We start from the raw sequence: 72,089 nt of genomic DNA on the forward strand, positions 1-72,089 counted from the left end.
GGGCTTTTAGCTTAGTGGTCGTGTCCTACACTCAGCGTGTGCTCTGATACCATCTTATAGCGACTCGACCTCAAATGGTCAAGTCTCTGTGCTTCAGTGTCATCCCTGGATCGGTAATGCTGACACACACAGTACTCGAAGGATTTATAATAGAGTAGCAATCACACACTTATTACATCGAATGTCTCAAAAGAGAACTTATTACAATAAATATGGCTTAAGGCCATCTAATACGATAACAGCGGAAGGCTTGGAAGATAAAGTGAGTCCATCAACTCCAACGGCATAGCTGAGCTGCACGGCAACGACCTAACGAACCTTACTCCTCGTCTGAAAAGTCTGCAACATAATACGTTGCAGCCCGAAAACGGGTCAGCACATGGAATATGCTGGCAATATAACACAGTAGAGCAAGAACAGAATAATGCTATCACTACATGCATATTTGGCTGGTGGAAAGCTCTATGGTTATAGTTTTGCGGAAAGCCAATTTTTCCCTACAACAAAGGAATAGATTTTATTTAACTATCATGGTAGTTGAAACATCATTGAGAAGGTTCCTCCAACTCAATCCCAATTAGAAGTAATTATCAACCCAACAATATTAATTTAGAGTGATGAGATACATATGATAATCCAAGTACTAGATACTCAAGACTGTCCATAACCGGGGACACGGCTAACCATGATTAGATTGTACACTCTGCAGAGGTTTGCGCACTTTTCCCCACAAGACTCGATCTCCTCCGTTGGATTTTCTCGCACTACAGGGTGTTTGAGAAACGGATGACCGAGACACAGTCTTTCAGAAACATTAACTCTTTACTCCGGGCAGACCATACCAACCTACATCCCTCTACCTGCTGATCCACCTCTTCAAGAGCTCATGCAACTTACTCAACTATGCTAGAGCCCATAATAGCTTGTGGCTGCACACGGAAGTTTCTAGCATGAAATATCTCAGTTCCCTTTGAGCCTGGGTGGCGGACCTTAGGATTATCACACGGGTACTCCGGGATATCCTAGGACAACACTGGATTCTCCAGGTGCCCGACAAGCAATCCACCCAGATGTGTATTAAAGTTGCCACCTTAAGTTGAACCATTAATTAACAATCTCACATCTGTCATGGATTCACTCACCCAAACCACGTCTACGAGCATAGCATAGCAATATAAGCAATACGTAGAAGTAACTCCCAAGGGTTTGATAATAACAGGGCAATAGGTTCTACCTCATCAACTACTTCCCAATCCACATGTTAATCACATCCTAATCATGCAATGTTTGAGGATTGGAGCTAATGCATAAAAACTGGGTATGAAAAGAGTATGATCAATGTGTTACTTGCCTTGCTGATGATCCGCAAAACCTAGAGACTCGTAGTAGCACGCTTTGCACTCCGGGTGTTCTATCGCAAACAAACAATAGCATACATAATCAATCAAGCAAAGAAGCACGGGTAAATCTCAAATAAGAAGATCTAACCAGAAAGTTCAACTTAAGAACTCCGGTTTGCAAAAAGAATCAAATCAAACGGAGCCACGAAACTCAAATTGCGAAAGAAACAAGATCCATTTACTAATCTGAACTAAAGTCAAATTTTACAGTACCAAAATCTTGTTCAAGTTAATTAAACAAAAAGAGGGTTTCGAGACGAAGATCTAGGCGCTTGAATCGCCTGATTCCAATAAACGAGCGAAAAGATAAACTAAAACGAAAATCGGATCAGAAATCACGATCGAAAATAATCGCGGAAAATCCGAGAAAAAGAAAACTGACGAACAGGCTAACGACCGAACGTTCGCTGTCTGCGGCTAACGAGTGAACACCGTTCGTTAAAACAAACGTACAGACGAACGTCCGCTAACTAAACTAAACCGGAAAAAAATAAAACCGATCTATTCTAAAAAATGAAAACTAGGGTTTTCTAAAAAAACCAGATCGGTTTAAAAATAAAACCGAGCGACGGCGGCGACGGCGTATACCTCCAGCGAGGCGGGGCGGCTCCGGCGGGGTCCGACTGCGGCGGTGGGTGGCGCCGGTGGCGCGGGGCGGCGACGGCAGGCGGCGGCGGCAAACGGCGACGGCGGGCGGCGCTACGCGGCGGCGGCGGCTTCGGCAGGAGGCGGGGGTCGGGTGGTGGTGGTGGGGGTCAGGGGCGGCGTATATAAGGAGGGGGCTGCTGGCTTGAGGAGGGGGCAAGGCGGCGCGGGGACAGAGTCCTAGTCGGACTCGGCGACGGCGGCGGCGGCGGCGGTCGCGGTCTCTTGGAGGGAGATGGCGGCGCGGGGCGGTTGGGCCGGCCTGGCTCGGTTGGGCTTCGGCCCAGCCGGGCGCTGAAGAGATTTTTTTTAATAATTTCGCCGAAACTTAAATAAATCCTAGAAAATAAAATAAAAATCTAAAAATACGAAAACAAATTTTCACCGTATAAATAAAATATTTAGAACGAGATGAACATTTTCTTGGCCCTAAAATGCAACTTTGAAAAACGTGCATTTTTTCTAATTCAAATAAAATAGCAATAAACTCCGAATAAAATCCAATATTTGATTTTAATATTTTTCCTCCAATATTTCAATTATTTTGGAGAAGTCATATTATCTCCTCTCATATATTTTAATATGAAATATTTTCGGAGAGAAAAATAATTAAAACCAATAACCCTCGTTTCAATATTTGATAAACTCAAATATGAAAACAGGGAAATCCCCAACTCTCTCCGAGGGTCCTTGAGTTGCTTAGAATTTTGAGGATCGCGAAACGAAATGCAATAAAATATGATATGCAGGAATGATCTATGCATAACATTCCAAATTAGAAATTTGGGATGTTACAGACCGTGAGGGAATTAAAGAAAAAGAAAGAATAAAAAGAATAAAAGGGATCATATTGATCTTATGGAGAGTAATGACTTCACATATAAAGAGTATGATGATTAAAAGTTGTTGAGAGTTGACAAACATAGTTTTGGTCATCGTTGCAATTAATAGGAAGTAATAAAGAAAGAGAGGTCCCACATATAAATATACTATCTTGGACATCTTTTATGATTGTGAGCACTCATTAAAGTATGACATGCTAAAGAGTTGATGTTGGACAAGGAAGACAACATAATGGGTTATGTTTTCTTATATCTGAAATAATGTATATTGTCATGGATCATCCAACATGCTGAGCTTGCATTTCTCCCTCATGCTAGCCAATTCTTTGCACCAAGTAGAGATACTACTTGTGCTTCCAATACCCTTAAACCCAGTTTTGCCATGAGAGTACACCATATCTACCTATGGATTGAGTAAGATCCTTCAAGTAAGTTGTCATTGTTGCATGCAATAAAAATTGGTCTCTAAATATGTATGACTTATTAGTGTGGAGAAAATAAGCTTTATACGATCTTGTGATGTGGAAGAAATAAAAGCGACAGACTGCATAATAAAGGTCCACATCACAAGTGGCAATATAAAGTGACGTTCTTTTGCATTAAGATTTCGCGCATCCAATCAAAAGCACATGACAACCTCTACTTCCCTCTGCGAAGGGCCTATCTTTTACTTTTACCTTTGCAAGAGTCATGGTGATCTTCACCTTTCCTTTTTACATTTTATCCTTTGGCAAGCACACTGTGTTGGAAAGATCCTGATATATATCTAATCGGATGTAAGTTAGCATGAGCTATTATTGTTGACATTACCCTTGAGGTAAAAGGTTGGGAGGCAAAACTATAAGCCCCTATCTTTCTCTGTGTCCGATTAAAACTCCATACCCATAAGTATTGCGTGAGTGTTAGCAATTGTGAAAGACTAAATGATAGTTGAGTATGTGGACTTGCCGAAAAGCTCTTACATAGACTCTTTCCGATGTTATGATAAATTGCAATTGCTTCCATGACTAAGATTATAGTTTGTTGGTTTTCAATGAAGTTTCTAACTCATACTTGATGTCGTGAATAGATTATTACTTGAGCATAAGAAATCATATGACGATATCTATATATGTTGCTGTTATAAGAATGATCATGATGCCCTCATGTCTGTATTTCATTTTATCGACACCTCTGTCTCTAAACATGTGGACATATTTACCGTTATCGGCTTCTGCTTGAGGACAAGCGAGGTCTAAGCTTGGGGGAGTTGATACATCCATTTTGCATCATGCTTTTATATTGATATTTATTGCATTATGGGCTGTTATTACACGTTATGTCACAATACTTATGCCTATTCTCTCTTATTTTACAAGGTTTACATGAAGAGGGAGAATGCCAGCAGCTGGGATTCTGGGCTGGAAAAGGAGCAAATATTAGAGACCTATTCTACACAGCTCCAAAATTCCTGAAACTTCACGGAAGTCATTTTTGAAATTAATAAAAAATACTGAGCGAAGAAACTACCAGAGGGGGGCCACACCCTGGCCACAAGGGTGGGAGGCGCGCCCCCCTACCTCGTGGGCCCCCTGGCAGGCCCCTGGTGCCCATCTTCTGCCATATGAAGTCTTTCGTCCGAGGAAAAATCATAAGCAAGCTTTCGGGAAGAAACTCCGCCGCCACGAGGCGGAGCCTTGGCGGAACCAATCTAGGGCTTCGACAGAGCTGTTCTGCCGGGGAAACTTCCCTCCGGGAGGGGGAAATTGTCAGGACCCCGATTCTAAGTCACACCGATCTAGCCTGTAACACCTCATATCACTTTGCGGCCTCACGCACGGTAGTCCCACGGGTGTCGCCTTACCATGGCCCGGGACCGTTTGCGCCTTTTGGCTCACGTATATGACAGTGTCGCTAGCATCCATATGACAGAGAACCCGGGCCGACATGGCTAGTCGTGAACCCAAAGCGGCACTAACGTATGGGGACAGGCATACATGAATCAACATCGAACGTGTCGGTCAGCAGCGTGTGAATCCGGGCTGTAGCACTGGGCTAACAGGACTTCGGGAACCCGGGCTGTAGCAGGCTAGGAAGGACTCCGGATGTCACCGCGTGACATTTCCCCGAAGGGACAGACACAGGAACGAAGTGAATCACATGCCGGCCAGTCAAGTGTTCCGGAGCAGTAGTGCTGGGCTAGCAGGACTCCGGTGAACCAGGCTGTAGCGGACTACTATGGCTCATGGAGCACAAGACTACATTTCCCCATAAGAGAGGCTACCAAGGATACACAACTAGGTTGTCGGATCCCACACATACCAAGCATTTCAATCATACACACAATATGCTCGATATGTGCAAATACAACATGGCATCACAACAAGACTCTACGACTCAGAGTATTTATTCATTAGGCTTCGAAGAGCCAGATATTACAAACATGGGTCTCATGACCCAACATTCAGAGCATACAAGCAACAAGCACATGCGGAAGCTTAACTTGTTTGAGTACAGACAACTACAAATGAAAAGGCTGAGAAGCCTGACTATCTACCAGATCCTGCCGAGGGCACAAGATCGTAGCTGAGGTATCAAGCTAAACGTCGAAGTCCACACGGAACTACTAGCGAGACTGACGTCTCTCTGCAAAACATAAAATAAGCAAACGTGAGTACAAATGTACCCAGCAAGACTTACATCAGAACTAGCTACATATGCATCGGTATCAACAAAGGGGGTGGTGGAGTTTAACTGCAGCAAGCCAGCTTTGACTCGGTGGCTATCCTAGCTACGACTGCAAGTAACTCTTTAGAGGTGGCGCACACGAGTCCACATATTCACCATATCAATACTCCACTATGGATCCGCTCCCGTCTCCCTACGAGAACGCCATCCATAGCACTCACGCTTATCTTGCGCATTTTAGAGTATCCACTTTCACTTGTCTATGAACTGTTATAGGCAACCCAGAAGTCCTTTACCGCGGACACGGCTATTCGAATAGATGATGTTAACCCTGCAGGGGTGTACTTCGTCACACACGCTCTCACCACTTACCGCCGTTTACACAGCATGTACTCGGCAACCTTCAAGCGGAAGCCCAGCGAGGGTGTCGGCCACAGCCTACCTAAACGCTCAAGTCTCTAGTCCAGGTTTATCGCCTATTCAGGTTCCATCCGCAGGGAGTCCGGCCGAGGTTTCCACATACGGCCCCGAACGATGTGTGCAGGGTTCCCGAGACACCAAACGGGCGCCCGGTACACCGTGCCACGTGCCTACCGCATCACAGCCCACCCCTCGGTCAGCGCTGTCCACGGCCTCCAGCATACTACAAACACCAGAAACTACTTGCAACTCCTGGACAGAGGACAAGGGTGATTAAGAAGCCGAGAGGGTCCATTGGTTTCGGGCCCAATGCGTGGTAGTAACTGTATCATGGATCACAAACACAGAACTCAGTTCCTGAGGACGGCTTCAATGAGACAACCCACCATGTACTCCTACATGGCCTCTCACCGCTACCTTTACCAAATCGTGTTCACACACTTAGCTCACACACAGTAGGACATGTTCATCACCATTCCAATTCATCCCCGATGAATCAGACCTGACACAACTCTAAGCATAGCAGGCATGACAAACAATCATGAACGAGTAGGCACATCAGGGCTCAAACAACTCCTACTCATGCTAGTGGGTTTCATCTATTTACTGTGGCAATGACAGGTCATGCAGAGGATAAGGGGTTCAACTACCGCAGCATGTAACAGTTGAATCGTTGTTGTCCTAATGTAGTAAAAGAGAGCAGGAGCGAGAGAGTGGGATTGTATCGGAATGAACAAGGGGGTTTGCTTGCCTGGCACTTCTGAAGATATTATAGTTCTTCATCGGTGTCATCGAACTCATCGTCGGAATCACGGCTATCGAGAGGGGACAATACCGGCAACTGAGAAGCAAAACACAATCAATGCAATGCACAATATGATGCATGATCATGACATGTCAATATGATGTGTTTTAAGCTAATGCAACTAGCAACATATTAGATGGAGTTGGTTTGAACCTTAGGTTCAAATTCAAACTTCATATGTGAGGGTTTAAATGCCATTTATATGATTTGGTCTAAACAGCAGCCATAAGTTGTTCTAACATGCATGAAAATGGTACAGATGGATAGATTGGATTTTTCTGATCATTTTCATATATAAATCTTTTCATTTGGAGTTACGGTTTATTTTCTATGAATTTTAGAAGTTTATACTATTTTCTGGAATTTTCTGAATTATTTTAAATCCAGAAAATGAGTTATTGCGTCAGGACTGCGTCACTGTGACGTCAGCTGGTCAACAGCGGCTAACCAGAGTCAAACCTGACAGTGGGACCCATATGTCAATGACTCAGGTAACTAACAGACTTAATTAACCTAAACTAAAACTGTTAGCGGGGCCCACGTGTCAGTGGCCTAGGGGAGGGTAATTAGTGGCCTAATTAGCTGCTAATGGCTGGGCCACGTCGGCACAGCCGGAGTTAGCCGATGACGACCACGGCTGACGGCGGAGGTCCGCCGGAGTTGCGCCACAGGCGACGGTTCGATGTGCTGAGGGCACCAGGAGGAAGCCCTTCCTCGCGCGCATCCAAAGGGCCAAGTGGGAGGTCGTGGAGTCACTGGAATTCATGCCGGCGGCGAGCTTTGGCGGCGGCGGTGCTCGGTGGGGCACGGGCGCGTCGTTGCAGCTTGCAAATGAGCGAACTGGGTAGCTGGGCGGCATCTACGGCACGCGAGGAGCAAGATGAACAGAGGCGCAGGTCAGGGGGGGCTCGGCAACGACGAGCTCGTCGGTCATGGCGATGGCGAGCTCACGGCCATGGCAGAAGGCTTGCTAGGGGGTGGGAACGAGCTATTAGAAAGAGGCGGGAGGAAGAGGAGCTCACGGAGGTTGCAGGGGGCGTCGAAGCGGGCTCGGGGACGCGTTGAAGACGGTGAATCGGACAACTGCATCCGGCGGCCGTGGACGGGGAAGAAAAACCGCAGCGTCGTCTTGGGGTCATCCGGGCTTGAGTGGTTCGGCGTGGGGGTTCTTGGGGCCTGAGCAGAGCTTAGGGTCACGGCCACGGGCAAAGGGACGGCGGTGGGCGCGGTGTTTTGCGGCGGCGCGCTCCGGCGTTCTCGGGTCCGAGGGGGAGCGAGGCAGAGAGGGCAGAGAGTGAGGGAGAGAAGCGAGGGGCTGCGGGGCGTCTCCAGACGCGTCGGGGGCGCCTCGGTGGCAAGCAGGAGGTGGCCGCGTTCGCACGCGCGCGCTCCACGCTTCCCCTCTGCCTACTGGCAGGAGGAGGAAGACGGCTCTGCCCTCGGTGGGTTGGGCCGCTACAGTGGTGGGCTGGCCCCTCTGGTGGCTACACAGGTGAGGCCAGGTAAGCTCTCCCTCTCTTCTGTTTTCTAATTTGTTTTTGTTTTCTAATTATTTGCCTCTGTTTTGAGCTTAGGAAAAATACCAAGGCATTTCCTAAAATCCTGAAAATATTCATGGACACTTGCTGAATTATTTCAGTGGCCCAAAAATAGTTCCAACATTATTTGAACATTTAAATTATTTATAGTATTTAAATGCCCAAAAGTCAAATACAATAAGATTTAATTCAAAAATCCAGAATGGCCTAGAAATAGGTGCATCATTTTTGGCAGAGGTTTTCACCTTTAACAAAAATCATGAACTTTTCTAAAGGGCATTTGGGTTCATTGAAAATGTTTTTAAGTTGAACCTAGTTGAGTTCTTTTGGGTGCTAGGGATTGATCACCCCTATTTCAAGTTTAAGCAAAATTTAAACATGATGCAGCAACCAAGACTAGTCCACAAGCAAAGCTAAAGCTAGGGCTGTGACAGCTCACCCCCACTAAACAAGAATCTCGTCCCGAGATTCAGGACGTGAGGTAAGAAAATAGAGGGGACACAAAGCTAACACAATCTTCACGATCCAGATGCACTTCATAAGAACATTGATTCGATCACCAACTTTGTCTCGATGTCTTGCTCTGAGAACTCCAACCGACAAGACAACAAGAGGAAAGGGAAAACTCTAGAAGGATCGATCTTCTCGAATATCGAACAACTCAGGATCAACTCATGGAGGGAGGCATTGAAACATCTCTCGAGCTGAGAGGCAAAACATGCACCAGGAGGGACGGAAGAAACAATTTGACGAGGGTTTCAAAGTAGCGAGGAAAAATTGCCATGATTCCATAACGGGGCACCTTGGGGAAGGTGACTCGTAGAGTTATTCCCTTAAGCGGCAAAAGAATTACTTTTGATACAAATATCATTGAAACTCTTTATGCCAGCCTAAGGCAATCACAAACGATCGTTCGAGGGAGTTCGGGAGAACGACACACTCGGGCTAGGATGGACGATGTGGACTACCTTGTTGAATGACAACACAAGGGGTGATTTGCTTATCACCGGAAATGGTCGGAACCCCTGGTGGGACCACTTTTGAAGATGGTCCTTATCAGTAATTACTGGGAAGGGTAATCCAAGGTAGGATGGCACAATGACGATGCAAGCTGGGAACAAAAAATGCAAATGCTAGGAATGATTCTAGTAACTGGGGAGAAACTCGACAGTAGAGAGTGAATCTACTGTTTGAAAGGTTTAGCATAACCGAAGGAAACTGGGAGCAATTCCAGTTAGTGCCGATGATAACACCTAGTGCTTGTGCGTGCTCTCAAGAACTTGAGCATTTCCATATTCATCAAGGTTTTACCAACATCCGTGTCGAGGATCCTGGCAACACATCATACTACCATGATGAATGGTGATGGAGGATGCAGGTGCAAAGGAGGACAACACTTTCTCAGATTTCACCTTAGCGAAGCCAAGGGAGCAAAATCTGGATGATCGACCGAGAGACATTTAGCACTCCGCTTCTGATGTTCTCCTTGATGTTCTAGCGTAACCCATTAGATGTGGTTTGGTATCTTGAACATCAAGTAGTAGGTCGGACTTCGGGAGCGCAGGAATCCATAAGGAATAACTAGTGGAATAAATCCTAAGAAATCCTTATGGGGAGGTGGCCAACTTACTCAATCAAGATACTACCATAATAGGTCTTCCGGCTGGGTGTGTTGGCCACGACATCCACTTTACCGGTTATCGAGAGACCAATATTATAATTCTTGGAAAATGTTCCAACCATCATATCTGCCCGAGATTCAGATCTGGTTGGTGTCAGGATATTCCAGACTCATCAAGTCTAGAAGGAAAATGAAAGTTTGCAACACAAATCGACGAGATGACGTTGCGAGATTCTCAGGGGATGAACTACGATAGCAAGCTCCAAAACATGAGCTGGTTCTGCTACAAACACATGTGAACACGCTGTCCCAGACAAGCATGACCACATAGTAGTCTTATGATAAAACACTACCGAGTTCAGGTGGGGAACCATCATCTAGGGTAACGAAGTCTTGTGCATGACCTAGGATTTGCACAACAACTCCTTTTCCTTGAACAAATCAATCAGTGGCTTAGTGTGCTAGAGAATTCATATGGAATGAAGATGATCAGTCTAACAGACCACGGAATACTTCGCACGTGCATAACTGACTTGGGATGATTCCAAAAGAGGCAACATTGACTTTCTCAAATCCACGACGGCAACTTGCATCAGATGCACGTGAATTAGAGGAAGTCACTACTTTCATCCAAACATATGCTTCATGAACGGAACACGAAGATAATGCTTATAAAGTTTCCAATACTAGCTGGATGTTCAACACGAGTCATGGAGAAGGTAGCAGTGTTGCTGATGGGCTCAACAACAATTCATCCAGGTTTCCATGGAGATGGAATTCCATAATTATGTGAACAAGTGATAGCATTGGTCAGACCCAAAAGATATAATGGTGTATGCTTGAGGGATCAACCACGAGTAAGACAACATTATGAACATCGTTGGTTCTGATTTGATTTGATGATAGCCCATACTCAAATCAAAGTCTTGATACAACAATAGGTCCAACAACTGATCACAGGGACCAATCGATGAAGATATCATCTATCTTCAACACACGCAAATATATCCCTTGAAATGAACTAAGCTGGCAAGCTTTTATCTTCCAACTCTCCAAGTTGTTGTTTAGCTTGACCAACTAGCTCAGGGGTATCCAACACGGATTTTTGGAGAAGGGGTGGTTTACAGGAAACCAACTTGATCACGAATTCATCATAGCGGTCAGGTGACAACCTGGTGATACTCCCGAGAAGATATTCGGAAAATCACGTACCACCGATATGTTACTAGGCTCGAGAACAATCTCGCCTTTCAGAGCAAGACGATATGATCAAATAAGCAAGGGATTGAATAATCCTAACTCATTGATCGAAGAGTGCACCGGAAATAAGGACTGGGTAGCACGATCAACCTTAGGATATGATTCAGTAACCAACACGCTAAGGATGAAATTATTGTCCTTTAACTACCAAGCAACTGAGTTGCTAGGAGTATTGATTTCACACATCATAGTTCACTTGTCGGCATTCCGGTTGCAACAACACGGGACCAAGAAATGAGTGATGATGGCGAGGAGTATCACTGCGTCAAGAATTCATAAGAGGTGGTGCAATTCTCATGACATTCTTGACATAAAGATGGTAACACTCCAGGGTAGAACAGAAAAAAAGCTGGTTAGGCATTTGATCTGCGGAATACAACTACTTTGACCCAATCCCAGAGAGGGACGAGGTACTGGAGTTTGTTTCTCCTAGCATTCCGGATTAGAATGGCTTGACAGACCACAAGAATAATAGGCATCGATAACACAAATGCACAATTACTCCTGACTATCAATTGATAGACGAGGGCCAGAAAATAACTAAGGAGGGACAACCCAAAGGAACATATGTTTTTCTGAGTTGTGGATGCATGGATTAGTATGTCGAGCAATTTCAACATATTTCTTCCGGACAACCCATGCAGAGGAGGAAGGACTGGCAGAGTCACAATATGAATGGAGTACTCCTCAAGAGCGCCCTGGTTGTGATCTTTTGGTTAAAAGAACTTCTGCCATAATGGTTCATGGTATTTGGAAGAAGGAAATACCACGGACCTCGAAGACTATCGCAAAGGTTACTAATATCTTAAGGGAACTAGCAAATACTAACAACATGAAGTAGGGTGAATCTCGGGTTCAAAACCCAGGAGTAGAATACCTACTAACTAAATGGCATCACGGGATGCTTTCGAGAATGATGGCCAGAATCATCACACCGGGAACACAAAACATAGCTAGTTTACTAGGTAATCTTCTAAGACACCTAGGGTCGTAATAATAACTCCAACATATATGCCGAGGCAATAGAATACCTCAACTCAGCAATTAGTGTGATTAACCTGGCCTAAAAGAACAACAAAACCAGAGGGAAAAGATTTTGCAAATGCATCAGATGGTTTAGAAACCTGGGATGACTCGGACAGCATAACGGCTGTAAATGCTCAGAAAAAGATTTGAGACATTCACAAGGATTTGCATAGTCACTTAACAACATCATATCAAGGTTCTGGTTCAACTGACAACATACTGAAAGTAGTAGAAACTAAACAGGGGCTTGAATCCAACAATCCTATGAGTCTACGGATTAGTAACACGTGATCCTGATAGAAAGATGAGAAGGCCTAGTTCTTAATCCCCGTAGAAGAGAAGAGGGTGACTCAGATCAGAAGGGCATAAGGTAAAGGAGTAAAAAGAGCCCTACGTTCCCTCCCACAATCAATTCCCTTATATAACTAAAGCATTTCTAGACTCAACTTCGACCAGTTTGGCTTGGTAATCCTACAGGCAGTCAGGCTCTGATACCAACGCTGTCAGGACCCCGATTCTAAGTCACACCGATCTAGCCTGTAACACCTCATATCACTTTGCGGCCTCACGCACGGTAGTCCCACGGGTGTCGCCTTACCATGGCCCGGGACCGTTTGCGCCTTTTGGCTCACGTATATGACAGTGTCGCTAGCATCCATATGACAGAGAACCCGGGCCGACATGGCTAGTCGTGAACCCAAAGTGGCACTAACGTATGGGGACAGGCATACATGAATCAACATCGAACGTGTCGGTCAGCAGCGTGTGAATCCGGGCTGTAGCACTGGGCTAACAGGACTCCGGGAACCCGGGCTGTAGCAGGCTAGGCAGGACTCCGGATGTCACCGCGTGACATTTCCCCGAAGGGACAGACACAGGAACGAAGTGAATCACATGCCGGCCAGTCAAGTGTTCCGGAGCAGTAGTGCTGGGCTAGCAGGACTCCGGTGAACCGGGCTGTAGCGGACTACTATGGCTCATGGAAGCACAAGACTACATTTCCCCATAAGAGAGGCTACCAAGGATAAACAACTAGGTTGTCGGATCCCACACATACCAAGCATTTCAATCATACACACAATATGCTCGATATGTGCAAATACAACATGGCATCACAACAAGACTCTACGACTCAGAGTATTTATTCATTAGGCTCCGAAGAGCCAGATATTACAAACATGGGTCTCATGACCCAACATTCAGAGCATACAAGCAAAGCACATGCGGAAGCTTAACTTGTCTGAGTACAGACAACTACAAATGAAAAAGGCTGAGAAGCCTGACTATCTACCAGATCCTGCCGAGGGCACAAGATCGTAGCTGAGGTATCAAGCTAAACGTCGAAGTCCACACGGAACTACTAGCGAGACTGACGTCTCTCTGCAAAACATAAAATAAGCAAACGTGAGTACAAATGTACCCAGCAAGACTTACATCAGAACTATCTACATATGCATCGGTATCAACAAAGGGGGTGGTGGAGTTTAACTGCAGCAAGCCAGCTTTGACTCGGTGGCTATCCTGAACTACGACTGCAAGTAACTCTTTGAGGTGGCGCACACGAGTCCACATATTCACCATATCAATACTCCACTATGGATCCGCTCCCGTCTCCCTACGAGAACGCCATCCATAGCACTCACGCTTATCTTGCGCATTTTAGAGTATCCACTTTCACTTGTCTATGAACTGTTATAGGCAACCCAGAAGTCCTTTACCGCGGACACGGCTATTCGAATAGATGATGTTAACCCTGCAGGGGTGTACTTCGTCACACACGCTCTCACCACTTACCGCCGTTTACACGCATGTACTCGGCAACCTTCAAGCGGAAGCCCAGCGAGGGTGTCGGCCACAGCCTACCTAAACGCTCAAGTCTCTAGTCCAGGTTTATCGCCTATTCAGGTTCCATCCGCAGGGAGTCCGGCCGAGGTTTCCACATACGGCCCCGAACGATGTGTGCAGGGTTCCCGAGACACCAAACGGGCGCCCGGTACACCGTGCCACGTGCCTACCACATCACAGCCCACCCCTCGGTCAGCGCTGTCCACGGCCTCCAGCATACTACAAACACCAGAAACTACTTGCATCTCCTGGATAGAGGACAAGGGTGATTAAGAAGCCGAGAGGGTCCATTGGTTTCGGGCCCAATGCGTGGTAGTAACTGTATCATGGATCACAAACACAGAACTCAGTTCCTGAGGACGGCTTCAATGAGACAACCCACCATGTACTCCTACATGGCCTCTCACCGCTACCTTTACCAAATCGTGTTCACACACTTAGCTCACACACAGTAGGACATGTTCATCACCATTCCAACTCATCCCCGATGAATCAGACCTGACACAACTCTAAGCATAGCAGGCATGACAATCAATCATGAATGAGTAGGCACATCAGGGCTCAAACAACTCCTACTCATGCTAGTGGGTTTCATCTATTTACTGTGGCAATGACAGGTCATGCAGAGGATAAGGGGTTCAACTACCGCAGCATGTAACAGTTGAATCGTTGTTGTCCTAATGTAGTAAAAGAGAGCAGGAGCGAGAGAGTGGGATTGTATCGGAATAAACAAGGGGGTTTGCTTGCCTGGCACTTCTGAAGATATTATAGTTCTTCATCGGTGTCATCGAACTCATCGTCGGAATCACGGCTATCGAGAGGGGACAATACCGGCAATTGAGAAGCAAAACACAATCAATGCAATGCACAATATGATGCATGATCATGACATGTCAATATGATGTGTTTTAAGCTAATGCAACTAGCAACATATTAGATGGAGTTGGTTTGAACCTTAGGTTCAAATTCAAACTTCATATGTGAGGGTTTAAATGCCATTTATATGATTTGGTCTAAACAACAGCCATAAGTTGTTCTAACATGCATGAAAATGGTACAGATGGATAGATTGGATTTTTCTGATCATTTTTCATATATAAATCTTTTCATTTGGAGTTACGGTTTATTTTCTATGAATTTTAGAAGTTTATACTATTTTCTGGAATTTTCTGAATTATTTTAAATCCAGAAAATGAGTTATCGTGTCAGCACTGCGTCACTGTGACGTCAGCTGGTCAACAGCGCCTAACCAGAGTCAAACCTGACAGTGGGACCCATATGTCATTGACTCAGGTAACTAACAGAGTTAATTAACCTAAACTAAAACTATTAGCGGGGCCCACGTGTCAGTGGCCTAGGGGAGGGTAATTAGTGGCCTAATTAGCTGCTAATGGCTGGGCCACGTCGGCACAGCCGGAGTTAGCCGACGACGACCACGGCTGACGGCGGAGGTCCGCCGGAGTTGCGCCACAGGCGACGGTTCGATGTGCTGAGGGCACCAGGAGGAAGCCCTTCCTCGCGCGCATCCAAAGGGCCAAGTGGGAGGTCGTGGAGTCACCGGAATTCATGCCGGCGGCGAGCTTTGGCGGCAGCGGTGCTCGGTGGGGCATGGGCGCGTCGCTGCAGCTTGCAAACGAGCGAACTGGGTAGCTGGGCGGCATCTACGGCACGCGAGGAGCAAGATGAACAGAGGCGCAGGTCAGGGGGGGCTCGGCAACGACGAGCTCGTCGGTCATGGCGACGGCGAGCTCACGGCCATGGCAGAAGGCTTGCTAGGGGGCGGGAACGAGCTATTAGAAAGAGGCGGGAGGAAGAGGAGCTCACGGAGGTTGCAGGGGGCGTCGAAGCGGGCTCGGGGACGCGTTGAAGACGGTGAATCGGGCAACTGCATCCGGCGGCCGTGGACGGGGAAGAAAAACCGCAGCGTCGTCTTGGGGTCATCCGGGCTTGAGTGGTTCGGCGTGGGGGTTCTTGGGGCCTGAGCAGAGCTTAGGGTCACGGCCACGGGCAAAGGGACGGCGGTGGGCGCGGTGTTTTGCGGCGGCGCGCTCCGGCGTTCTCGGGTCCGAGGGGGAGCGAGGCAGAGAGGGCAGAGAGTGAGGGAGAGAAGCGAGGGGCTGCGGGGCGTCTCCAGACGCGTCGGGGGCGCCTCGGTGGCAAGCAGGAGGTGGCCGCGTTCGCACGCGCGCGCTCCACGCTTCCCCTCTGCCTACTGGCAGGAGGAGGAAGACGGCTCTGCCCTCGGTGGGTTGGGCCGCTACAGTGGTGGGCTGGCCCCTCTGGTGGCTACACAGGTGAGGCCAGGTAAGCTCTCCCTCTCTTCTGTTTTCTAATTTGTTTTTGTTTTCTAATTATTTGCCTCTGTTTTGAGCTTAGGAAAAATACCAAGGCATTTCCTAAAATCCTGAAAATATTCATGGACACTTGCTGAATTATTTTAGTGGCCCAAAAATAGTTCCAACATTATTTGAACATTTAAATTATTTATAGTATTTAAATGCCCAAAAGTCAAATACAATAAGATTTAATTCAAAAATCCAGAATGGCCTAGAAATAGGTGCATCATTTTTGGCAGAGGTTTTCACCTTTAACAAAAATCATGAACTTTTCTAAAGGGCATTTGGGTTCATTGAAAATGTTTTTAAGTTGAACCTAGTTGAGTTCTTTTGGGTGCTAGGGATTGATCACCCCTATTTCAAGTTTAAGCAAAATTTAAACATGATACAGCAACCAAGACTAGTCCACAAGCAAAGCTAAAGCTAGGGCTGTGACAGAAATCATCGCCATCGTCATCACCAACGATCCTCTCATCGGGAGGGGGTCAATCTCCATCAACATCTTCACCAGTAGCATCTCCTCTCAAACCCTAGTTCATCTCTTGTATCCAATCTTTGTCCCAAAGCCTCAAATTGGTACCTGTGGGTTGCTAGTAGTGTTGATTACTCCTTGTAGTTGATGCTAGTTGGTTTATTTGGTGGAAGATCATATGTTCAGATCCATTATGCATATTAATACTCCTCTGATCATGAACATGAATATGATTTGTGAGTAGTTACGTTTGTTCATGAGGACATGGGAGAAGTCTTGCGAATTTGGTATTCGTTCGATATTTTGATGAGATGTATGTTGTCTTTCCTCTAGTGGTGTTATGTGAACGTCGACTACATGACACTTCACCATTATTTGGGACTAGAGGAAGGCATTGGGAAGTAATAAGTAGATGATGGGTTGCTAGAGTGACAGAATCTTAAACCCTAGTTTATGCGTTGCTTCGTAAGGGGCTGATTTGGATCCATATGTTTCATGCTATGGTTAGGTTTACCTTAATACTTCTTTTGTAGTTGCGGATGCTTGCAATAGGATTTAATCATAATTGGGATGCTTGTCCATGTAAGGATAGCACCCAAGCACCGGTCCACCCACATATCAAATTATCAAAGTACCGAACGCGAATCATATGAGCGTGATGAAAACTAGCTTGACGATAATTCCCATGTGTCCTCGGGAGCGCTTTTCTCTATATAAGAGTTTGTCCATGCTTGTCCTTTACTACAAAAAGGATTGGGCCATCTTGCTGCACTTTATTTACACTTGTTACTTGCTACCCGTTACAAATTACCTTATCACAAAACTATCTGTTACCTATAATTTCAGTGCTTGCAGAGAATACCTTGCTGAAAACCGCTTGTCATTTCCTTCTGCTCCTCGTTGGGTTCGACACTCTTACTTATCGAAAGGACTACGATAGATCCCCTATACTTGTGGGTCATCAAGAGGCAAAGAGCCAAGCGCAAGGTTTTATAGGAGTTGTCGTCCTAGTAGGAGTATTACAACTATAGCGAACGATGCTACTGTATGATGCCGCCACATCACCTATATCCAAAGCTGTGCCACCTTTTTTCTCAATGAGCGTGTTCGATCCCGTACAACAACCACACAAGTTGCACGTACATATAACACATGTACTAGTAATAAATTCTAAAGGACAAATGCCAGTATGCCACACATTCATTAGATAAATTTGTGCATGACTAGTCTACATATATTCACAGCGCTACCGCTCACAATTTACCATACCCCACTTACACGTTATAGATGGGCTACATGTCCTACTCCAGGTTCCAGTCCCAGGTGTTCTTCATGGATGGCACGATCCATAGCGGTGGGCAACAGGAATCATTGTCACAACTTTCTAGTTCGGTTCTACACGATGGAGACCCATCCAAGCTGAAGCGGCATAAATCAGGGATAGCGTGTCCCAGCATGTCGTTCATCCGGCGGTGTGCACTAAAGACACAACCATGCTTCATGAACGGCATGCCTTCGTTGTCGTGCACAGAAGGTGGCATCCGCTTCAGAATGGGGTAGCTGTCCCCAATGAAAAGCGAGTACTCTCCAAGAGTGTTCCTCGGCACCCACATCACGGGGGTCGAACTCGGCGCCGTTCATCTGGTACACGCGACATCTTAGATCTGGACACATGGTGACGTACACAGTCAAGGTCCATGCATAATAATATTGTGCTCAAATATGGCGGTCAGTAATACTGTGCAACAAATAGTACTACTCCGGTATAGAGGAAGTAAAATAACCGGCTTATTATATATAGCCACTCTTGGCTACATGGATGAGATAGTAAGACATGGAAAAACAAAAATGGTGGCAGCTAGTGGGTTCAAGTCTTCAAGGGCCTAGCTAGCTATACGCGTCCTCCAAGGTAAAAAGTACTCCTACTAGTAAGTAGTACAACAACGAAAGAGAATGCGAGAGGGTTAAAAATATAATACTAAATGGAATACCTGGGTAGATGGTGACGGTCCGATCGTGGTAGATTGTGTGACCATGTTGCACATCAGTGGTACCATGGGTAACAACTGCTAAGATAGTTGATCCCAATATGCCAAATTCAGCTACAAGGTTCCAGGTTAGACCGAATCGCAGATGCAAATGCACATCCAGGATCGGCGATCTTATTTTGATCGGGGGATGACTGGTCCCTGCAAAATTGTGGAGTACCGTTAGGATGCAAATGATGGTTTCTGCATTCCGTTTGTAATCTCCCGTACCGTAGGATGGTAACTAGATGAAACAAGTCCCCTGGCTTGTCACCGCGAAGATGCGGCCTAGATGGCGCACGACGTCTTCGAACGTGTAGGGGTACAAATCTGCCGCAGCCAACATGCGCCAGCCTATGCCATTACTGCCTCTTGCATTGATGGAAATCCTTATGTCGAACACCGCGATGAGATAGTAATCGTCGTAGCCGCGTCGCTTTGTCGGCGGCTTCGCAATTGCTATCTTCTTCAATCTCATGTAGGCATCATCATACGTATTCAAGCCCAGCCAGTCCGGAAGGCCGATCCCAATGGTTGAGAAGGGGTCTACGGGAACGGCCGCACTGCTGTGGATGTTGTGCAAAATGATGGTGGTATCCGGCCGGAGGTATGCAAGCCAATCTTCGTTGGCACCGACCTAGACCTATATATAAGATGGTGGGCAGCGGAGAAATTACGGGATGGAAATGGAATAACTAAGTACTACATGATCAAACTCCATGACTGACCTGTTCATCGGACAAAATCCGACTACCTCTCAACGTCGGCAACTCTAGCGGAGTCAACGTGCAACCATGGCCAGGGAGCAGTGGACTGATCGAAGGATTGTCACATAGAAGAACCTTCTCCATGAGGACGCATGGAAGACCAACAAGCATGGCCTTTTCCCAAGCCTGTTTGAGCACCATCTTGAAAAAGTTGGTGCAGGAAGCACCGAGTCTTGCGGCGGTGAGGACGTCGGAGCAGCGTGCGATTTCTCCCAGAGGATCGTCGTCCAAGGTCTCCTAGCCCCGACGAGGAGGAGAACCGCCTGGCGAATCCATGGGAGCAGCGATGAACTGCCATCTCTTTGGGGGAGGGGAATTGGCGAGGAGGAGATAAGAGCGTAGTAACCGCAGGGCCTCGTCCCTTCCAACTGTAGCTCCTCGATCGTTCCTTAGCGAAGGGGTGAGGCTATTATTTACTACGTACTCGTACTATAGCAGTAGTAGTACTACTTTCTCAACTAGTAGTGCGATGTACTGTACTTCTATAGTGCACCAGTTTTGAACTCTTGAATCTCAAGGCCAAGGAGCTACAATTGCAAGTGGAGGGTACTACTGTTCTCTAGAAACATCATTGTACTATCAATGCAGAGAAAGTACACCTGCGTAGTGGGTACTCTCCATGCTCTATTCAAGCGCGTAGCTGGCCTACTCAGCCGCTCCTCTCACGCATAGTTCGCAATGCCACGCCAGGCTTTTTCGGCTCCTCGGGCTTAATTGGGAGGTGCTAGTTTAAATATGCTACTAGCTGACGAGGAAGCTCCAAGCGAGGTGTGGCTAGGGCGAGCACGCGAGCCACGAGATGATGGGAAGGAAAACCTGTTCATGTGGCTGGGCTATCTAGTGCAGCCAGATTGTGGTGCGACACGTCCGTTCGACTCCAAACTCAAACTACCTGTGTACAATATTGGCTCGCAGCGAAGTTAGTAAAAAAAGGCCGCCGTGCATTCGGCCGGGATCGAACCCACAAAACGAGGTATACACTCCCGCGACCACTAGTAGTACTCGTTGGAGTACAACGCAACCTAGAATCACCTTTTATCGCTAGTAGTAATTGTTCCTTACAAGAAACCACTAATAATGCCAAGAAACTACTACCACTTGCATACGTGGCAGACTTAAGATAAGACTACCTTATCAACCATTGTACATGCCCTTACCAACCAGCCCTACCAAGAAACGACTACTCTAAAAGTGCCGTTATAGGCATGTTTCAACCCATGTCGCCCCTTAAGTCAACGCCTTCTATTCGACCGGCAAGTTTGGCGTTATGACTTGTGGGACCTACATGTCAGTCTGCACAAAAATCCCTGAGTGACCTCCTACCTCCGGCCCGTCCACCTAGTCATCCTCGGCCATGGGACGCAGCTACCGCCGCCGGCAGAAGGCAAGGTCAAAACCGCCGGCGGTGTGGAGCCCATCTTGCGGCAGCCCGGATGCCAGCTCCGTCCGGCGCTCGCGGCCGCTAGCTAGCCAAGATAGCTCCGTCCAGCTGCTTGTCTGCAAAGTTTGCTAGCTAGATTGGCACGGCGGCGCGGCGGCTTGCTCGCGCGCGCCGCGCTAAGGCCAGCCATCTGGCTCGAGCGAAGGCCAGCGCGGCGGCTTGCTCACTCGTGAGTCACACTCAGGCCAGCCTGCCAACCCGTGCGGAGGCCAGCGCGGCGTCCGGCCCGTCCGGCGGAGCGGCGGCCAACTCGCTCATCACCGACGGCACTGACGAACACGCATCAGTACTGTTTGAAGTAATGTTCAGGAAAAATAATGATTTGAGGGGGAATAACAGGATAGAAGGTCAGATGTGGGTCCCTCGTGTCAATGGTCAAACAAAATGTGTTGGTTTAAGCTGCCTCATCAGCACGGACGTGTGGGCCAACCCTGTCATAAACGGGTTTAAACGAGCCTAATCGGCACTAGGTAGTAGTTTTTGGCGCGGATTAAGAAATTTTGGGTATGTTTTTGCTATTTTTTGTACAATAGTTTCTTCCTAGGGTTGGTTGAAAGTGGTAGTTTTTTGTTAAATACTCTACATATTGTAAGTAGGAGTGAAAGTTAAGCTTTGGAAGCCAATAAGCAAGGCTAGTTACATAATGCATATGTTTACGTGATTGAAAGTAAATATCAACCATGAGTGACTAATATCTTGATGGAAAACTCGAAACTATGGAAATACTAGAATTTTTTTGAATGGTTGGAAATACTAGCAATGTTCACGTGCGTTGCAACGGATCATAATTAGAATAATACTTATTCACAAACTTGATACAAAACACTCTAATTTCGATATACATATACCACTAGAGATATATTATGTTTCAATCAGAATATATTCCTTGGGCTGTTTTGGTGAGGTGAGGGAGGGATGTGGTTGGTTTTAAGAGACTAATTATGGGTTTTTCTACAAATTGGTAGAGAAGTGGGATGTTGGTGAGAAAAGGCAACAACTTACCTCACAGTCGTTACATGTAGATCTAATGGTCAGAAATGACGGATGGCAGACACACCATCATCACCAACTTAGTCTTCTGTAGGAGTACCAGCAAGATGTCCGTGCATTGCACGGAACATCAAGATGCATTTTTTTATAAAATACTTGTTGTGATTGACCCATGTGGGAGTAATCCCATGTGTAAAAACTAATGATATCTCGAGAAATAGGAGATAAGGTGAAGAGGAGTGGGGCGTGGTGGTGATTGGTGGTCGGACTGAGCGGAGGCATGGGCATGGACGACGCCGGCAGCGGCCACCAGGCCAGTTTGTTCCAAAGGCTTCCTTTTGAATTGCTCAACAATGAGGTTATTGGAGATAAGGATGAACGAGGGAAGGCCTTGTGTGCAAGTGTGGAGAGAGGTGCGGGTATCTTTTAGTTTAATTTCCATCCATCAGATATAGATCGGACGATCTATATTGTAAGATGGCACGTGTACCATCATCACCAACTCGGTTTTTTATAAGAGAAGAAATATAAGTAGGGAGATACAAACGTATTATCGGTACTTGTTTCCGTAAACTAGGATCTACATTCTATTCAACGCCTGAACATGTGGGGTCTTAGCACAATGACTTCTCGACTGTGTAAAACAAAGGTTTTCCCGTCGCCGATAAGGAGGGGGTGACGGCGGCGCGTTTTCGGCTTGCTCTAGTCCTAGTAGTCATACTAGGTGGTCTACGCATGTGTAGATTTATTCTTTTTTGTGTCTCGTGTTCGCCGTACTGCCACGACTGTTGATGAATAGACGGTAAGTTATTCACGAGGAAACCCTTGTTGGGCATGTTTGCGAGAGAGAGAGATAGTGTGCGTGTGTGATATGTCTAGAGACTGAGGCAATGATAAGAGATTCTTTGTGTCTATGTGTGTGGAGGATAGAGAGAGGCATGTACATGGGGCTTTGTGTTGTGTAACGTGGAGACACATAGACATAATCAGAGAGTGAGTGTGTGAGATACACATGCGGACATGGGGAGAGATGAGGATCCAGATAAATGGGTGTTTGTGCGTGTCTGTGTGTGTTTGTGTGCGCGTTTGTGTGTGAGAGGGAGTGTGTGTATGTGGAGTAGAGAGACCACTAATGATATAAACCTAGTATAAGGGAAGGGGGAATGGTGTGACATGTGTGTCACAGAGAGAGAAAGGCATGTGTAGTGGCGGGATAGCATGGCTGCGGGCGGGGAGCAGACTATTTGGAAGAGACATCGAGTGTGTGTGGGAGAGGGGTGTGAGAGCGAGTGACAGAGAGAGAGAGAGAGAGCGACGGAGAGAGAGAGATGAAGAAAGAGGGGGGCGGGGGAGAGGGGTCGTTTGTGTCCATAAATGGCGTATAGATAGGGAGACAATGTTGATGTTGTTCAAAATTGGCCTATGTACGGAGACGCAAGGGAAGCGAGTCATCGTGTATGTGATAGGGACTTCATGAGAGATCTAGAATAGACGGTGTAGAGAACAACATGCGAGACTGAGAATGATGATACATTAGGGAGCTATGGAAAGAGTCACGACATATATGTATACAGGGAAGGAGCTGGGGCGGGTCCACATGTGGGAGAGATAGAAAAAGGAGAGTGGTGCACAAGGAGACAAAGTGTGCTTGTTTGCAGTAGGGGTGGTGTGTGAGGTGAGTGTGCGAGAACCACATAACTAGGGAGATAGACGTTTGGGGGCAATGTTTTGTGTGTATGTGAAAGATACACTCTACATAGTGCGTGTGCTTGGGAAAGAGAGATGCCGGGAGACCTAGAGAGTGGGGGAAGAGATGTGTGCATGCTCGAGAGACAAGATAGAGACCTATATTGGGGTCCGGACTTTAGAAGAGAGGGGGGTGTTAATGTGCTTGTGTGTTCGTGTCTGGGGGAGAGAACGACTTGTGTAATTGAGATATATATGGTCAATAGTGTGTGCACTCATGGTTGATCAATTTGTTTCACAGTTTGGACTATGAGATAACGATACTTTTGAACATGCGTGATATACCTTGATGTACCAGAATTACAAACCTAAGATTGGAATTTTGGAATTCGACTCCATCATTAGCTTTTGTAATTCATTTAAACGGAGGTACATTTTTTAAGCCGGGATTTCGTGATTACAAATTTATATCAAACCTAGAGTTATACACATACGGGCATGTTCAAACTTTATAATCATCCACTTTATTCATACACATACACATTTTTGCTTTTGTCATCATATTTAGGATAAACACATTTGTAATTTCATTTGAATTGGACCATATGATGGTATTTGCTTGTACTAGCTCAATGATCCATATTTGAATTGAATGGACAATCTAAGTTTCGAGTTGGAGACATTGATTTTCAAAACTTGCACTTTTTTTTGCGTGCAAAACAAATAAATTCTCGGCCATGATATCATAGTCGGCCGTACAAGAGCAGAACACTTATAATTTCAGGTGCCAAAAGCTTTGAAACTTCCCGCTCACATCGAAATATCTCGCGCCCGAAAGTTTAGCCCTGCGATATTCCTGTTTTACCCCTGCCACATGAATGAAAAAGGGCTGCTTTGGTAACTCCATTGTTTTCCCCTCTTTGCCCCCAACATTCTTCCCCAAAGCCCCTCCCCTTCCCCTTCCCGACCCCCAACCCCGGCAAGCCGCCGAATCTAGTCCTTCGCCGCAGCGGTGGACCTCACACCCCGCCGGATCTACCTTCCGCACCTTGGAACCCCCAACTGCCAATTCACCACTTCACCAGAGCCGCTTCAGCGACTGGCTTGTCCATCGCTCCAGATCTCCTTGACCGCCATCATGGTCCACCGCACCGGATCTGCTTAACCGGCGCTATTGTCCACCACAGTGTAGGCCGTTCACTGACTCCCTCGTCCGCCCCATCGCTGGCCCTTCATACAAGCCCTCGTCCGCCGCAACAGATCCGCCTCACCAAAAGCACTGTACACTGAGCCCGCCGAAGCCTTCGTCTACTGCAGCGGACCCGCTCCACGGACGCCACATTCAACTCCACCGGCCCTGCTTCACTGATGCCGCAGCCTCATCAGGTTATTTCGATTTGTACTCCTTAGGTTTTTCTCTTCTTGGTCATGCAACTGTTCACTTACCATAGATGAGCTTTCTTGCATGTCGACAGGCGCCGCAACCGAAGCACCGGAGCCGCTTGAGCGACGGCGACAGCAGGCCCAAACTCAACCGCAACACGAGCACCATCGATGATCCTTAGCTATCAAGTATGACAACGATACCCATACGCCGCCGAGAATCAGGTACTATTATCCAACGGCCGGCGCCTACGTTCACTTTCTTAGCATAAGCACCGCACCTTTGAATTTCTTCAGGACATCATTCAATTTTTCATGAGATGCGTTATTCTGCTTGCCCCTGTAGGGCCATACTTCTGGCAGTGAACATGTTACATGTGCTAAATTACATACCAGTGCACATATAGTTAATATGCTTTAGTTTTGTCCTAAGTATTACTGTACTTCCTAGATATCACTACCTACTATTTTACTTCTTGCATGCTATATTTATGATAATGGTGTTGTTCTGATGCCACCTGTTGGTTCCATCAGACGGCTTCATGTTCTCTATGCTTAATTACACATCAGCAAACTAGCATGTGGTTCCGCTGCTTTTTGTTCGTTTTACCCTACATTTTCTGATGCTAGCTATTACATCACCGCTTTGAGCCTCTGTTCATTACTTTTTTTTCGTGTTCTTGATCTTCCCAAGTTGCATGACTAATTTGATGCTTCTATTAATTATGGAGCTGCCAACCCCATCAAGCAAAATATTTGTTCTTTTGGGGCTGGCACCTCGAACAAGCATAAAAATAGAGGGAAGCAGATATATTGTCGTGTATGCACACACCCTTCTTTCATTAGTTTAGATGAACCATTGATGATCAATTCGAACCAGTGCATGCGATTAAAATTAATATTACCTAAATAGAGGGTGCAGAATAAACTACAACAACTAGATTTGCAAACATGGGATGCTGACGATATCTTCAAAGAACATTGCAACAACAACGAGGCTTCACAGCAACATATGGTAAGCCAGTGTGTTTTAGTACATGTGAAAATGTAATGCGTGTGGGCTGCTTTCTTGGCTTGTGCCCTCAACCTGTAATCCTACAGAATTACAAATAGTTCAGTTGTCTGCTTTGCTGTATTGCTTGATTTGGATGCTTGTTTGTTACTTGTTACGCTATACCTGAGTTGGCCAATATGTCAGCAGTGCCTACTATACTATCGTAAAGAAATGCATGCCTAGTTCATTTGAGTCCTTAACTTTTCCTCTGAACTTCATCACAAGACTGTCTTTGTGGTTTATATGAGGCCACACTGTTAAGTGCTTTCTCAGATTATTTCAACTTCTTAGATGCCTTGGCAACTTAAATATAGTGGTTGTACACTCCCTTTCAACTAGGGATGTCAACTGGGTCCCGTTTAATCCCGATTAAAGTCCAGTAGGGGTATGATAGTTCAAAAGAGTTTTTGTTTTTTGAGGAAAATGAACTAGGGAGCTAGCAAAAACTAACTAGATGGGACTGGCAGATGTCGTTTATTTGCCACTTACGTCCCTAGTTTCATCTTACCATTTTAATCTTTTTTCGGCTGATGCTGCTTCGAACCATTTAAATATAGCTTGCCATGCTCGGCAATAATTCGTATGTCGTTTACCATGTAAGCTTACTGCCTGGATCATGCGATAACCATCTCTTACTTATGTCTAGCGGAAACCTTTCAGGATGCCGTTCACACTAGGACACAATGTACAACCCCAGAATCTATTTGTGGAAGCAGTGCGCCATCCATGTTACCAGATGGTAGCAGTTCAGAGGCAACACCGCCGGAGAGCAGTCTGAGCAGAGATATTATAGTTCTTGATGCTCTACTAGAGGTAGAAAGAGATGGTGTGGCTGCCATGAATGAGGTAATCTCGATCTTGAAGCTGGAAATCATGCAATTAGCTGCACGCATTATGCAAGCAACCCAAGAATTGGAGGAAGTAAGAATGTTGCATTTGAAGACGGAGGAGGTCCTGCTGCTTCTGCTATCTGAAGCCCAGGGTAATCCCAGTTCTTCTTTAGATACCAGTTGAAGTTGTCATTAGATTATTGTACTTGCATGTTGTGTCATGTCTCTGAATGGATTATGTTGTAAGACCCCCTATGTTGTCCATGAGTTGTAATGATCCGAATTTTGTAGGCGAGGTAATCCTCAGTACTTGTATGATTGACATAAGGTGAACTGTTTTCTGTGTGAGCATATTGTATTGGATGAAATAACTGTTTGACTCAAAGTGTATCCAACCTACTGAATTCGAAGATCATGGCATTTCTAAATAATAATCATATATAAAGGTGGAATAAATCTTTGTTGTGGTTTTGAAGAAATAAATAACAAAACGTAGAATTATCTGTGGATATTCGTAATCGAATAAAAATTGGATTTGGATTTAGTTGCCAGGGCCCAGGGCAAATGTGAATGCTAATTCTCCCAAGCTTTGAACGAAGCGGCTAAACACCCACTATCATTTGTGGGCTGCCTGAAGCAAGTGTTTGCAAGATGGAAATTACTGTTTACCCCTGACACTTGACATCCTTATCGACCGAATTTACACTGCTGTCGATGTGGGTGGACTTGTAACTTCAATCAGATGTGACATGACGGCCTCTGAGCCCATTCAGACACGGTGGGCGCCGGCGGCAAAACACATTTGATTCAAGCTCGTCCGAAAGACATGTGTCTCTCCCTCCATTTCCCCATTCATCCACGGTGGGCGGAAAAACAAACTCTCCTCGTCCGAAATCGATGTAGGCTAATATTTTAAATAGGGGCAGATGTGTAACTTCCCTTAGACGTGACACAACCGCCCTACCTGTCAGCCCCGTTCATACACCGTGGGCGCCAACCGTGGGCTGGAAAATAGCCTCTCCTCGCCCAAAATCGTTATCGGCAAATATTTGGGAGATGCGAGATTACCGTCCTATCCCCAACCGACGTGATGTCCGAAATTTTAAACAGGGGATAAGTTCATAACTTTCCCAGATTTCAGACAAGCGCGTCCCAAAGTTTGAGATCCCCCTCCTCCTCCATTTCCCCATTCATACACCATCGGCGCCACGACAACCTCCCCACTGCGGCCAGCCTCCTCCGTCCGCCACCCCATGCTCCACCTTGCCGGAGCCGCTACCCCTACCCCGTCGTCCACTGCAAGAGATGGACGTCTCTCATCCACGACGCCGGACCAGGATCCTTTCAGCACATCGTCTTGCTTCATCGGTGCCATTGTCCACTTTGCCGTTGCCGCTCCTACGACCGCCTCGTCCACGGTAACAGGATTTATCCCCCGACCCAGCCGTCCCCCGTCTAAAGTCTTCTTCCCTGCCGCAGACATCCATCGCACCTGCAGCACCCTCAACGAATCAGCAGGGGCCTACACGGCGTCGCAAGAGAGGTGGTACTCTTCCATATGTGCTTAAGTTATTGATCTCACTCAGAAAATAGATCGTAAATTGTTTACTGTACTTTTCTTGTCCGTACCAAATCGTAGTGGATAGTTGAAAGCAAACATTGGTTGCGAAGTAACTTTGTCTGGTTTGCACGTTCAGATCCGCCATGGCACGGTCACTATACTCGTAAAGCTTATGGTTCCCCCCTTTGTATTCACTACCATCATCGTAGGTGCTTCACTGCTTCGTGTCGTGCTAGCACTGCTCCTCGAGACCTCAACCCATCAAGCGAAACAACATGCCACTCATAATTCCAAAGCTTACGTGTTGAAATACGAATCTGATATGATGCTCATATTACTAAAACAGAGAATGTTTAATTGGTCACCTAATGTTCCTATATTCGTTTCGAAAAGCATGTGCGCCACCCACTGGTCCAGCTAGTTCCACTTTCCTGATTTTACTCTTGATGCTTAGGGCCCCTTTTATCTACTCCACTATGATCTGCGTAGGTGCTTTCTGTCGTACTAGCATTACTCCACCCTTCAAGCTAAACAACACAACACTCAAAATTCCAAAGCTTAGTTGTTCAAATATGATTGTGATATGATAATGATATTAGTTAACAGACACATTTAATTGGTTAGCTAAAGGTCCCACTTGAGTTTCCAAATGCATGTCGCGACATATAGAGAGACAGCAGGATTGCATTTCTTTGTCACTTGTTGACTGTACTTTCTTGTCCATACCAAATCTTAGTTTTTATTTCAAAGCAAACATCGGTTGCTAACTACCCTTTGCGCGGTTTGCAGCTTCAGATCTGCCATCCCACTGCCACGGTCAACACTATACTCATCATGCTTACGGTTTCCCCATTTTATGATGACCACGATCAGCCTACGTGGTTCGTGTCGTAATAGCACTGCTCCACCCATCGAGCTAAACAAGCTTAGTTGTACAAATTCAAATATGATATTATGCTGATATTAGTAAAACTGAGAGATGTTTAATTGGTCAGCTAAATGTTCCTACTTTAGTTTCGAAATGCATGTGAGCCACATATGGAGAGACCGAAAGGAATAATATTTCTCTGTGCGCTCTGGTTCATCATGGGTGGCCAACCGAGATTGTATAGAAAGACTTGTAATATCTTCAACTTGCTTGCTCTTCTGCTCTTCTTTAAGATGATCCTCTTCTCTTGCGGTCGACTGGTCAGGTCGAGTTATTCTCCCTTAGCATATTTTGAATTTGTCAGGTCAGGTCGACTTGTTCTTCTTTACTATATGTTGAAGCTGTCATCTGCGAAGTATCATCACTTCTGGAGCTATCATATTTTCAGTAGTAGGCCACATTATATTAATGCACATACCAAACAGCATGCATGACACCTCTTAGAAGAATTGCAGAGATAGCACAAAGTGGTTTACAGGGAGGAAGTATTGGATTAGAATCACTTCTTCATTACAAAGATAATCTCACTTGTTTTTATGTTTTCATGCATGTCAGGTATTGAACATCATCAAAATGAATATGAGAATGGGCGCACGCGAGGAATATTGCGGAACAATCCACTGGCTAACAAACTTGGCATGGTGGAGGATGGCCTATCTTATTCACCCATCAAGGTGCTTGCTCTAACTTGGCAAGGTTGTATTGGTCGCACATATTTTGCATCTGACCTCTTGCATTACTTCTACTTTGTTACACCATCTGCTTAGTTTAAGCATCATATATGAGCATATGCCATACCTATCCATTTTCTGTACCTATTCCATGTGTCGTCATACTATGTTTTTCCAGTCAAATGTTGTTCTTTCATAATAGATGTCCAAAAGGAAGAGGGTGAGTGCAGATCCTCAAGGAGTACAAACTAGGTATTTGGAAAAGGTAGTGATACCTATTAAATCAGATAGATCGGCAGCCATAGAAAACACAGGCCCAACTGTACCACACTTTACCCCTACTCCAGTGGCCAAACCCCTATTAGAACTGCAAAGAGCCCAGCGTCAGGTACAGTCTATGATATCAATTCAAAATTTGAAATCCTAAATTTCTGCATGTGCCTTACCTTCTCTCTTGTATGAAAACTAATATCAGATGAATCTCCTTGCTCAAAGGATCATAGGATCTCACGACAATACTGGGCTCTGCATTGCTCTTGTCAGTACCTCTTGCCCTTTGTCAGCATACTTACACTCATTGCTGTTTGATTGTGTAGCTTCACTGTAAATGTTCGCTTCTTTATCCTCACTTTGCTTGAAATTATAAGATCTATATTTACTCTTAGATAAATGTAGAATTAACACAATGGTTATGAAGTTTTGGATTGCTCATGTAGGTACCTGTTGTCATGTACTCCCTCTGTATTGAATTAATTGTTGATCAATTGGATGTATTTAGAACTTAATAGTGCTAGATACATCCATTTGAGCGACAAGTAATAACGGACAATGGTGGTATTACTGTACTTGCATCGCGAGATAGTTGATTGTCTAGCATTACTCTGCATCTTATCTGCCCTGCCCTCCACTTTCTCCAAATTATCATATCTACATTTACTCTTACCAAAATGTTGAATAAAGCCAATGCCACTGCACACGTTGATGTCTGCATTCCTCTTGTCAGTACCTTTTGCCTTGTAACATTGTACTTAATTAATTGCTATTTAATTATGTATCATCAGCCTGCACCTGAGCTTCATTATTCTCTGTTTCTTCCAATATTATTTGATCTATATTTACTCTTTGCAAAATGTAGAATAATGGCAACACTTATAAAGAATTTTCTTTGGGGAATTTATTGAATTATCCTTCCATCAACATGGAGAAGGGCTTTGTCCAGCCCATGTTAACATGTAATGTAAGTTCATCCTTCTCAAGCCTTCAAACTTTGTTCTAGTATAGATTTGGATAGGCATCATTTCCTCCACTGCTGTTTACTTTGCTGTTTACATCTGATTGGATGTTTGCAATAACTACCAGTTTTAAATTGTAGTTGTAAAAACATGTTCCTTATGTAGAACAGATCCATTTACTTGCTTATATAATTGTGAAACCTGTTACGTGTCTCCTTATTTCTCTTTCAGAGTCGTATCTCTTATGCTAGGCAAAACTTTAGGGAAGATAGTGAGCCAAACCATCTTGAGGATAGCGATATGACCCCAAGGTCCTGTCTTGATGAAGACAGTGAGTTGAAGCTACTCACCAGCAGGTGTGAGACAACCTCTGTGCAGTCGCTGCCTCAATCAGTTCGACTTCTTCAGTCTCAACTTAAAGCGGAAAGGCTTGCTTCAGCTCAGCTCCGACTTGAAGTCAAAGATATAATGAATATGTCAGGGGACTGCCGTGCGCACTATGGTGCCATACAGCTAGGGATGAAGCATCTATCGTTGACACAACTGAAGTCTCATCAGCTTGTTCGGCTGCTTGCGGGGCCCGACCTTGCCAGGCCTAGTGCCTTCTGAAGTGCTCTCAGTTTTGTATATTCTTTTGTCGGTGCGTTTATATGCACTGGTGGCGACCTTTGATGCCTAGTGTATGTAATCCGCGGTCATGTTGCGCTTTATTATCATCGGTAGCGAACTTTGATTCCCAGTGGATGTAATATGCCGTAATTTCTTTATTGTATAGTCTAGCTTTATTCTTTGGTCGGTATGTTGTAATTTAGGCCGGAAGGTTCAGTGGATCTTAGTGTTGTCAGTCTTCAGGCCGGCCCGTTACTCATATGGGCCAAAACGTGGGCCTATAATCATCTTGGGCCATTAGCAGGTCTAAACCTACAGTAGTTTCCCGCCTTTAACATGCCGAGTAAAGTTCTGGCCAGCCGGGCCAGAGAATACCATGGGCTTTTAACAGGCTAAAACCTAGATTGGGCTAGCGTTGAGCCGAAAAATTCACGGGCCAATACAAGCCGAAACTGCCTAAGGCCCATGTTGGGCCCAAATAGGACGAGCAGTTAACAGACCAAAATATATCTCGGGCCTGTTTGGCCCAATAAAATTATGGGCTTTAACCAGGCCGGTATCCACGCGGGCCATAGGCCCAAAAGTGTCATGGGCCATTATCATATGGGCTGTAAGCAGGTCGGATTCAACGCGGGTTGTAATTAGGCCCAACTGCTACATGAGCCATTAACAGGCCGATAGGCCAGTTGGGCTGAAATTTATCCATGAAGACTACGGGCCATTAAGAGGCCTAAAGTTACTTCGGACAAGAAATAGCCCAGTTTCTGCGTGGGCCGTTAAATGGCCTAAAGTTAAACCGGGCCGACAATGTCCCAGATACTCCACGGGCCGCTAACAGGCCGAAACTATTATTGGGCCGAACTGGTAAACGGGCATTTAACAGGCTGAAATACAAACCTGTCTTAGAATGGGCCCAAAGGTACAGTGGCCTGTTAATGGGCCTGATCCAATATGGGCCGTAATTTGGCCCAAAACTCGGCAGGTTGTGAACGGGCCTGATCTGATATGGGCCTCAATTTGACCCAAAACATGGCAGGTTGTTAACGGGCCAGCCCACTAGTGTCCGAAAAAACATGGTGGGCCTTTAGCTGGGCCAGCCTTTTCACCGGAATGGGCCTCTATTGGACCGTGCCGCGTGTCGACATATCATAGGCGCCTCCTGTCCAATGAGTGGATGACATCTGTCCCAACGAGGAGCTGACACGTGGTTTTGTCGGCCAATGAGAATTTTACACATGGGAAATCCCCATTGGCCCGGGCTGTTAACGGGTTATCGGATCCAAAACCAGACCCAATAGCTTAACGGCGAGCCGTTACGGTCGATGCCACGCGTCGGTCACCCTTGACGAAAGCACTTCTATGACGCACGATTTATCGTCATGGAAGTGGACACTTCCGTGATGATAATTCTGGTAATGTCATGGAACACTTCTACGACAACACAGGTATGACTATCTTGATTCTGTCATAAAATCGTCATGGATGTACATGCATGACAGAAAACGTGACCTACTGTGACAAACACGTATCATCGCGGAAGTGTCTTTTTTTGTAGTGACTATTGAAAATCGGAAGGAATAGTTGGTGCAGCACGGGTTGGGCCGAAATGATTTTATGTAGTATCGTAGCAGGGTGATGCGAAGTGACATGATCATGTGGAAGTTTAGTGGCACAAATAGGTTCAGCTCAAGTTACCGGAGGATGTTTAAGTCAAGGTGCAGGACTAGGATGAGCTCAGGTGGGTGGTTGAGGTTGCACACATGTGGCAGGATGAGCATGGCTGAACTAACCAATGAATCCACAATTCAGAAGATGATCAAAGAATACAATCCATTTCAGATGGTTGACTTGCATTGTTACAGCAGACCCGAGGGATTTGTTGAGCCTGCTCCAATTACAGATGTTGAGCATGCTATATGTTGATGTCAGCAAGTCTGAACTTCATGTTTGAAGTGATATCATTATGTCTAGAATCGTCAAGTTAGCACCCCATGTACCCCATGATGTCTGATTCAGGATAATGGTACTTTCATGTATATGTTGTTGTGCTTTCTAGTTTCAATGCAGGGGACCATTGAAATAAGAGTACAATAGATGTAGAGAAACCCACTTTATTCACTCGTTTTGCTCAGACTGAATACAACTTAACGTAGAACAACCAAGAATCTAGTCTAACTCGACAAGTCTTTGCTGGCCTTTCTCCTAGTGCACTCTTTGAATTGTTTATGATACTTAGATCTGTGCTCTTTCTTTTGCTTCTCCTCCAAGATCTTCTTCTCTTTTCTTTCCACGCACCCGGCACCGAACCGGTACAACTCGTATTGTTTCTCAGTTTCTAGCCAGCATTTGCTTGCACATCTAGCACCTTCCTGCAATCAGTTGGCATGTTTTTAGATACCGAATGTGGATATCCGATTAAAACAGGATATCAAAACTATGGCTTACGAAGCATGGCACATGCCCCTTGGTGTGGCTGTAGACGAATCCCCAGCAACCCATATCTCCTTTGGTTCTTATCTTGAATTCATCATCAGTGTAGCAGGCTGGCACACCGCAACGGCAGTGCACGACCTATGGCACAAAGGAGTCGAGCTCCTCGGCGGATGGCATCTCTGGCGGTAGGAAGGTGCGGCTGCAGGTCCTACTAGTTCATCTAGACCCCCTTTTCCTTTGTGCGAATAGGAAGCCATGGTACAGTTGTGGCTGTGATGAAGCTGTGGTGCCGTTTCAAAATTTATAGATGGTTTGCCGGTGTATAGCTGTTGGATGGAGTGTTCAAACAAGTCAATATGTCTGATATTGTGGTTGGACGCTATAATCTTCAGGTGCTGTGTGTAAAAGGCCGATGGGCTGGCTTACTGGGCTTTCCTGGGCAGGCCATAGTCCCCATTTTTCATCTTGTTCTATCCCCGGGGTGGTAAGAGGGCTCATCCCTCTCCTTTTATCCCCTAATCTATCGTGCTGAAACCCTACTGGGCGACGCTTGACATCGGTTGCGACGGCAGCTTAGGCCTCGCCGATTGGCCGATGCTTAGGCGGTCCGCCCACCCTAAGCTGGCCCCGACCCGGCGTCATCACCGTAAACAGTCCATACAGCATGAAATGTGTGCGGAGGCTACTATTTCACATGAGAATCAACTGTGGGAGGAAGTGACCACAATTGCCAATCCTTTTAATCTTTTCTTGCTTGAAGGTGGAATAATTTGTGTGATGCCTAAGGTGACATGTAGTCTTGTCACTAGAACCTTGTTATTTGTTTAATTTTGTGCTGTCTTTAGTTTAGTTAACAACCAAGTTCTCTTAGATCTAGCTTCGCGCCTGCTGTATTGAACACTCACAGTAGTTCGACATGTTCTTGCGCAGAATACGTTCCTGAATCAATTCTCATGTGGTAGCCAAATTGCGGATCCGGTCCCCATTTCGTATGAATCTACATCATCTTATTTGCCAAATGATGGTAACTCTCTCTCTAATTTTAACTTTGCGGAGGCGCGTTTAGCCAGTACGCCCGGTCCATCACCGTAAGGTGATTTTGGTAATGATGTTTCATTTATAGTCGATAGCAGAGTTGTTGGTATGCCCATGCCCGTGCAAGTTCGAACTGTGTCAACCACAACTTCCACCTGCTCACAGCAAAGCCGGACACATGAAGGCAACCATCACTTCAACTGACTCTCATCAGTTTAAATCCATCCACCAAACCAAGTACTGCCTTGTTGTAGGTAATCACTAAAATTGTGTGAGTGTTGATGCCCCATTGTTTGTATTGTAATTTATTTTGTGTTCTGACGATTTTTCATTAGTGTAGTTGGTTCCGGGCATTGAACCAGCTTTACATACTGAAGCACCAGGTGATCCCACCCCGATATCGAACGTTGCTGGTGATGGTAATGCAGATGCGGATGGTAATGAGCAAACCGTTGTTCATCTCGGCAGCCATGAACCGCTATCTGAAAATGTCATGAAGTAAAACCAACGGAGGATGTTGGTGCATGCACCAACAACCCGCAATTCCAATAAGGAACTCCCATCGGGGGTTCTGCTGTTGACTGTCATACTAAATTATTTGTCATGGGAGACGTAGGAGAACTCTCGAAAGACGCCTATGGCCATCACACGGAAGGAGCAGAAATGAACATACCATTGCATTGGCGAAGCCCACACAAAGCAGTACATCTTGGCACAACAAGTGTAATTGCGTTTGTCGATGTTTCCAATTGTATTATTCGTAATCGTTATGGTCTCACTTTCTGATCAGGTCTACGTTACGCGGGCCATTTCAATTGCCAGATCAGGTGCATGTAAGTGGGGCATAACAGTCGCAGTTGCCAACGAGACTCTAGGGAGGCCTGTATCGAGCAAGTGTGCCAATTTTGACAGAAACAAGTCGAATCGTATAGCAGCACAACAACACCAAGACACAGAGCAATGTGGAGCAGAAGCAACGAACAGAACCGTCAGTTCAGTTTTACTGAATGCTAGCTTCGTCACCCTATAGCTCTGAAGTCTCCTCGATCCGAGAAGATCATCTACACCAAGGAAAAATCCGGACCTCACCCTGTTTCGTGTGAAGGAAGTGTTCATCCAAGTCAGTTGTTTGAGAACATCAACATGAGTGATGGTGAACATAACATGAGTGAGGCCGCTAGTTCTGCGTTGGATGCGGTGGTGCAAATGGTGGATATATATGTCTTTGGACCTTCATCGGCAGACGAGAAGGGAAAGGAAGCCATGAACCGAAGCGCGTCACCTCGATGCAAACAACCTACTTTGAAGCGACGAAGAAGAATGTCCATCCTTGAGGTTGAGAACAGAAAGGCAGACGAAGAGGCAGAGAAGAGAATGGCTATGGAAGAGCAAGGATTGGAAAGAAGTGTTAACAAAATGAGCAGGAAGTCAGGTTGAAGCGGCCTGACTCACCTGTACCGTCCAGGTTGAATGAATCTCCTCTGTTGGAGATGGGCGCTGCGTCATCATTTCGCATAAACCCTACAGTTAACTCAGGCAGAGCTTCAACATCAAAGCTCGTCAACCTATCAACTGAGCCAGCGACTTCAGCGGCATCAACCTGCTTCAACCTTTCACCTTAGTCAGTCAGTGCGGCAACAACTTCCCCTGGGCCCAATGCCCCAGTTGGTATGGCTAAAAGGAAGAGAAGTGCCGCATCGGCAGTGGCGGCCACGGATCAGAATAACAAGAAAGCCCGTCTAGAGACAACTCCATCTGACCCGCCTGTCATCTCGACTGACGGCGGAACAATGATGGTCGTTCACGACTGTTGTTAGGGCGAACCATAGACAGTTGATCTAATCCCTTGCACTCCAGCACAAGGCATCGTCCACCGGCATGCTACTAACATGAAGAAGGAGAGCTTCTATGTCTTTCGTCGGATCCGATTTATATCGAGCCCCTACAAGCTGGGGAGGAGCGCAACAGATGTTAGATTTCACTTGCTCGAACAACAGGACAATTATGAAACTGTTATCATGGGGTTGAAGAACCCTGTGGTACAGATGAAGACTATCAACTGGGATCATGTAAGACATAATGATTGTTTTGTTGGCTTGGAGCAGGCATGCATAGACAGAGGAGTGTTTGGCCTGACCACTTTCGTAATGATTGGTGCGAGGAGGCGATCATGCAGTTTTACTCCACCATGTTCGTGGACGAGCCAACTATGACCATGCACTGGATGACGAAAATTTGAGGCGACGTACGACCAGTTCGCAAAAGTGCTTGGCCTAGCAATGCTGGATGATGAAAAGGAACAACTGAAGAAAATGATTCACGAAGCTGGAGAACCCCTAAAGTCCGACGAGCAATTGCCGTTCTACGTTAACGGGGCGACAGCTGATAACCCACAAGTATAGGGGATCGCAACAGTTTTCGAGGGTAGAGTATTCAACCCAAATTTATAGATTCGACACAAGGGGAGCCAAAGAATATTTTTAAGTATTAGCAGCTGAGTTTTCAATTCAACCACACCTGGAGATTAATTATCTACAGCAAAGTAATCAGTTGCAAAGTAGTATGATAGTTTCGATAATAGTAGCGACAACAATAGTAACGGTAATAGTGGTAGCAGTTGTTTTATAGCAAGTGCAACGATAACGATAGCAATAGTAACTTAGCAAGATGAGTATGTAGGAAAACCGTAGGCATTGGATCGGTAATTTGTTGGATGGTATTTATCATGTGACAATCGTAACCTACGGCGATACGACACTAGCTCCAGTTCATAAATATAATGTAGGCATGTATTCCGTAAATAGTCATACGTGCTTATGGAAAGAACTTGCATGACATATTTTGTCCTACCCTCCCGTGGCAGCGGGGTCCTATTGAAAACTAAGGGATATTAAGGCCTCCTTTTAATAGAGAACCGGAACAAAGGATTAACACACGGTGAATACATGAACTCCTCAAACTACGGTCATCACCGGGAGTGGTCCCGACTATTGTCACTCCGGGGTTGCCGGATAATAACACGTAGTAGGTGACTATAACTTGCAAGATCGGATCTAGAACATGGATTTAATGGTGATAACATAAACGGTTCAGATCTGAAATCATGGCACCCAGGCCCAAAGTGACAAGCATTAAGCATGACAAAGTCATAGCAACATCAATCTCAGAACGTAGTGGATACTAGGGATCAAGCCCTAACAAAACTAACTAGATTACATGATGAATCTCATCCAACTCCTCACCGACCAGCGAGCCTACGAAGGAATTACTCACTCCCGGTGGGGAGCATCATGGAATTGGCGATGGAGAAGGGTTGCTGATGACGAAGATCGAAGATCCCCCTCCCCGGAGCCCAAACGGACTCCAGATCTGGCCTCCCGATGAAGAACAGGAGACAGTGGCGGTTCCATCTCGTAGAACGCGATAATTCTTTCTCCTTGATTTTTTTTGGAAAAATAGGATTTTATAGCATCGATTTCAGGGTCTGCGGGGCCACCAGGTGGGTTGTGCCCACCCAGGTGCCCCCCTCCGGTGGTTCTTGGCTCCAGAAATTCTCTTTTATTGTATAAATAATCTTCGCAAAGTTTCATTCCATTCAGAGTACTTCTATTTCTGCACAAAAAACAACACCATGGTAGTTCTGCTGAAAACAGCGTCAGTCCGGGTTAGTTTCATTCAAATGATGCAAATTAGAGTCCAAAACAAGAGAAAAAGCGTTAGGAAAAGTAGATACAAAGGAGACGTATCAACTCCCCAAGCTTAAACCTTTGCTTGTCCTCAAGCAATTCAGTTGATAAACTGAAAGTGAAGAAGAAAAACTTTTACAAACTCTTGTGCTCTTGTTTGCACAAATAAGCTTAAACATGACCTAGGTTTTCAGCCAATATTATAACTAACCATGCCGACAATAACTCTTAAAAATTATATTAACTCATATCAATGACATAATCAGCTAGCGAGTAACAATAAAATATCTCAAACAACAACACGTTGTCAAAACAATCATGACATAACATGACAAAGTGGTATCTCGCTAGCCCTTTCTGAGACCGCAAAACATAAATGCAGAGCACCTCCAAAGTTCAAGCAGCGAGTAAACATTGTAATTCATGGTAGAAAAGATCCAGTCATGATGCACCCAACATTAGCTACACACAATGCATAAGCATGACAACAGTGCTCTCAGGTTCTGGCGCTTATTTGAGAAGGTGATGACACAGCATAAAAGTAAATAGAAAGTCCCTTTGAAGAGGGAAGCAGTGTTTTGCAGCGGTGCCAGAGTTCAAGTTTTTAAAACAGAGGTAAATGATATTTTGAGAAAGGGACAATTCAATTTATCCCCCTAACTTGAGCCACCACCTGGCATTTGCCCCTAATTTTCAGGTATGCTCAAAAATACCCCTCTTCCGTCAAGTCATCTTACAGAAATGCCCTTCTGTGCCGTTACCGTCCGATCAAAGGGGTTTGACCGTCTGGTGAATAGTAAATGGTGAACAGTAAATTCGAAAAAATAGCAAAAAAATTCAAAAAATCTGAAATTTTGTGGGATCGAAAATACTCAAGGGAGCAAGACGCGTGCAAATTTTGGCACAGTTTGGACATTCCAGCAGCCCGTGTCAAACGAAAAACTTTAAAATGTACGCTGCGAGCAGTGAATTCAAAAAAAATAGCAAGAAAATTCAAAAAATATGAAATTTTTTGGCATCAAAGAGGCTGGGGTGGGTGCAAATTTCTTTTTTGCGTTTCGACACTGTAGGAGCTCGTGGAGAAAAAACAAAATTTGGCGCAGAAAAAAACTTTGAAAAATGCACTATTTTTTTGCTAGAGCACCTCGCATGTCATTTGATCACAAAAATTTGCAAGCGCCTTGCGCACCCAAGCCTCTTTGATGCAAAAAAAATCATATTTTTTAAATTTTTCTTGCTATTTTTTTGAATTTACCGTTCACAGCATATAGATTTAAATTTTTTCCTTTCCCACGAGTTCCTGGAATGTCCAAACAACGCGAAAATTTGCACACACCTTGCGCCCTTAAGTATCTTCGATCCCACAAAATTTCAGATTTTTTTGATTTTTTTTGCTATTTTTTTCGAATTTACTGTTCCCCATGTTACTATTCATCAAACGGTCAAACCCCTTTGACCGGACGGCAAGGGCATTTCTGTAAGGTGACTTGACGGAAGAGGGGTATTTTTGAGCATACCTGAAAATTAGGGGCAAATGCCAGGTGGTGGCTCAAGTTAGGGGGATAAATGGAATTGTCCCTTTGATAAATGCACCCTTCTTGTTTACTTCGCGACCATCAATTATCAATATCTTCCATACTAAACACATTAGTAGCGGTTCCCAAGCGATAAAGTAAAGGTTATGATTTCGTAGGGGTTTATGTTTGATTATTTGTAAGCTCTTTTCTGTTTGCAGTTTGGGACTGGGAATCTCTATTACCGCCCCTTTCTCATGCAATGGCGAGTGAATAAACACTTGTCCTGAGAATAATCCGCTTAGCATGGAAGATACCGACTACCTCCAGTCGTTCTATGAACAATCCAGGCACACAAAAAGGATATTTATTTGAAGTTTTTAGAGATGGCACATGCAAATTTACTTAAGACGACATGTGTCGGGGATATACCCCGCGGCTTAAACCGGCCGAAAGTATAACCCGGCCGGACTTGGCGGTTTTCTCCAGACCCGGCTGAGACTTAATGATTCACTGGCGACCTGTTTGGACCTGGCAGTTTAGGATTCATTGGTAATCCCGCAGGCGGGTCAGAGGAGCGACAAGACCCGGTGGCCCAACGGGCGGTTCATGAAGGCCGGTTCATACTATGGTGGGCCGCTTTAAGAGGAAAGGCATGACGAATATTTACCTTACAAGGAGTTAAGACCAGGAATTGTATCCGGTTTGTATTAGAGATAGACTAGTCCTAATCCTAATAGGACTCCACATGTAACCCGCCCCTTCAACTTATATAAGGAGGGGCAGGGCTCCCCAAAGAGGGACAAGCAAGAAGAAACAATCTCTAGGGCTAGACACAAAGAGCCGGTTTACCGGCGACTCCCTCGTGATGATAATGAGACCTAGCCTCAAACAGCATGTAGGGTTATTACCGGATGATGTTTCCCGGGGCCCGAAGCTGTCTAAATCCTTGCCTTGTGTTGCGTGTCTCGATTCCGCTCAACCCCTCTCAAGCTACTACATAGATGCGTTGGCCTCGCGACTAAGTCCTGACACTAAGGACATCTGCCGTGACAATTCCACGACAGTTGGCGCCCACCGTGGGGCTCGCGCACAGTGGTGTTGAGTTCTTGGAGGGATCTCTTCCAGGGATCGTGAAGTTTGTGATTTTTCGGATGAAGAAGAGTCGGGTTGAAAAGATCTGCGTCAATTTCAAAGTTTATAATCTATGAGGTCTGGCGAAATTAAAATCTGTTTGCGCCGTCGCATGCAAGCAGACGATCCGTCGTGGCCGGATCACTTTTTTTTTCCTTCGTCGCTGCGAGACAGCCAAGTGCAAAGGGGGTTTTCATCTGCATGTATCGAAGTCGTCAAAATATGGTTGCTTTGTCTGATTCGCCGAGTCGCCGCCGCTACATATAAGAGTCGCCGAGACCGATAAGCGAACAGTTGTCCGTGTCAAGATCGAATCCGGAAATTTCCTTTTTCCGTCAAGATTGAAGCGAATCGGCTACACCGAACACTTGCGTATTTTGGTGTCTTCTGACTATTGCTACTCCCGAGGATAGGGTGACAAAAACAAACACATCAGCAGGAGCTGTCGGCATCAGTCAGAAGATGAGGTGTTGAAAGGAAAGAGCGCCAGGAGTTGATCCCGTGAAAGGAAAGGACAAGTTTTTGGCTTCGGTGCGTCGCACTGCTGCTCCACGCTCGAGTCAAAAGCTCTAAGTCCCGAAGCAGTTTCTGCTACTAGTCCACGTGAGTATACAAAAGTAAAACGGGCAAAGGAGCAACATCTCAAAGGCACAAGTCTCTACGGCTCCACCGCCGGCCGCCATCGTTGCTTCCGCGGCTGCCGCCAGCGTCTCGACGCCCGTTTCTGTGCGTCGCGGCCTCCCGAACTGCTGAGTTGCCGGCTTCGCCTCGAGCTACTAGTTGCCGTCGTCGCCTCCAAGTGTCCTCGCCTCGCTCCGCTTCTGCCGAGGCCGAAGCTCCGCATTCACCTGTGAGCCGGCCCGCCGCGGCGAGTTGCCATGTCGCCTCCGCTGGCCTCCTTCTGAGCTGGCCTTGAGGCCCCGTCTCGCCTTTTGGAGTTGTTAACATCGCGCGCCGTGCCGTGCCTTGAGCCGCCACTGCCTCACGCTGAGATGAGAACGGTCGCACTACCGCAGCCTTAAGCCGCCACTTCAAGCTGTCGCCTGGTCTCCGTGGTAAGCCGCCCTTGCCGGCGCGGCCCTCGCCTCTATGCTTCACGACCTCCCGAGCAGCTGCCCCTGTTCGACCTTGCTGCAAGCCGGCTTTGCCTCCACCTTGCCTTCGCTGTCGTGAGCCGCCGCCTCCGCTTCACCTCGCCTCAACGGCCATGCCTTGAGCCACCGCAGTTACCACACCAGCCGCGGATTGGAATTGTGTCTGAAACACCCTACTCACGAATCGCCGAGCCACACAAGCTAGAGCCGCCGCGCGCCACTGCTCTCCGTCCGCCTCTATCCGTGCTTGGTTGGCTTCGCCCGTGCGCCAAACCACGTTGCTGTTCCGACCGTTTGCCATGCCCAACCAGTTCAACACCCCTGTATGTGAGTCGCCGTTGCTCACTTGCCTTATTGCTGAGCCGGCCCTGCCGAGGTGGCGCAGGCTCGTCGCCTTTATACAATGCCCGTGAGCCGGCCCGCATCCGCCGCACGCAGCCCGGCCTGCCTTGCCTCTGCCAGCTACCGTTGCAGGTCTCTGCGCCCGCGCGCCAGTAGGCTTCGAGCCCTGCCAAGTTGTCTCCATCCCGCATGGCCATCAGCTCCTCTCGCGCCTGCGCTTGGTCTCATCTTCATCTACAAGTCGCCTGCCGCGTCTTGCTTCCGTCTTGAGTCACCTGCGACTGCTGCGAGCCGCAGTCGAGCAACCCTGCTCCGCGCTTCAAACTTTGCTGCTGTTAAAACTGTGCCTGATCGGCACCAGGATCAATCCTAAGGCTGTGGACTGCATTATCACTACGTCGTTGTTATCCAGTCTGCTACACATGCAAGTGGAGACAAGGAAAACAATGGGGCAGAAACAAGTTACATCAAACACTCCTGCCACTGTTCACATGAAAGATTTCACGGACAAAGTACTGATTGAGTACTCTTTGCTCACGTAACCATCTAGTACAAGTTGGTATTATTGAAAATTCAATGTTGCATCCGCTCAAAAGCAGCCCTACAGAATCACTTGGTTGCGGGCGAAGCTATAAAAAAGGGGGCAGCCATGAAGTGTGTGGAGCTACTAACTTGGAGGTGTGAGAGCCGTCAGGGCCGCAAGCCGCCTCTAATGTGTTGAGCCGTCGGGGGTTGCCGGTCTGCCTGAACCGCCGGGACTATTTTGAGTCATTGGTCTGCCTGAGCCGCCTCTGTCACGATTGAAGGGATCATTCGTCATCCGAACAAATCAGGTGATATTCATCTAATGATTATTTTTCTTAACACATATTGTTTTTATCAAAGAACAATTACTTGGTCTATGATATTTTTTCACAGGACCATTATTACAAAAGGTGTTGCGAAAGGGGCGTGAGCAAATATTATTTGTGCACTAGCGCTCATCCTGCGGGTTGCCACTTATTGTCCGCCCCCGCGGCCGATTCTCCTACCCGCGCCGGTTTACAACGCCGCGGCCGACTCATCTGTCTGTGCCGCCTCTGAAGTCGCGGTCGTCTTTGTCGTCCGTCTCTCGCGGCCTGGTCTACATCAACACACGCCAGGCCGCACCTGTCTGCATGAGCTGTTTATTGAGTATGAGCAAGTCACAGCTTGGATAGCCCGGTTTTCTTTCAACAGAATGGAGGCAAATTATCATATATTATCAGCCACCGTCTGCACTGGATGGCTCAATGGGCAGGCGCACAAGTCGCCGCCACTACAGTTTGGTTAACTTCAAATAGCCAGTTGGAAAGAACCATTGGCCGAGTTGCTGACACGGCTCATACGGGATCATTTGTAACCCGCCGGAGTCAGCTCAACCTTCTGTGGATTCCCATCGTGCTATCAACACCAATGATATACAAGTTATGCTGGTTTATATCATGGTCAAATATGGAGAGTCTCAAGCCAACTCCTCGAGTCACCTTTGAGACCCGGGGGCTACGATGACATGACTCAGCGAATCTTGTCAGTTTCAGCAAATTTAAGAACCCCAGGACGATGGAGGGAAAGATAACCCGGTCCCGGAGGCTATTGTTATATTGATGAAAATTTAAAGGCTGTCAGAAAATTTCCGGCTTAGAAAGTATATGACAGTTACAAAATCCCGGCTCAATGAAGAAGTTTCAGGTCATCAGAAAGGATTCCGGTTTAAAATCCGGTTCAAGGGAAGTCAGTCTCGCTGAAGCTCTCAAATATCCGGTTTACAATCCGGTTCAAGGGAAGTCTATCTCCCACAAAGCTCTGAAGCTCTCAAATCCGGTTTAAGAATGTCCGGTTCAAAAAGGAATTAACTTCTCGCAAGTTCAAGTTTAAAAGCCATCAGAAAATTTCCGGCTGAAAATGAAGTTTTCGATTTAAAATCCGGTTCAAGGGAAAGGTGTCTCCCACGAAGTTTTGAAGCCCTCAATATCCGGTTCAAAATCCCGGTTCAAGAAGAATTTATCTCTTGCAAAAAGTTAAAGGTTGCCGAAGAGGACCTGCAGCCATGATGCGCGGTTCAAACATGGGTATCCTGCCTTATTGGCGTATCATGTGTGGTAACGTGGGGGCTTCTGTTCATAAAGTGGCGTCCGGTTTACCCCTTAATTAAGCTTATCAAAGCTTTCTACAGTATCACTTGGGGGCTTGGTCGTATCCGAACCATAGCTACACCTCTTGATCGGCGCAATGCCACAGCATCACTTGGGAGCTTGGTCGTATCCGAACCATAGCTACACCTCTTGATCGGCGCAATGCCACATCATCACTTGGGGGCTTGGTCATATCCGAACCATAGCTACGCCTCTTGATCGGCGTAATGCCACAGCATCACTTGGGGGCTTGGTCGAACCCGAACCATAGCAACACCTCTTGATCGGCGTAATGCCACAGCATCACTTGGGGGCTTGGTCGAACCCGAACCATAGCAACACCTCTTGATCAAATTTGGGGCCTGGCAGCCCGTGAAAAGCATCGACTACAATGGTTTTTATTTGCCTTTTGCTGAGTTTTCTTTATTTTCATAAGATTTGTGACGTTTTCAAACCGGCGTTTATCAACCCGGTTAGGCTGTCAACTACAAGTTGTCAGTACATGATCAAGTTATAATCCGAAGACTATCAGCCCGGTCTGGTTTTGACTACAAGTCGCCAGTATTATATATGGTTAATCCGGTGTTTATCACAACCCGACACAGTTTTATCATAAACCGGCACGATATGGAAGGAGTTATCAGTACTCAAAGATTGGGGTTATCACCTTTACTACAATAAAGTTGGCCAGCCAATGATGTGATTTAATGTCACAGGTATGATATATTTCATATTTGATTATTCTTAAGTGCAGCCTTGGTTATCAACCCAGGTTATATGTTGGGCATTATGACCCGTCCGGCGGTAAACCGCCAGGACACTTTAAACTTGCTATATGCAGAAACAGGTTGAATAAAGCATAATTATAAATCACCGGTGTTTATTAACCCAGCCTGGCTTTAAGACGATAAGTCGCTAGTGTATGATGAGAAATTATCCGGCGTTTATTAACCCGGCCTGGCTTTCGACTATAAGTCGCCAGTATGATGATAAATTATCCAGTGTTTATTAACCCGGACTGGCTTGGGATTATAAGTTGCCAGTATATATTTGGATTGCGCCATTGGAATCATGCGCTCATAAATCATTGGATTATATTATTCAAATCTTCAAATAGCCAACATGGCTGGATTTTATTATGGTTATCAGTAAACTAGTATTATGATTAAGGTTCTCAAAGTCGCTTTAGTGCAATGGCTATTATATTATCAATGGATATTATTTATTTTACAATTGTAGGAATAGTCCCGAGTCGCTGCAGGCTTACGACCCGGCACTTGGGGGCTACATTATTCAAGTTGAGATTATATCAAATATGGAAGTCTCATGTCGCTGCAAGCATGCACCATGACACTTGGGGGCTAATGCAAAGTCATTTTTTGTTCACCTTATTGAAGACCTGACTCATTACATTGTAATGAGCCGGCCCTTGGGGGCTACCAATTGCTCCTGTCAAACAATTGAAGGTACTCAAATTTTCATATATTATTGAAAGGTTTATTGCTCAGTTGGTAAAGCACAAAGCTCTGAACCTTGTGGACGTGGATTCAAGCGCCATGATGGGGGTTACATCATATGATGTTATTTTCAATGAAGTATATATAAAGTACCAGCTCAATATTATCTTACTGAGCCAGCCCTTGGGGGCTACACGTTATTGCTCAAATTTACATGATTATATTTACAAAGTCCCTGCTCATTATTGCATAATGACCCGGCCCTTGGGGGCTACACTGGTTGAAGTTTTTTGAGCATCAGGCAATTATAAGTCCCAGGTTGCTGCAAGCATGACAACCCGGCACTTGGGGGCTACATATATGGAGTATTCAGTTTTTACTAGTGACTGACATGAACAACATGGATTTATTCAAAGTGGCAGTATTTATATTGAAGTAAGTCTTAAGTCATCACCTTGTTTCTGCTCAAGACTTGGGGGCTATAGGTAATACGGATATAAGGAGAAATATTTTCAAAGTCTCAGTTTTGAGCAAACCAGATTAACCCGGCATCACCAATCATTATGACCCGGTGTCTGCAACAATCATAACCCGGCGTCTGCAACAATCATAACCCGGCGTCATCAAATCATGAACCGGCGTTGGTAACAATCATGAACCGGCGTTGGCAACAATCATGAGCCGACATTGGCAACAATCATGACCCGGAATTATCAGTTTTTATAACCCGACAATGGTGGTAATCATAAACCGGCAAGTTCTACCTCTTCAAGCCGGCTGAATATCAGTTGAATACTTGGAGACCAATATTTTTGTCAAATCAGAGCATTGAAGGCCGATTTAAATGGATTCTTTATTTGCAATATTTCTTCTACAAACAAATTGATTATGGAGCTGTTCTAAATGACCCGGATTTTCTAGAAGGAGGAAATGACAAGGACTTAAGGATGATCAGGTGCTGGCGTACAAGAATATTTAACCCGGAGCACAACATGTCAAATTTGTTCTTGTGCTTATGTTGCAGGATCAGTTTAACATGGATAAATCCAAATTAAACTGGGGGCTAATGTCGGGGATATACCCCGTGGCGTAAACCGGCCGAAAATATAACCCGGCCGGACTTGGCGGTTTACTCCAGACCCGGCTGAGACTTAACGATTCACTGGCGACCCGTTTGGACCTAGCGGTTTACGATTCATTGGTAATCCGCAAGCGGGTTAGAGGAGCGACAAGACCCGGTGGCCCAACGGGCGGTTCATGAAGGCCGGTTCATACTATGGTGGGCCGGTTTAAGAGGAAAGGCATGACGAATATTTACCTTACAAGGAGTTAAGACCAGGAATTGTATCCGGTTTGTATTAGAGATAGACTAGTCCTAATCCTAATAGGACTCCACATGTAACCCGCCCCTTCAACTTATATAAGGAGGGGCAGGGCTCCCCAAAGAGGGACATGCAAGAAGAAACAATCTCTAGGGCTAGACACAAAGAGCCGGTTTACCGGCGACTCCCTCGTGATGATAATGAGACCTAGCCTCAAACAACATGTAGGGTTATTACCGAATGATGTTTCCCGGGGCCCGAAGCTGTCTAAATCCTTGTCTTGTGTTGCGTCTCTCGATTCCGCTCAACCCCTCTGAAGCTACTACATAGATGCGTTGGCCTCGCGACTAAGTCCTGACACTAAGGACATCTGCCGTGACAATTCCACGACAGCAGGGTAATACCGCATATAGGTAGGTATGGTGGACTCATCTGGAAAACCTTGGGTTCAAGGTTTTTGATGTACACGTAGAATTCCCACTTAGTACAGGCGAAGGCTAGCAAATAGGTTGAGAAGCGGCCAGCTAGAGAGCAACAACGGTCATGAACATGCATTATGCATAAGTAACATCGGACACTAGCATGAGTAGGATATGAACACCATGAATATAAATATCATAGAGGCTCTGTTGGTTTTGATTCAACTACATGCATGAACACGTGCCAAGTCAAGCCACTCGAACATTCATAGGAGGATACCATATCATCATACTACATCACGATCATTTTAACGCAATGTTGACATCCAAGATAAATCATTATCCACTCCTAGCTACTTATGCATGGCATGAGAAACTATAATCTCTAATTGTCATTGAAAACATGTTTAATCATAATGAGCTGAATCATGGATACTAGGTTAAACATATTTACAAAAACAGAACAAGTCGAGTTCATACCCGTTTCTCTCTGCCACAACCAGTTCATCTAATGTCGTCATTATTGCCTTTCACTTGCATGACCGAACGATGTTAAAATAATAATAGTGCAAGAATGTCGTGGACTAAGGTGGAATCTGCAAACATTTTATTCAACAAGAGAAGACAAGGTAATATGGGCTCTTTGTTAGATCAACAATAATGCAAATGAGAGACACTCAACATTTTCATCGTGGTCTTCTCCTCGGTACGACTCAAATAAAAAGAAAAGAAATTTAGAGAAACACTATTTTTGGAGTTTTTGGTTTTCTTGAACAAGCAAATAAAAGGGAAAAGCAAATACGAGAAAAACTATTTACACGGGAAAGCTCCCAACAAGCAAAAGAAGAACAAGGAAATCTTTTCTGGGTTTTCTTTTTAGTGAAGAAGCAGGAAATATTTTTGTATTTTCTCAAGGTTTTTCAAACACACAAGAAGAAAGCGAGAAAATAAATTTAGCATGGATAATACAATGAAATAGTGCGGACACCGACAACTGGGATGAAATGTGTGAACATGAATGTAATGTCGGTGGAAATACGTACTCCCTCAAGCTTAGGCTTTTGGCCTAACTTGGTAATCAGTAGTCGAAGAAACCATGGGGTCCCATGTCGAAATGCCGAGGAGCGGCACCTGTGGATCCCACTGCTGAGGCTCATCCTGTGCTGCAGCTAGGTTGTCCCGGTAGGCGACGATGTCCGCAGGCTTAATCCTGTATCCACCCCTGGCAATAGGATCAAACAAGGCAGGTGCAGGCAATGGAATAATATCACGAGTGTTCACACTGAAAAAACCAGGTTATAAGGAATAGGAATGTTAGGGTAATCGTGTGCAATAAACTGGTGGTGTTCCATGGCCGCACGATCTAGGTAAACCTTGGGCAAAGGATAATCATGCTGACGTACTTGAATGTTAAAGCGACTAGCCAAGCGAGTAGTGTAAATACCACCATGTATTTTGCCCTTGGATTTATTAATATGGAGGCGGCGCGCCACAATAGCTCCGAAACTATAAGTGGTGTCGCCTTGAAGTGCACGGTGTAAAACAACAAGGTCTGGGGCACTGAGTGCACCCACTTTCTCTCTAGCAAGCAAGCACTTTGTAATGAAAGGAGCAAAATAATGCACTGTAGGAAAATGCAAGCTAGTCGCGGTGACACTTGACACTCCTCTCTCATCCCCTATTGACAGAGTGCGATAAAAGCCTTCAAAGTCTACATGCCTAGGCTCTGTAAACTCCCATCGGAAGGGATCAAGCATATGTCACAAAATTCAGTAAGCGGTATCTGATGGGGTTCAACGTATAAATTAAACTGCACTTCAGGGGGATTATTCCTAGGAAGGAAATTAAAACTTTGCACAAAGGAGTTTGTGAGGAGATGACACTGTTCACATCCAGCTGCGATGAAGTCGGTGAGGCCGGCGTTAGTAGCATATTGTGTAAACTCCTGAAGGATTTCGGCTCCTTCCATGAACGGGTTATGCGCCATTCGGACGACCGTATCTCCGCCATTCTCCGAGTATGGAGATCACTGTCAGATGACTCCCCAATCACTCCCTTGGAGTTCTTCTTGGAAGCAAACTTCCTAAAGATACTCCTGTTTTTTCCTGTGAACAAAAATTCTGAAATTTTTAGTCGACAAAATTTTCTCAACAAAACTTTACAATATTGGTAGCACCTACTCATAGGGATGCATAGAACCCATAGCAAGCAAAAAAACTACTTAGAACTCTAAGAATTCAACATGCAAGCTCATCTATAGCAACACCAAGAGTAGCTAATCATTCAAAATATAAACCACTAAAGCAAAAACTAATTGGACAAACGGAGGAGTCACATACCAAGCAACAATCCCCCGTAATAGTTTTGGAAATGGAGCTTCGAGCAAAGAGACCGAAATACGCGGGTTTGAGAGCAAGAACACGAGAGAGAGAGAGAGAGCAATGGTGATTTTTTCTGGAGGTAGGTGATGATGTGGGATGAAGAGATAAGTGAGGGGGCCCACGTGGGGACCACAACCCACCAGGGCGCGCCTAGGTGGGTTGTGTCCACCTGTTGCACCTCCCTCCGATGTTATTTGCACCAAAAAATCTTAAATATTCAAAAAAGTTGTATTAAATTTTCAGAGCATTCTGAGAACTTTTATTTTTGGGTCATTTTTTATTGCATGGGAAAATCAGAAAACAGACAAAACATGGCATTTTATTTTATTTAACTAATAAAAATAGAAAACAAAAGGTAGGGACAGAAAGTAGTGCTTACTAAATTCATCAACTACATACCTCTAAAAAATGATCCAGTAATAAGGTTGATCAAGTCTTATTAACAACCACTTTCGATTAGCATGAAACCGAAGAACTTTCATAAATCACTAAGTTACCTCAACGGGGATATGAATGTCCCCAACAATGAGCATTTCATATTTCTTTTTAACATTAGGTAGAGGTAGTTGAAAACTTCCAATAGTGATTGTTGGAGATTTTTCAATAATATTAATACCATTCACTTGGAATTGTTTCTTCGGAAAGTGCACCGTATGCTCATTATCGTTGATATGAAATGTGACCTTGCTTTTATTGCAATCAATAACAACCCCTGCAGTACTCAAGAAGGGTCTACCAAGGATAATTGACATGTTGTCGTCCTCGGGCATCTCAAGTATAACAAAGTCAGTCAAAATAGTAACATTAGCAACAACAACGGGCACATCCTCACAAATACCAATAGGTATGATAGTTGATTTTTCAACCATTTGCAAAGATATTTCAGTAGGTCTGAGCTTATCCAAATCAAGTCTTTTATATAAAGAGAAAGGCATAACACTAGCACCAGCTCGCAAATCACATAAAGCTGTTTTCACATAATTTCTTTTGATAGAGCAAGGTATAGTTGGTATTCCTGGATCTCCAAGTGTTTTATGTACTCCATATTTAAAAGTATAATTAGGAAGCATGGTGGAGATTTCAGCTTCCGATATTTTTCTCTTATTGGTGATAATGTCTTTCATGTACTTTGCATCAGGAGGCATTTTTAAGATATCAGTCAAGTGGGTACGCAAAAGACTGGCCTCATCATTTCAGCAAAGCGTTCAAATTCTTCTTCATCTTTCTTTTTAGTTAACTTAGGTGGAAAAGGCATAGGTTTTTGAACCCACAGTTCTCTTTCTTCACCGTGTTTTCTGGCAACAAAGTCTCTTTTATCATATTTTTTATTCTTGGGTTGTGGGTTATCAAGATCAACTACAAGTTCTATCTCAACATCATTGTCTGGTTCTTTATTATTTGTTTGAGTATTTTCGTGAACCTCATCATTATCTTTTTCATCATCAGAAGGTGAGTGTTCACTACCAGACTGAGTTTCGGCATCATAGATAGAAACTTCATTATCATTATCATGAGGTTTTTCTACTTCATGTTCATTAGAGGCATGCAAAGTCCTATCATTTTTCTTCTTCTTTTTCTTTTTAGAAGGACTGCGTGCATCAGTGTTAGCTCTTTAAGAGTATTGTTCAATTCTTTTTGGGTGTCCCTCAGGATAAAGTGGTTCTTGAGTCATCCTACCTCCTCTAGTCATTACTCTAACAACATGATCATTGATATTATTATTCATTTCATCTAGCAGCTCTCTTTGAGATTTAGCAACTTGTTCTAACTGAGTTTGAACCATAGAAGCATGCTTTCCCGCAACTCTAACATCATTTGAGATTCTAAATAACAAGTCACTCAAGCGAGCAATCATATCAGAATTATATTTCAATTGTTTCATAACATTTGCATTGAAGTGATCATGTTTTCTAATCTAATTTTCAAACTCATAAAGGCATTGGCTAGGGTGCATATTGTGAGGATTATCATTATCATTGAATTTCATTAGAGAATTTACCTCTACCACCTTAGGTGGTGGTGGTTTATCAATCCCATATATTTCTCCAATAGGAGGTAAATTTCTGACATCCTCAGCTTTAATACCTTTTTCCTTCATAGATTTCTTTGCCTCTTGCATATCTTCGGGACTGAGATTTAATATACCCCTCTTCTTCGGAGTGGGTTTAAGCGGTGGTTCAGCAAGAGTCCAAATCATCATAATTTCCCAATATGTTATTCAACAATTCTTCAGCTTGCCCAATAGTTCATTCCCTGAAAACACAGCCAGCACAACTATCTAGGAAATCCCTAGAAGCATCGGTTAGTCTATTATAGAAGATATCAAGTATTTCATTTTTCTTAAGAGGATGATCAGGCAAAGCATTAAGCAATTTGAGAAGTCTCCCCCAAGCTTGTGGGAGACTCTCTTCTTCAATTGGCGCAAAGTTAAATATTTCCTGTAAGGTAGCTTGTTTCTTATGAGCAGGAAAATATTTTTCAGATAAGTAATAAATCATGTCCAGGGGACTACGCACACAACCAGGAGCAAGAGTATTGTACCAAGCTTTATCATCACCCTTTAATGAGAACGGAAATAATTTGACAATATAATAGTAGCGAATTTTCTCATCATGAGCAAAAAGGGTGGCTATGTCATTTAACTAGTAAGATGTGCCACAACAGTTTCAGTTTCATAACCATGGAAAGGATCAGATTCAACCAAAGTAATTAACTCTGGGTTGACAGAGAATTCATAATCCTTATCATCAATAAAGATAGGTGAAGTAGCAAACTTAGGATCACATTTCATTTTAGCATTCAAAGATTTTTCTTTATACATGCATAATAATTTTTCTAGATCATCTCTATCCTTACAAGCAAGAATATCTCTAGTTGTCTCCACATTCATAACATAACCTTCCAGTACCTGCAATTCATATCTAGGAGGGCTAGTTCTAGTAGGTGTTTCAAGATTTTCAGTTTGAAGCTCATCATCAGTTTCAACAATATCATGCTGTCTTACTCTAGCAATTTGTTCATCAAGAAATCCACCTAGTGGCACATCATAATCAAGCAAGGTACTAGCATCATCATAAGTATCATTCATAGCAGAAGTAGCATCATCAATAACTTGCGACATATCAGGATTAGTAGCATGTGGTGGTGTTGCAAGTTTACTTATAACAGAAGGTGAATCTAAGGCAGAGCTAGATGGCAGTTCCTTACCTCCCCTCATCTTAGAGGGATAAATCTTAGTCTTAGCATCCTTTAGATTCTTCATAGTGATAAATTGATAATAATCCCAAGTGACTCAACAAATATAGCTATGCTCCCCGGCAATGATGTCACAAAAAGGTCTTGATAACCCACAAGTATAGGGGATCGCAACAATTTTCGAGCGTAGAGTATTCAACCAAAATTTATAGATTCGACACAAGGGGAGCCAAAGAATGTTTGTAAGTATTAGCAACTGAGTTGTCAATTTAACCACACCTGGAGATTAATTATCTGCAGCAAAGTAGTATGATAGTTTTGATAATAGTAGCGGCAACAATAGTAACGGTAACAGTGGTAGCAGTAGTTTTATAGTAAGTGCAACGGTAATGATAGTAATAGTAACTTAGCAAGATCAATATTTAGGAAAATCGTAGGCATTAGATCGGTAATTTGTTGGATTAAATTCATCATGTGACAGTCATAACCTAGGGCGATACGGCACTAGCTCCAGTTCATAAATATAATGTAGGCATGTATTTCGTAAATAGTCATACGTGCTTATGGAAAGAACTTGCATGACATATTTTGTCCTACCCTCCCATGGCAGCGGGGTCCTATTGGAAAGTAAGGGATATTAAGGCCTCCTTTTAATAGAGAACCGGAACAAAGCATTAACACACGGTGAATACATGAACTCCTCAAACTACGGTCATCACCGGGAGTGGTCCCGACTATTGTCACTTCGGGGTTGCCGGATCATAACACGTAGTAGGTGACTATAACTTGCAAGATCGGATCTAGAACATGGATATAGTGGTGATAACATAAATGGTTCAGATCAGACATCACGACACCCGGGCCCTAAGTGACAAGCATTAAGCAAGGCAAAGTCATAGCAATATCAATCTCAGAACATAGTGGATACTAGGGATCAAGCCCTAACAAAACTAACTAGATTACATGATGAATCTCATCCAACTCCTCACCGACCAGCAAACCTATGAAGGAATTACTCACTCCCGGTGGGGAGCATCATGGAATTGGTGATGGAGAAGGGTTGGTGATGACAAAGATCGAAGATCCCCCTCTCCGGAGCCCCAAACGGACTCCAGATTTGGCCTCCCGATGAAGAACAGGAGACGGCGACAGCTTCGTCTCGTGGAACGCAATAATTGTTTCTCCTTGATTTTTTTCTGGAAAAATATGATTTTATAGCGTCGGTTTCAGGGTCTGCAGGGCCACCAGGTGGGGACAACCCACCTGGGCACGCTTGGGGGGCAGGCGCGCCCTGGTGGGTTGTGCCTACCTAGGTGCCCCCTCCGGTGGTTGTTGGCTCCAGAAATTCTCTTTTATTTTATAAAAAATCCTCACAAAGTTTCATTCCATTCCGAGAACTTTTGTTTCTGCACAAAAAACAACACCATGGTAGTTCTGCTGAAAACAGCGTTAGTTTGGGTTAGTTTCATTTAAGTCATGCAAATTAGAGTCCAAAACAAGAGGAAAAGTGTTAGGAAAAGTAGATACAACGGAGACGTATCAGCAGCCCATAAAGATTTTAAGGGTGGTAATCTGAAGTTCATGGACCCTAGGCTTGTGACTCTTTCTCGTGTGCTACGTTACATACTCATCCCGAAGTAGGGCGACAAAGGGAGTGTCCGCAAATGGGCTGGAAACCTGCTGATGCAGTTCTACAAGGAGGACTTCCAGGTGTTGCACTTCATTTTCACTGAGATGAAGATGCCATGCGCGGATAAAAGCCGTAGCCTTCCTTTTGCACCGTACATCCAGGCTTTGCTCGATGATGTCTGTTCACCTATGATGAAGATTTTGTGTAGAACCAAGCACGAGCAGTACCAGCCTAAATTGCCGAGAACTGAAGTTGCTCTTGCCGGCAATGATGACACCGGAGATACCTGTGACATTCCTGTCGTAAACATGCCATGTGAGCCTATTACGCACCGATCGTAAAAAAAGACCATGTTCATGCTGATTATGGACGCCTTGAAGAAGCTGGAGTCCGTCCCTGAGGCCTTGAACAAGCTGCAATGGAAGAACCAGGAGCTGAAGCAAACCGTGGAGCGGCTGCAACAGACGATACGCTCTCTTAGGCCGTGAAATCCGGGCGTCCGAGGCGGACCCGACATTTTGAGTTACCAGTGCGAATTCGTGTGTTTTGGAAATAGTTCATCGAATTTGTACGCCGCCTGAAGTGTATGGACATCCAGACTCTATGACAACAAGGTATGTTGTTCATTACGTACTTGTAATCTTCACAGAGTCTACGTCAAGAGGTTAACTCAAATATAACCTTACTGACATAAGCAAGCATGACGACATATGGCGCTAAAACGCATCCCCCTTGCCAACCCAACGAGCTATTCACACACATTACAAACTAGCAGCGTCTAAATGAAAAGTACAAGCTTTGCATCACATAACTAAAGGGCACGCCATCCATGCTCGGCGGTAGCATCTGCTTCACCCCCCTGCTGCTCACGCCAGTCCGGCGTGTTACACAGAGACGACAACATCCACACTGGTGGTCACATCTTTCAGGCGATGATGCGTTCTTCAGGAAGAAGCCCAACATCGGACTACCGTCAAGGCTATAGCGGCAGATGTCAGGGTGCTGAACATTCCAGCAGGAATGTCTTCGTCTAGCTGTGAAAACACATCCTTGCTTAAGGAACGGTAGCCCATTGCCGTCTTGATCAGAAGGTGATATGTCCATCATCAAGGGGTAGCTTGGTCCTACAAAGACAGAGCGTGAACCGAGGTCGATGTTCTGCTGCCACTGTGCACCTTCAAAATGGCCACCTAGTCCGTCGACGCAGAACACCTGGCAACTGCGGGTTGGGTAAGGACGCACGATTCGACCTTCGTGGATGATGCCTTGCTCCTGCCCTGTTGCTGCATGAGCAGACAAGGTACATGCTATTTGGGTGATCACTTGAGTCTGGCACCAGGTTCCAGTGTTTCGGACGCCGTTCGTCATGCATTACCGGTGCCTGTAGGAACCTAGGTGGAAACAACGTTCCTGTTGTTTTAACCACACGAGATTACCATTAGTACTCTGCCAGCAACATAAATGAAAGAAAGATAGTTAATTAAGATGCTATGGTTCTCATGCACGTATCGTAGGTTGAAGGATCCCACACAAAGCAAGTACTGGTTGTTGTGACCGCACAAATTCGGCCGGCGACGTACACCGCATCCTCATAGTAGTGCAGTGCCAAAGCAGCAGGAGACATTATTTGCCAGGGTTGTGTAGCATAACTGAAACTTATGTTTACCGCGATTGCTTTGTCGAATATCGCTATGACGACGTAATCCGTGTAGCCGAATCTTCTTGTTGGCAGATGGGCGATGGCAACCTTGCATAGTTCGACCCTGACATGGTTGTAATCGAAATCCATCGACCCAGAAGTGTGCACGGGGTCGAATCCTTGTGCAGAAAGGGGCGGAAGGTGTATGTTGTGACTAGTGTACACATTGTGCAGGACAATGTCGCCTCCTCGATCGACGATGGCCAGCCAGTTGCCTTTTTCTCCCAAAGAGTACTACATCGTAAGCAGTGGAAACATGTCAATGAGAAGATGGTCTGGCAGAACATGATTGCTGGGTGTGGGAGCAAACTCGGGGGACACAAGTCTTGTCAGGAGGAGGTTGGTACAAGATCCTCGTCATCATGGCCGATGAGTCCATCGGCGTCAGAATACACCTGTGTCCAGGCATCGGAGGGCCGGCCTCCCAGACGACATCGTCTTGGAGGACGGCGGGCATGTCCAACATGTTTTCCAGTACCGGATCAACTCAAGGCTTACGAAGGCTGCTGTGGCTTCTAGCCACTCAAATGCGCTGCAGCATGTCGACGCGCGCCACCGTAACCTCGAGGGTGTCGTCCTGCATCGCCGACAAGCCTTCTAGGGGTTCACTGTGGGGTTTTGGCGCAGCCATAGCATTGGGACTGAGAGAGAGCGTGAGTGGAAGGGATTGCAGAGCGGTTCTGGTGTGGTGTTGTGAGGAAGTGCGGCTGGAGAAGAAGCAGTGATGGTGGCAACTGTCGTGTGGAGGTTGGACTGAATGGATCGCGTGGAATGTCAGCGGTTGCTGAAGCTTGTGTATGGCTCGACTCGAGGACGCCGATGGCGCATAGGTACTAAGCGTGGAATGCAACGAACGCGATTTTACTGCATGGCGAGTGTGGTATAAAGTTTTGCACTGACTCTGGCTAGGTACAACCTGGTAAATAAATTCGTACGTGTACGCGCCACCAATTGGATATATGTGTCAACGACAGAGCGCCTAGGTAAAAGACGTGTCACATGAGCTGTAAAAAGGTCAGAATCTCTGATCCGGTTGTAGCGCCTAGTCTACCGACGTATTTAATCTTGCGCGACTGCGCGGGGCAGCGTGTTGTCAAGCACAAACAAGAAAAGTCAGATGGTCTGACAGGCATGCAGCGCCTAAGCAGTGTGCGTCGACCAAACTTGTATGACGGGACTACGCTTGGCAGCATGTTGTCAAGCACAAGCCAGAAAGACATATGGTCTGACTGGTCATGCAGCGCCTAAGCGGTACGTGCCGCCCAGAATAGTACTATGGGCTGCACAGGGCAGCGTGTTGTCAAGGAGACGCCAGAAAGTCATATGGTTTGACGGGTCATGAAGCCCCTAAGAAGTGCACGTGGCACATGATCTGCAGATAAGGTAAGATTGTATGTATGAGACTTGGTCGCGCCTGGTGTATTGGCGTGTTCGTGCTCGCTCTATCAACCCAGCATGTGCACTGCGACACTGCTACGATGGGGCAGCGTGTTGTGAAGCTACTTATGTTATGTTGTGCAGGACAACAAGCTAACACGGATAACCTTCACGACTCACAATAAGTTTCTGTAGTCACATAAGCAAGCATGACGACATAGGGTACTAAACCACACCCGCCGAAACGGGCAATGTCAACCAGTTATTCTGACAAAGGGAACCGAAACGAACTATGACGATTAGTACAATCATTACATAGGTGGTAACTAATGGCATGACAAATTGTCCATGCGGCCACGTTACGGTAGCCTGCTTCACTCCCCCTGCTGCTCATGCCAGTCCACCATGTTACCAGAGACGGCACCAGCCATACTAGATGGTCAAATCTTTCCGGCGATGATCCGTTCTTGAGGAGAACGCCCTACATCGGACTACCGTCAAGGCCGTACCGGCTGATATCAGGGAGGGGATCACCATTCCAGCAGGCAGTGCGCCGTTTAGCTGTGAAAACGCATTCTCGCTTAATGAACGGTAGGCCATTGCCGTCTTGATCAGAAGGTGGTATGTCCATCTTCAGGGGGTAGCTTTGTCCTACAAAGAGAGAGCGTGAACCGAGGTCGACGTTCTGCTGCCACTGTGCACCTTCAAAATGGCCACCCAGTCCGTCAAAGCGGAACACTTGGCAACCGAGCAATGGGTATGGACGCACAATTCTATATTCATGGACAACTCCCTTCTCCTGCCCTGTCACAATGCCGCCGAAGCGCACAAGATACATGATGTTTGGGTGATCAATCATGTTTGGCACCAGGTTGCAAAAACTGGGCCGCGGCCCGTCGTGCATGAGCAGCGCTTGTATGCACCTAGGTGGAGCTAGCATTCTTGGTGTTTAAACATAAATAGATTACCATGCCAATTGTGCAAGACAAATGACAGAAAGATAGTTGCGTCAAATGGTCTGGTTTTCATATACGTACCGTAGTTTGAAGGATCCCACACAAAGCAAGTACCGGCTGTGGTGACCGGAGATTCGACCATGAATGTAGACTGCATCCTCATAGTAGTGCGGTGCCAAAGCAGCCAGAGGCATTATTTTCCACCGGCCTGCACCATGATTGAAACCCGTGCTCACGGCAATTGCTTTGTCGAAGACCGCGATGCCAATGTAATCGGTGTAGCCGAATCTTCTGTTTGGCGGATCGGCGATTGCAACCTTGAGTAGCTTCACCCTGAAATGGTTGTACCCGAATTCGAGCCTCCCAGAAATCTGCACTGGGTCGAATCCTTGTGTAGACAGTGCAAGCAAGTTTACATTGTGCAGGTGAATGTCGCCTCCCAGATCAACAAAGGCAAGCCAATCGTCGTTCGCTCCCAAACAGTACTACATTGTACATAGTGGAAACATATGAATGAACTAGTTGCTTGCCAATGCATCCTAAAATATGATCGTGCGGGAGAAGATGATTGGTGAGTGGTCACAAACCTGGGGGACACAAGCCTTGTCAGGGGGAGGTTGGTACAAGATCCTCATCGTCATGGGCGGCGAGTCCATCGGTGTCAACAGACGCCTGTGTCCAGGGCCGACCTCCTAGTTAACATCTTCTTCAAGGATGGCGGGCATGTCCAGCACGCTGTCCACCTCCGGATCAACTCGACGCACGACCATTTCAAGGCTGTGGTGGGTTCTGGCAACTCGAATGCGCTCTAGCACGTCGAAGCGCGCCATAACCATGAGGGTGTCGTCCTGCATCGCCGGCAAGCCTTGCAGGGGTTCACCATGGGGCTCCGGCCTAGCCATGGAAGTGGAAGGGATTCTTTGAGGGAGAGAGAGATCGATAGTGGAAGGGATTGCATGGCAGTTCTATGAGGGAGAGGAGAAGTAGTGTTGTTGGCAACTGCCTTGAGCCGGTTCCACTAACAGAATCAATCGTGCGCAATCTGAGCGGTTGCTGAATGGCACGTACCGCACCTAGGGACTAAGCGTGGAAGGGCACGTACCGCGCCTAGGAGTTTCCATCACGGCCCCTAGGGCCTAAGCATGGAACGACACTTACCGCGCCAAGGTAGTAGGTGGTTCAAGTGAGCTGTAAAAACTTAGACCTTCTGATTCCCTAGAAGAGCCTAGTATGTTGGCATTTGCAGGTAGTGCACCGCTATGACTGGTATGATGGGACTGCACGGTGCCATCTTGTTGTCAAGCATGCATGCGCGCCTCGAGAAAAAGTTGGACGATCCGCTTTGTTTATGAAGCGCCTAGGCAGAGAGTGCAGCGTCAAGTGACAATACCTATCATAGTGTGCACAACACTCCACTCTGACATCACCTAGTGCCCTACCGAGATATTTGATTTAACTAGACCAGTCCAACAATGGCTTACACGCCAAATGGGCTAGCGTGTAATTTAGCCTCTCAGTGAAGCAACGATGGCCCTGTGTTTATGCACTCAGACCTTGCGATCTCAGAAATCCTAATTGATTTAGCGTAACTAGGACAAGTAACTCGCCAAGTGATTTACACTTTCATACAAACTAGCTATTTTCCCTTAAAGTCCACAAACACGCGAATTGATAATACTACTGCAGACACGCCACTCCAGCACTATAGCGCAACTACGATTGCACGCACGCCTTGTGACTTGGCGTACATTCTGTTCAACATGCTTTAAACGATTAATGCGTCTCACTAGAATTATATGGTTCACATAACTTCTCAAATTACATGGTTGACATAACTTATGACCAGAATTACATGGTTCATGAAAGTTCACAGTGAACGTATGTTGAGATGGACTACCTACTGCCACTCATCTCTTTTACGCAGGGACGACACTAACCAGACTAGTTTGTCATGCCGTTCTTCTTCGCAGCTCTTCAGGTAAACGCCCATCGTAGGAGGACTATCGACGCTGTGCCGGCACAACTCTGGGAGACGGCCTATCTCGGTGCTGCTGCGGCTATGAGCTGTGAAAACACCCCTTTGCTTTAGGAATGGAAGGCCATTTTGATCATGATCCGAATGGGGTATCTCTAGCATCAATGGATAGCTATGTCCAATGAACATAGATCTCGCACCCAAGTACCAAAAGTTCTGCCAACGTGCACCTTGGAGATCTCCATCCAATCCTTCGACGCGGAGCAGCCGGCAAAGAAGTGTAGAGTACGAACGGACGGTTCGGTCTTGACGTTGAAACTCTTCCTCCCCTCCTGTTACGTAGCCGCCCGTAATCACAAGAAACATACTGTTCAGGTGCCCATCCTCATCTCGCACGAGGTTCCAAAACAATGTCTCGGGTAATAGGGCTGATGTTCAAAACTGGAGGCTGGATGCACCTCGGTGGTACCAGTGTGCCTAAATTTGATGCCAGATTAGTATGAGTACTTACAGATCTTAAATACATACGAAAGCATTCAAACAGATAAATCCTATGCACTAAATGATCAGCTAGCCTAGTCCTCATCGGAGATGTCAACTATCTCAGTGCCCGGAGGCGGGTACATGGGCGGCATATGTAGCTACCCCTCCGGCGGCTCGTCCGGCACCTGCGGCTGCTCCGCAACGGCCTGCGTATCCACCTCCGTGGCAGCATGCTGAATGAACCGCTGGTTCACCTCCTCGAGGATGGACTCCAGGATGGCCTGCTGCTTAGCCATCTGATCCGCTTGGGCGATGGAGAACTCCACCTCCGACTGCTCCATGTTGAAGCCTCTGGCCGGCGGTAGGTTATGCTCCGGCTCCTTTGCCTCCTCATCATCCAGCTAATAGACAAACTCCATTGGATATGGCTGCTGCTGCTCCTCATGCTCCACCTCCACCTCCTCCTCTTCCACATTCGGCAGCATCTCCTCCTCCCTGTCTGCCTGCTCCTGCTCCTCCTCCTTCACCTGCTGCTCCTCATCCTCTAGATCCTCCTCCTCCTCTCCCTGCTCTTGCTCCTCCTCATCCGCCAGCCCCTCCTCCTCCCCCTCCTCGGCCTGCTCCGGCTCCTCCTCATCCGCTAGCTCCTCCTCCTCCGCCGCCTGCTCGTCATCCCCGTCCTCTGTCTCCTGCGAGCCAGGAGGCAGCCCGACAGAGATGTAGGCAGCGGGCGGCGCCCCTCGCCAGGATCTCCTGCTCCATCTCGTACCGGCGCTCCGGCTTTAGCATGGCGTAGGTTGTTATCTTCTTCCTAACCATGGCGAAGCAGGAGAGCGTGGAAGGGCGCCGGAGTGGGAGAATGATGGTGGATGGGCTCGGGATTGCGGCACAGAGAGGGAGGAGTGCTACTTCTTGAGCTTGCGTTGGTTTTTTCCTTTGAAGAGGAAGGGTGATGCAGCAAAGTAGAGATAAGTATTTCCCTCAGTTTGAGAACCAAGGTATCAATCCAGTAGGAGACACCACACAAATCACGGAAAACCTGCACAAACAATGAAACAACTTGCACCCAACGCGATAAAATGGTTGTCAATCCCTTCACAGTTACTTGCAAAAGTGTGATCTGATAGAGATAGATAAATGATAAAGTAAATAACTTTGGTATTTTTTGGTTTATAGATCGGAAAGTAAAAGATTGCAAAATAGTAGATCGGAAACTAATAAGATGGAATATAGTAGATCGGAAACTTATATGATGGAAAATAGACCTGGGGGCCATAGGTTTCACTAGAGGCTTCTCTCATGATAGCCAATAATATGGTGGGTGAACAAATTACTGCCGAGCAATTGATAGAAACGCGCAAAGTTATGACGATATCTAAGGCAATGATCATGAATATAGGCATCACGTCCGTGTCAAGTAGACCGAAATGATTCTGCATCTACTACTATTACTCCACACATCGACCGATTCCTGCCTGCATCTAGAGTATTAAGTTCATGAAGAACAGAGTAACGCATTAAGTAAGATGACATGATGTAGAGGAATAAACTCAAGCAATATGATGTAAATCCCATCTTTTTATCCTCGATGGAAACAATACAATATGTGCCTTGTTGCCCCTGCTGTCACTGGGAAAGGACACCGCAAGATTGAACCCAAAGCTAAGTACTTCTCCCATTGCAAGAAAAACCAATCTAGTTGGCCAAACCAAACCGATAGTTCGAAGAGAATTACAAAGATATCAAATCATGCATAAAAGAATTCAGAGAAGATTCAAATAATATTCATAGATAAGCTGATCATAAATCCACAATTCATCGGATCTCAGCAAACACACCGCAAAAGAAGATTACATCGGATAGATCTCCAAGAACATCGAGGAGAACATGGTATTGAGAATCAAAGAGAGAGAACAAGCCATCTAGCTACTAGCTATGGACCCGTAGGTCTGTGGTAAACTACTCACGCTTCATCGGAAGGGCAATAGAGTTGATGTAGAAGCCCTCCGTGATCGAATCCCCCTCCGGCAGGGTGCCGGAAAAGGTCCATAGATGGGATCTCATGGGTACAGAAGGTTGCGGCAGTGGAAAAGTGTTTTCGTGGACACTTCTGGTGGTTTGGGAATATATAGGTTGAAGAATTAGGTCAGGAGGGTCACAGGGGGCCCACAAGACAAGGGGGCGCGCCCTCCACCCTTGTGGCCGCCTCGTGGCTCCTCTGACTTGATCTCCAAGTCTCCTGGGTGTCTTCTGGTCCATGAAAAATCATCGCGAAGGTTTCATTCCGTTTGGTATTCCTTTTCTGCGTAACTCTAAAACAAGGAAAAAACAGAAACTGGCACCGGGCTCTAGGTTAATAGGTTAGTCCCAAAAATAATATAAAATAGCATATTAATGCATGTAAAACATCCAAAACAGATAATATAATAGCATGGAACAATAAGAAATTATAGATACGTTGGAGACATATCAAGCATCCCCAAGCTTAATTCCTGCTCGTCGTCGAGTAGGTAAATGATAAAAACAGAATTTTTGATGTGGAATGCTACCTAAGATATTTATCCATGTAATATTTCTTTATTGTGGCATGAATGTTCAAATCCATAAGATTCAAAACAAAAGTTTAATATTGACATAAACACAATAATACTTCAAGCATACTAACGAGGCAATTATGTCTTCTCAAAATAACATGGCCAAAGAAAGCTTATCCCTACAAAATCATATAGTCTGGCTATGCTCCATCTTCATCACACAAAATATTCAAATCATGCACAACCCCGATGACAAGCCAAGCAATTGTTTCATACTTTTGATGTTCTCAAACTTCTTCAATTTTCACGCAATACATGAGCGTGAGCCATGGACATAGCACTATAGGTGGAATAGAATATGGTGGTTGTGGAGAAGACAAAAAGAAGGAGATAGTCTCACATCAACTAGGCATATAAACGCGCTATGGAGATGCCCATCAATAGATATCAATGTGAGTTAGTAGAGATTTCCATGCAACGGGTGCACTAGAGCTATACGTTTATGAAAGATCACAAAGAAAACTAAGTGGGTGTGCATCCAACTAGCTTGCTTACGAAGACCTAGGGAAATTTGAGTAAGCCCATCATTGGAATATACAAGCCAAGTTCTATAATGAAAAATTCCCACTAGTATATGAAAGTGATAACATATGAGACTCTCTATCATGAACATCACGGCGCTACTTTGAAGCACAAGTGTGGTATAAGGATAGTAGCATTGCCCCTTCTCTATTTTCTCTCATTTTTTAATTGGGCCTTCTCTCATTTTTTTGGCCTCTTTTTTTTCCGTCCGGAGTCTCATCCCCGGCTTGTGGGGGAATCATAGTCACCATCATCCTTTCCTCACATGGGACAATGCTCTAATAATGAAGATCATCACACTTTTATTTACTTACAACTCAAGAATTACAACTCGATACTTAGAACAAAATATGACTCTATATGAATGCCTCCGACGGTGTACCGGGATGTGCAATGAATCAAGAGTGACATGTATGAAAGAATTATGAATGATGGCTTTGCCACAAATACGATGTCCACTACATGACCATGCAAAGTAATATGACAATGATGAAGCGTGTCATAATAAATGGAATGGTGGAATGTTGCATGGCAATATATCTCGGAATGGCTATGGAAGTGCCATAATAGGTAGGTATGGTGGCTGTTTTGAGGAAGGTATATGGTGGGTGTATGGTACCAGCGAAATTTGCGCGGTACAAGAGAGGCTAGCAATGGTGGAAGGGTGAGAGTGGGTATAATCCATGGATTCAACATTAATCACAAAGAACTCACATACTTATTGCAAAAATCAATTAGTTATCAAAATGAAGTACTACATGCATGCTCCTAGGGGGATAGATTGGTAGAAAAAGACCATCGCTCGTCCCCGACCGCCACTCATAAGGAAGACAATCAATAAATAAATCAAGCTCTGACTTCATCACATAATGGTTCACCATACGTGCATGCTACGGGAATCACAAACTTTAACACAAGTATTTCTACAATCCACAATTACTCACTAGCATGACTCTAATATCACCATCTTTATATCTCAAAACAATCATAAGGAATCAAACTTCTCATAGTATTCAATGCAATTTATATTGAAGTTTTTATTATACCCCCCTTGGATGTCTATCATATTAGGACTAAAATTATAACCAAAGCAGATTACCATGCTGTTAAGAGACTCTCAAAATAATATGAGTGAAGCATGAGAGTTTAGTAATTTCTATAAAATAAAGCCACCGCCGTGCTCTAAAAAGATATAAGTGAAGCACTAGAGTATTCTAATAAATCACGATTCATGCATGTCCCTCTCAAAAGGTGTGTACATCACGGATGATTCTGGCAAACTAAAAAGCAAAGACTCAAATCATACAAGACGCTCCAAGCAAAACACATATCACGTGGTGAATAAAAATATAGCCTCAAGTAAAGTTACCGATGGACGAAGACGAAAGAGGGGATGCCTTCCGGGGCATCCCCAAGCTTAGGCTCTTGGTTGTCCTTGAATATTACCTTGGGTTGCCTTGGGAATCCCCAAGCTAAGGCTCTTTCCACTCCTTATTCCATAGTCCATCAAATCCTTACACAAAACTCAACAGAAAATCTCATAAGCTCCGTTAGTATAAGAAAATAAATCACCACTTTTGGTACAGTTGTGAACTCATTCTGTATTTATATTGGTGTAATATCTACTGTATTCCAACTTTTCCATGGTTCATACCCCCCGATACTACCCATAGATTCATCAAAATAAGCAAACAACACATAGAAAACAGAATCTGTCAAAAACAGAACAGTCTGTAGTAATCTATAGCTCTCGAATACTTCTGCAACTCCAAAAATTCTGAAAAATTAGGACAACCTGAGAAATTTGTTTATTAATATTCTAAAAAAGAATCAATATTTTATCATGGTTCTGTTAAAAATGAGAATTGTTTTCCTGTGCGCAAAAGTTTCTGTTTTCAGCAAGATCAAATCAACTATCACCGTAAGCCATCCCAAAGGTCTTACTTGGCACAAACACTTATTAAACACAAAACCACATCTAACCAGAGGCTATATGAATTATTTATTTCAAAACAGAAGCAAAACTCAAAAAACAGAAAACAAATTGGGTTGCCTCCCAACAAACACTATTGTTTAGCGCCCTTAGCTAGGCATAAAAACACAAGTAGATCTAGGTATTGTCATCTTTGGTATGCAGTCCATAAGTAGCTCTCATAATAGATTCATGTGGCAATTTAATTTTCTTTCTAGGAAAGTGTTCCATGCCCTTCCTTAACGGAAATTCAAATCTAATGTTTCCTTCTTTCATATCAATAATTGCACCAATCGTTCTAAGGAAAGGTTTACCAAGAATAATAGGAAATGTAGGATTGCAATATATATCAAGAACAATGAAATCTATAGGCACATAATTCCTATTTGAAACAATAAGAACATGATTAATCATTCCCATAGGTTTCTTAATAGTGGAATCCACGAGATGCAAATTTAAAGACCAATCATCAAATCACGGAAACCCAACACATCACATAAAGTTTTTGAAATCGTGGAAACGCTAGAACCCAAATAAGACAAAGCATGGCACTCATAATCTTAATCTTAATCTTAATAGTAGGTTCCCACTCATCATAAAGTTTTCTAGGGATAGAAAGTTCCAATTCAAGCTTTTCTTCAAAAGATTGCATCATAGCGTCAACGATATGTTTAGTAAAAGCTTTATTTTGATTATAAGCATGAGGAGAATTCAACATGGATTGCAACAAGGAAATACAATCTATTAAAGAACAATTATCATAATTAAATTCCTTGAAATCCAAAAGAGTGGGTTCATTGCTACTGAAAATTTTGACCTCTCCAATCCCACTTTTATCAATTTTTGCATCAAGATCTAAAAACTCCGAATCATTGGGATGCCTTTTAACTAAAGTTGACTCATCTCCAGTCCCATCTTTATCAAGATTTATTTTGGAAAGAAAATTCAATATGAGTCACATCAATCACTTTAAGATCTTCATCATTATTTTCACAGAAACTAGAAGAACACGTTTTTTACAAACCAATCTCGTTTAGCACGCATCTTAGCGGTTCTTTCTTTGCACTCATCAATGGAAATTCTCATAGCCTTGAGAGACTCATTGATATCATGCTTGGGTGGAATAGATCTAAGTTTCAAAGAATTAACATCAAGAGAAATTCTATCCACATTCCTAGCCAAATTATCAATCTTAAGCAATTTTTCTTCAACCAAAGCATTGAAATTCTTTTGCGAACACATAAATTCTTTAATACTATTCTCAAAATCAGAGGGCATCTTATTATAATTTCCATAAGAATTGTTGTAGGAATTACCATAATTATTAGAGGAATTACTAGGAAACGACCTAGGATTAAAATTACCACTATACGCGTTATTACAAAAATTGTTCCTACCAACAAAATTGACATCCATAGATTCATTATTAGTTTCAATCAAAGTAGACAAAAGGCATATCATTATGATCAATAGAATCACTCTTGCTAGCAAATAATTTCATAAATTCATCGATCTTTGCACTCAACACATTAATCTCTTCAATCACATGCACTCTTTTACTAGTGGAAGATCTTTCGGTATGCGATTGAGAATAATTAACCATAATATTATCTAGTAGTTTAGTAGCTTCTCCTAAAGTGATTCCCATCAAAGTACCTCCCACGGCCGAATCTAAAAGATTTCTAGAAGCAAATCATCCACAAATTCAAACCATGAGTAGGGCAATTTTGTATCATCAATTTCATCCTCTCCCAAGATTGTGCAACATGTTCATGATCAAGTTGCTTAAAATTCATAATATCGTTCCTAAGGGAGATGATCTTAGCGGGAGGAAAATACTTGGAAATAAAAGCATCTTTACACTTATTCCATGAATCAATACTATTTTTAGACAAAGATGAAAACCAAGTTTTAGCACAATTTCGAAGTGAGAACGGAAATAGCTTCAGTTTAACAATATCATTATCCACATCTTTTTTCTTTTGCATATCACACAACTCAACGAAATCATTAAGATGGGATGCGACATCTTCACTAGGAAGGACGGAAAATTGACCTTTCATAACAAGATTCAGCAAAGCCGCATTAATTTCATAAGATTCCACACTAGTGGTGGGAGCAATCGGAGTACTAATAAAATCATTGTTGTTAGTGTTCGAAAAGTCACACAATTTGGTATTCTCTTGAGCCATCATGACAAAACAAGCAATCCAACACAGGAGCACACAAAAAGCAAACGAAGAAGACGAACGGTAGAGAGGCGAAGAAAAGGAAAATCTTTTCGAAAATCATTTCACAAGTGGGGGAGAGGAAAACGACAGGCGAATGGCGAATAATGTAATGCAAGAGATGAGAGTTTATGATGGGTACTTGGTATGTCTTGAGTTGGCGTAGATCTCCCCGGCAACAGCGCCTGAAATTGGCAAGTTGACGGGAGAGAAATCTTGACTCTTGACTTTTCATAAATCTCCCCAGCAATGGCGCCAAAAATTCTTCCTGCTACTTCTTGAGCTTGAGTTGGTTTTTCCCTTGAAGAGGAAAGGGTGATGCAGCAAAGTAGAGATAACACTACCAAAAAAAGACACATCCGTGACATTTTGGGCCGAATGATTTTTTCTATCATGCTTATGACACTTCTATGACGATAATTGTGGCAAAACCCGGTATCATCATAGATGTGGTGGGCTACTACTTCTATGACAAAAAATCATGACAGAAATGGGCTTTTCGTCCTGGGCGGGACGGAGACGCAGCTGCATGACATTCTTTGGGCCGTCCATGACGGAAAAAACTGAGGTAGAAGCAAGGGCGAGGAAAATATCGGGGAGTTCCCGGTTACGGTGGGTGGTTGATGACCCACAAGTATAGGGGATCAATTGTAGATCTTTTCAATAATTAAGAGTGTCGAACCCAACGAGGAGCAGAAGGAAATGACAAGTAGTTTTCAGTAAGGTATTGTCTACAAGTGCTGAAATTGTAAGTAGAGAGTAGTTTGATAGCAAGATAATTTGTAACGAGCAAGTAACGATAATAGTAACAAGTATGCAACAAGGTACCCCAATCCTTTTGAGGCAAAGGACAGGCCAAAACGGTCTCTTATAATAAGCAAAGTGTTCTTGAAGGTACACGGGAATTTCATCTAGTCACTTTCATCATGTTGGTTTGATTTGTGTTCGCTACTTTGATAATTTGATATGTGAGTGGACCGGTGCTTAGGTGTTGTTCTTACTTGAACAAACCTCCTACTTATGATTAACCCTCCCGCAAGCATCCGCAACTACGAGAAAAGTATTAAGAATAAATTCTAACCATAGCATTAAACTCTAGGATCCAATCGGTCCCTTACGGAATAGTGCATAAACTGGGGTTTCAGTTTCTGTCACTCTCGCAACCCACCATCTATTTACTACTCCACAATGCATTCCCTTAGGCCCAAATATGGTGAAGTGTCATGTAGTCGACGTTCACATAACACCACTAAGGGAATAACAACATACATACTATCAAAATATCGAACACATATCAAGTTCACATGATTACTTACAACATGATTTCTCTCGTGACCTCAAGAACAAAAGTAACTACTCAGAAATAATAAACATGCTCGTGATCAGAGGAGTATTAAATAGCATCATGGATCTGAACATATAATCTTCCACCAAATAAACCATATAGTAATCAACTACAAGATGTAATCAAAACAACTAGTCACCACCTAGCACCAATCTATAGTTCCGGTAACAAGATTGAATACAAGAGATGAACTAGGGTTTGAGATGAGATGGTGCTGGTGAAGATGTTGATGGAGATTGCCCTCCCCAAGATGGGAGAGTTGTTGGTGATGATGATTTCCCCCTCCGGGAGGGAAGTTCCGTCGGCAGAATCGCTCCGCCGGAGGGCAAAAGTGCTCCTGCCGAAGTTCCGCCTCGAGACGGTGGCGCTCCATCCCGAAAGTCTCCTCCTTATTTTTTCTAGGTCAAAATGACTTACATACCAAAAGATGGGCACCTGAGGTGGGCTGAGGAGGCCACAACCCACCAGGGCGCGCCTGGAGGGGCCTGGGGCGCCCAGGTGGGTTGTGCCCACCAGGTGGCCCCCCTCTGGTGTTTATTGGCTCCAATATTTCTTAAATAATCCTTAAAAAATCTCCGTGAAGTTTCAGCTCATTTGGAGTTGTGCAGAATAGGTGGCCTGACGTAGCTTTTCCAGGTCCAGATTTCCAGATGCCGGAATTCTCCCTTTTGGTGTGTTCCTTGCAAATTATGAGACAAAAGGCATTAGAATTACTCCAAAAAGCATTATTGGATAAAAACATTATAAATAACATTAAGAAAACATGATGCAAAATGGACGTATCAAATCCCCCAAGCTTAGACCTCGCTTGTCCTCAAGCGAAAACCAAAATCGAAGAACATGTCCATATGCTTTGAGGGAGAGAGGTGTCGATAAAAATAAATACGGACATAGAAGCATCATGTTGATTATTATAACAGCAACAAAATTTAACATAGGACTTTTATCATAGAACTTGCATCATATACTTCCTATGAATAAGTAACAGTTCATCACACAATCGAAGTATAAAGCAAAAACTCTATTAAAAACCAACAACCTATGTTCTCAGTCAACTTCGCAACTATAATTCATCATCTTTTCAGGA

This window comes from Triticum aestivum, chromosome 5D, assembly GCF_018294505.1.
Source record: "Triticum aestivum cultivar Chinese Spring chromosome 5D, IWGSC CS RefSeq v2.1, whole genome shotgun sequence".
NCBI classification, from domain to species: Eukaryota; Viridiplantae; Streptophyta; class Magnoliopsida; order Poales; family Poaceae; genus Triticum; species Triticum aestivum.